The following is a 71,852-nucleotide window of genomic DNA, read 5'->3' on the forward strand; positions in this document are numbered from 1 at the left end:
TTTCAATACTCTTCTTGAGTCTCTCTTTGGCATTCTGGTGACTCAAGTACATATTTGGGACCTTACGGTGCTCTGTTCAAATATCTTCTATGAAATTATTCATGCCTATGGCAGGAAATACTGGATAGGCACAATACCAATTATGACACTGAATGCATTACCTTTGTGGAATGCATTTGAAACTGTGTTGATTCTTGGTGATTATCTGGACAAGCCCTTGCACTTTTTTGGTAAATTTTCTGAAACAAGTTGCCATTGTGTACTTCTTACAGCTGAGAGAGAGAGAGCAATTGGTCCAAGATCTCTCAGACTATGTCACACCTAAAGTGGAACAAGAACTTTAAATAAATAGATGAATGAATGAATGAATGAATGAATAAATAAATAAATAAATAAATCCATCCATCCATCCATCCATCCATCCATCCATCCATACATACATACATACATACATACATACATACTTTATTGTCATTGTATGTATATACACAGTATACCCATGCAATGGAATTTGTATGACGCCAAAGACCAATCCCAACATGCATAACAACATACATAACACACATAATCTCCCCAAGTCTGGACTGATGCCGAAGTAACATTCCAATTCATATAAGCAAACTTGGCAAGCAGAGATCCTTTGAAATTGGACATAAAAATATTCAGTGTCGGAGGCCAATGGATTTGTTAACTCTGCTGAAAGGAATGATTTTACCCAGCTCTGGATTGCTCCCTAGTATTAATTTACTAAATTCCCAGGGTGAATCCTTGGGCTTCTGTCAAGAGACATTGTTAGAGAAAAGTTCCCCAGTCTCCCTGGAATTTGGGATCCTCTGAGAATCTAGTAGCTCTTTTAAAATCATTGAGTAGACAAAATTATCAATTTTTGTTTCCAGAGGGACAGATGGCATGAAGACTTAGGTATGGCAGAAAAATCTTCGAAGCCTCAACTTGCCTCTGAATACTACAGCATTGTCAATTCTCTGTATTGCATCCATTTGAAATAATCAGAAAATCATTTACCAAGTAAAATGGATATCTCATAATTTATGAAAGGTCAGACTTGGGGGTTTGCATACTATGCATATTGAAGACGGAGAATTTAATTTTTAAATGATGCTAAGTAGGATATTATGAGAGTTTTATTTTAATATTTTTAATGCAAAAATGCATTAATATTTAATTCTTTTGCACCAGACAGAGATGATGCCTGAAATTTCTGCATATTTGTGTGTACCTGTCTAGATGGAAAATGACATTCTTTATGTAATAGACATGGATTACAATTGATAATAAGCAATTAACACTAACTGTGTTTAATGGAAAAATGAGGTGGCTTTCTCCTAAATCAGTTTTCTTGGAATTGTAATCTTCCACGTAACTGAGGATTCCACAATTGCCAGTCATAATCTCAGGGCAGATTCAATTCTGAAAATATCCATCAGTCAGTTGTCAGAAAGGTCCCTTGAATGCTGACAAACCTGGTATAATCAAATGCAAAGTGCATAAGAAAGAAATTAAAAAGAAAAACAAAAAGTAATTGTAGTCTTCCTTATTTCTAAAGATTTGATCCAATTTACTACTTATGAGTAAACACGAAGGAAGCAGATACAGGTCTTTAGAGTAAGAAGCCTATTGAATTGTTACGAATAATTCTTTATTTAACAGTCCTCTTTTGTTCCTAGGTTTTATCATGAATGATACCCTGAAAACAGGCAATCACTCCTGTAGCACTGAAATTGTCCTCTTGGGCTTCTCAGATTTCCAGACTTGGCAGGAACTTCTGTTTTCCCTCATTCTAATATTCTACCTCATAGCCTTGATGGGCAACAGCTTGGTTTTACTCCTCACCTTTGCCAGTCCCACACTTCACACGCCAATGTACTTCTTCCTCTGGAACTTGTCCTTTTTGGAAATTGGCTACACTTCATCCATCAGCCCAAAGATGCTAGTGAACTTATTATCAGAAAGACAAACAATATCATTATGGGGCTGTGGATGTCAGATGTATTTCTTCCTTCTCTTTGGTGTCACTGAATGTTGTCTTCTTCGTGTCATGGCATATGACCGCTATGTTGCTATTTGCAAACCCTTGCAATATCCTTATATCATGAACTACAGGGAATGTGCTATACTTGCTGCTGTGTCATGGGCCACTGGTGTTTTTGTAGGTTTGGGCTACTCTCTTTTAATATTCACCCTTCCCTTCTGTGGTTCAAATCAAATTAGTCATTTCTTCTGTGACCTTATTCCTGTTCTGAGGTTGGCATCTGCCTATACCTACAAAAACGAAGTGGCCATTTCTACAATAACAGCGCTAGCTAACGTGATACTCTTTTTGCTCATCCTCTATTCCTACATCCTCATCATCTCCACTATTCTCCTTATGCCAATGTCCAAGGACAGGCACAAAGCATTCTCCACTTGTTCCTCACATCTCACTGTGGTCTGCATTTTCTATGGAACTATCATTTTTACTTACCTTGGTCCCTACTCAGCAGATTCTGTGGACAGTAACAGGATTTTTGCCCTGCTCTACACAGTAGTGACCCCAAGCTTGAACCCCATCATTTACAGCTTGAGGAACAAAGAGATAAAAGTTGCGTTCATGAAGTCATTAAGAAAGAAATGGCCTTTCTAAGGTAATAATCCAATTGATTTTAAGCGATTACCATTGTCCCACGGATATTTGCAGAGTAAACCTTAGGAGCTATCAAAGCAGATATTCCTCTTAACTTTGGACTAACGCAACTGGAATAATTTCCTTAAAACCAAAGAGAACTGAAATTCTGATGGTATATTTAATTTAATTTTAATTAATTAATTAATTAATTTTGTCATATATATATATATAAGATTACAGTAAAAGTATAAACATGTATATATGAAATGGTTTTGAGAATATGGGGACATTAAAACTGGGGTGTGGGGGCAGGGCCAGCTGTTGAGCTGAACGGTATGTGTAAAATGATGCCCCATGTAGCACATCTGCTTTCAGCCATCCAATAAGCTCCATCATCAAGCAAGGGTGCATGTTGGCACCGACCTTGTTCAGCACAATGTTTTCAGTCATGTTGTCAGATGCCTTCCAGACAGTGAACGGCTACCAAAAATTTTACTACCACACTTTGGATGTGGCTTATACAGGACGCCCTGCATTTTCTTTCAACATCTTTCAGTGCAAATTGGGTGCTCTGGGGTGGAGCTTCATTATTGCTACTCCTCCCTCCCCAATCTGGGCAGTAGCCCACCCCTGCTTTCAGAACAGTTCCCTGGGAATTAGCCTGAGATACAGGATAGCAGGAAGAACAATTTAATGAGGTGTTATAAATTTTAACTATATTTGTTGGGAAGAATTTCTGTAATTAAGATGAATATTTTACTTAAACTGTTGTTTTTTCCTCAAATATTTCCAAAACTGATGTTTCATTTGAACAATGACATAAACGTTATATATCTAAGTTCACACAACAAGGAAAAAATCCCTGAGAATCAAGTGTAAATTGCTGCAAGAGAGAAAGGAATACTGAGTTTTTCAGATTTAAAATTGTATCTTGATGCTTATTCTTTGATCTGGATGAAGGATTGGATGACCACAAGATATAACAGGTTATTTAGATTTGGAGGACCATGAATTGAGATTTGAATGGCACACTCAGATATAGTGCATTAAGAATTAAATAAATGTAGATTTCAAGAATCATTTTGTTAGGAATTGCATTCTAAGGTTTATAAAATGCCATTGAAATTGAACCTAGAAAATGAAAATGTTAAATCCTGTATGATTCAAGATGCCAATTTTTTTAAAATATAGTTATAATATAGTGCTTGAATAGTGGGAAATACTATGTTTCCCTGAAAATAAGACCAGGTTTTATATTGTTCCAAAACATGCATTTGGGCTTATTTTCTGTTAGGTCTTATTTTCGGGGGAAATACTATACTAATTGTATATATCTGGCTGATGACCTTAACTGGGGGTTATTTTTGGGCTAGGGCTTACATTACAAGTATCTTGAAAAATCATGCTAAGTCTTATTTTCTGATTGAGTCTTATTTTCAGGGAAACAGTGTATGTGGATGAATGGATTGAAATTTATATTGAATTATAATCTGAAAGAAGCTTTTATGATTTGATATCTCATTTTTATATAATGCGTGAGAAACTATACAAAATGTTTCAAATGTTTGTTGAAACTATAACATATATTCCTTATCACCTTTGGTGGACTTGATAAATCAAAGAAATATTGGGGCCAGACTTTTGCCTTAATTACCAAGATTCTTCAACAATTGAAATTGGAAGGATTCTTTTAAAAACACCGTAACATAGAAGATTGACTTTAGAAAAAGACCTCATGGTCCATCTAGTCTGCCTTTAAACTATTTCCTGTATTTTATGTTAGGATGGATATATGTTTATCCCAAATTCAGTTACTGTGGATTTACCAACCACATCTGCTGGAAGTTTATTCCAAGCATCTACTACTCTTTCAGTAAAATAATATTTTCTCACGTTGCTTCTGATCTTCCCCCCAACTAACCTCAGATTGTGCCCCCTTGTTCTCGTGTTCACTTTCCTATTAAAAATACTTCCCTCCTGAATCTTATTTAACCCTTTAACATATTTAAATGTTTCAATCATGTCCGCCCTTTCCCTTCTGTCCTCCAAACTATAGAGATTGAGCTCATTAAGTCTTTCCTGATAAGTTTTATGCTTAAGACCTTCCACCATTTTTGTAGCCCGTCTTTGGGCCCGTTCAATTTTATCAATATCTTTTTGTAAGTGAGGTCTCCAGAACTGAACACAGTATTCCAAATGGGGTCTCACCAGTGCTCTAGAGATCTGTGCTTCAGCCAATTGCAAATCCACCGAACTATCCAGGGATTAAGTCCAATCTTCACTAATTTATCTATCAGCTCTTTATGTGGAACCATATCAAAGGCATTGCTGAAATCCAGATAGGCAATATCCACAGCACCACCTTCATCCAACACCTTTGTGACATAGACAAAGAAATCAATGAGATTAGTATGACATGATTTGCCTTCGGCAAAGCCATGCTGGTTTGGGTCCAATAAGTTATTGGTTTTTAGATGCTGATTTATCCTCTTTTTGAGTAGAGTGTCTACCATTTTAACTATAACTGATGCCAAGCTAACTGGCCCGTAGTTACCAGCTTCTTCTCTACTGCCTTTCTTGTGGATAAGCACAACACTGGCCATTCTCCAATCATCAGGAACATCTCCTGTTAAAATGGATTGGTTAAACAAATCAGTCAGGAGGGTCGCAATCACAGACCTGAGTTCTTTAAGAACTCTGGGGTGGATGTCATCTGGACCCATTGCCTTATTTATTTTTAATCGTTCAAGTTCTTCTTTTAGGAGTATTGGATGTCCTCAGAGAGGGGCGGAATACAAGTCTAATAAATAATAATAATAAATAATAACTTGGGGAAAAATGGAAGCTGGTCATTAAATATGTCGACAGTGGCAATAATCATATATGGACATAATTGAAAAGACTTATTAATTACCATATTTTTTGGACTCTGAGGTTCACCGATGTTTAACATTTCAAAAAGGTAAGTAATGAAAAAAGTTTTTGTCCTCCCCAGAACACAGAAGTACTCTGCAAGCCACTCAAAGCCCCTGTAAACCCCATTTCCCCGCAAAAACAGGCGTTTTTGCCTTCCCCAGCCTCCCTGGAGCACTCTGCAGGCCTTCCAAACTCTCTGTGCACTCCCTTTGTTTTGGGAAAAAGGGACCTTTTTTTCACCCATTTTTCCCAGACTTGGGGGAAGTGGGGTGGTGTCTGGGAAGTCTGCAGTGCTCCTATGGGCTAGAGGAAGGCAAAAAAAAAGCCCATGTTTTTGTGAAAAAATGTCCATTTTTCACCCATTTATTTGCAAAAATGAGGTGTGCAGAGGGTCTGGGTAATATGCAGGGTGCTCCTGGGGGCCAGAAAAGGCAAAAATGCCCCCCTTTTTCACCAAAAGGAGGTTTTTGCCTTTCCCCAGCCCCCAGGAGCACTCTGCAGGACTCCCAAATCCTTTGCATCCGCCCATTTTTGTGAAAAATGGGCCCATTTTTGGAAGATAATGAAACACAGGTGTGGGGCTTCAGGAGGCTAAAAAGGACTGTATTTGGTGTATAAGACGCACTTACATTTCCACTCTCTTTTAGGAGAGAAAAAAGTGCATCTTATATTCTGAAAAATACAGTGCCCCAGTAAAAAGATGAGAGAAGAGAAGCCTCTTGTTGCTGATTTATTTACATGCTCAATTTATTAGTCACAATTTTCTAATGCAGGGGTGTCAAACTGGCAGTCCATGGGATGGATGTGTCATGCACAGGCCTTGCCCACCTGAGCTCCATGGAAGGGAAATGTTGTGGTACATCAAATGACAGCTGTGTGATGGTGTGAGTTTGACACCTATATCTAATGGTTAAAGCATCAGGATAGAAACCAGGAGGCCATGAGTTCTAGTCCAGATTTAGCCATTAAAGGCAGCTGAGTGACTTTGGGCAAGTTGCTCTCTCTCAACCAGTGAAGGGCTGCAAAATTTTTTTACCACCACACTATGGGCGTGGCTTGATGGTCATGTGACCGGGCAGGAGTGGCTTGCCAGCTAAGTGACCAGGTGGGAGTGGCTTCACAATCATGTGACCAGGGGTGGCTTAAAGGTCATGTGACTGGGTGGGAGTGTCTTACCAACCAAGATAAGTTTTCAAATAGGTGTTTTAACTCTTTTTCAATTGATTAAGTCACATTATTTGAATAGCCACACAAAGGACAACTGATAGACAGGATCTATGTGTTGAGGAGCATAGTAACATTTTAAGGTTTTGTTCTGAACCCACAAAGTGCAACATGATAATAGATTAGGCAAATAGCTCAATTTTCTTTAATGGCTATAAAAGTTCAGTTCTAGATAATGATTAAAATGATTAAAGCATTTATGGGTAAAAACATACTATTTAATGATTTTTCTATTTTAAAAGTAATTAAGGATCATACTAAGGTACTAGAGAAGGAAGGACAATAAAAAAAACTATTAAGTATTCAATAAAATGTGCACAAACTTATTACCTCCCACTGTGTCCCCCCTCCCGTGGGGGCAACAGCCCACCACTGCTCTCAACCCAACTCATACCACAGGGTTGCTGAAGTGATAAAGATATGGTGTGAATGAATGAATGAATGAATGCTTCAAACAACATGACTCTGGATGTAGACAACACAAATGTTTATCTTCTTCGCCAACAGGGATTTGATGCTCTGCAACTACCCTAATTATAGTGGTTATTGGAAGAAATTTGTTAAATGTAGAAAATCAATGGCTGCAAAGCCACTTCAGCTCTGGCAAGTTGTACTTAATGCATAAAGGAACTTCTGCATCTCACTTTGTTATCAATTTGCATTTGATAACAGCACAATATTATTTGCTTTTAATTTCCTGACTTTCTGATCAAGATGGTAGGTGCTTATTTATTATGATGTTAAGATTGGGATGGGGCTTATCTCAGGAGCTCTCAACTCTTCTTCTCATCTTCCTGATTGTAAAGTCCAATGATTCTTCTAGAAAATGTTTCAACCTGAAGGATCCTTACCAGAGAAAAGCTTCCACACATCCCTCAAGTCCTTCAGATGAAATTATAATTGGAGAATTTGTATCCATGACACTTGGCAATTATAGGGAGCAGAGGTTTAGGGAACATCCCATTTCTTCACCAACCCAAGCTTAGTAAGTAATTCTTCATTTTTATCTAAGGTATCTCTGACCCTATGAAATTCTTTCCTTAAAAAACCTTAGGTGGATTTTAATTCTTGGAAGATTCTGTTGGGGTCTGATGATCATTCTTACTTTCGCCATATAAACGACTCTTTCTAAATATTGACAGATCTCTCATTCTGTTTTCTGATCTTCTCTGGGGGTTTTTTTTTGGATGTTTTATATGCCAAGCACATTTATAGCAGAAATTGAGTTAGTTTCAGTTATTAACTTTTGAATGAAAACACATAGATAGCCTACTGAACTGTGTAGAGAGAACTCTACACAGTTAGATCCCCTGGTAGACAATAAGGAATAAATATTTAAATTAAATAATATTAATTCTAAGATATTGTTTGATTGTAGGATATAGTACTTTTGGTAAGTTGAATAAGGGTGATTAGGAATTCTTACATACCTGATTCCTTTCAAGAATTCTGGCTTACAAAATCTGTCTGGCTATATAATATTTAATAATGTTCTCTGGATGAGTGAAGAGAGAAACAATTTTGTATATCCAAAGTATATAGTACATCCAAAGTTCACACTTGTAATCTTTATCTGGAAGATTAAATCTTCTTTGTCTTCTGTCTGCCTCCCCCATTACAGTAACTCTGATTTAACAGCATATGCTTCTTTACAACATCTGAGAGTTGTATGAATTACACAACTGAAGTATATAATAAATACCAAATGAAAACATCAAGAATTTTAAAAAGAAAAGTAAAATATGTACACACACATATAGTATGCAAAAGTGAGAGAACAGAAGGAAGAAACCTTTGTATTATATTTAATAAGATACTATGGATGCGTGAAGAGAGAAGAAATTTTGTACATCCAAAGTATGCATACAAAATTTCTTATATGCTGTACCTGGAAGATTCTTTATATCTGTCTTCCTATCTCTCCCCATCATCTCTGATTTAAGAGCTTAGTTTCTTTACAGCATCTGAGACGTGTATGAATTACACAATTGAGATATATAAAGTACAAAAGAAAACAGTACTCATTTTAAAAAAGAAACCTAAAATGTATAGACATATATAATATGTGCATTAACGACAGAAGAGATGGAAGAAATCTATTCACTTTGCTTTAGGGCAGTAATTCTCAACCTGGGGGTTAGGACCCCTTTGGGGGAGTTGAACCATTTCACAGGAGTCACCTAAGTCCATGGGAAAAGACAGATTTTCCCATGTTGTTAGGAACTAAAGCTTCTATTCTGGTGCCTTGGATTTTTACAATCCGACCAATCAGATGTTTACAGTGGGAGCATCCCTCTGTCCTTCCTGCCAATCAGCTTAAAGTCTGTTGGGAGAATTGGTGCTAGACTTATGGTTGGGGGGAACATGAGGAACTGTATTAAGGGGTCGCGGCATTAGAAAGGTTGAGAACCACTGCTTTAGGGAAATATCTGGGCCATTTATATCAGAAATAGTTTCCCATTATATAGAGAAAAACATTTAGTTGAGATCTATGAGCATGCAAGGATCTAAGCTACAAGTGACTTAATTATCAGCTCTTAAAATCTAACACTTAAAATTCTCTTGGCAGTCTAATCCCTAAAAACTATCAGCATGTCCTTGGTTTTGTTTTCGCCATTAAAGAAGTCAACAAGAATCCCGATCTGTTACCCAACAACACTTTAGGGCCCAAGGTTTATGACAATGCTTATAATTCATGGAGAACCACTTGGACCACTCTGGATCTTCTCTTTCTCAGACAAGGGAATCCACTCAATTATTACTGTATCACTGAAGAGGAAGTCACGGCCACCATTGGGGGACTCACTTCAGAAAATTCTATTCACATGGCCAACATCTTAAGTACTTACAAGGTTCCACAGGTAAGTCTTTGGAAATAGGTGTATAGAAGGAAAAGGAGAATAACAGTTAAGTCTCATGGTAAAGGTAAATTCTTCTATTGTTTAAACTATCATTTTATATCTATGGTGATTTCTAATTTTGGAAAGAAACTACACTTAGATAGCTGTAGGGTTAATATGTAAACCTGAGAAATTTATTTCGTATCCCCTTTAAGAATTCCAAATGAAATATATTGATTGATCGATGTAGTCACTTCATAGTCACATCTGATTATGTGCCATGAAATTGATGTTGACTCTTAGTGACCTCATAGATATGAGAGCTACTTAAGTGGTATTTCTCATCCTCAAAAGAACCACCAACCGACAATGTAAGTCTATCCACTAAACAAATATTATACTAAAATGTATTTTGAAGAATATCTAGTAAATTTTGATCTATTTATTTGATCTATTTTATTTTATTTATTTGTCTGTCTGTCTGTCTGTCTGTCTGTCTGTCTGTCTATCTATCTATCTATCTATCTATCTATCTATCTATCTATCTATCTATCTATCTATCTATCTATCTATTATTAACCCACCTATGTCACCAGACATGGAGAAATTGATATACCCCTCGGCTGTTCCGCTTTATGTATGATTTGTTTGGATTGCATGATTGTTTTTAATAAGGGTTTTAAATATTGTTTTTGATATTGGATTTGTATATTGTATTGTTGTGAGGCGGCATACAAATCTAATAAATTATTATTATTATTATTATTATTATTATTATTATTCAAACCTGTATAGGATAGTAGTAGTTTGTATAAACATAACATAAGTAAAAAGTAACAATGAAAGAGGACAATAGGACAGAAGGACAGGGACAGTAGGCACAGTGGTGCACTTTTGCACACCTCTTACAGATCTCTTAGAAACGGGAAGATGTCGACTATAGACAATCTAAGGTTAAAGTTTTTGGGTTTGTGAAAGAAACCACAGTCAGGTAATGCATTTGAGGCACTGATCACTCTATTCCTCAATTTTTATTTTTTACAGTAAAGTTTGGAATGATTTAAATTTAATTTGAATCTATTACTTGCTCGTGTATTGCTGTGATCGAAGGTGAAGTAATCATTAACAGGAAGGACATTTTGGTATATGACTTTATGAACCACATTTAGATCAGATCGGAGGAAACATAGTTGTAAATAGTCTAATCCCATTATTTCAAGTCTGGTGGAATACGGGGTTTTGTTGCGAGTATAGGAGTGAAGGACTCTCTTGATTGTTTTAATTATTTGTATTAATTGTATTAATTATTTCTGGACTCTCTTGATTGTATTAATGTCTGATATGAAATGCAGGTTCCAGACAGATGAGCTATATTCCAGAATTGCTCTAACAAATGTTTTGTAAACTCTGGTTAGCAATGAAGAAGCTACGTATGATTAGATTAATAACGCTTAACGCTTTTTTGGCAATGTTGTTATAGTGGGCTCTAGCACTTAGGTTATTGGATATAAGTACTGTAATGTCTTTGAGAGAGTGAGGGTCATTACAAGTTCATCTCCTCCAAGTTTGTATATTGCATTCTGATTCTTTTTGCCAATGTATAAGACAGAACATTGGTTGGTTGAGATTTGAAGTTTCCAGTTGTTTGACCATTTTGCTACATAGTCAAGGTCTTTTTGAAGGATAGCAGCATTGTTGGTGGCATTAAATAGTTTAAAATCATCAGCAAAGAGAACACAGTTGCTTATAAAGATCATTTATGTAGAGTATGAAGAGTGTTTGTCCAAGAACACTGCTTTGAGGGACAGGAACAGGATTTAATATTGCACTTTTTCTTTTGACCACTTGTCTGTTAATAATAATAACTTTATTGTCATTGTCAATACAACGAATTGTCATTGACAATGAAAGTTACGTGACACCCAGAGACCAGTCCCACCACACATAACAATCAGAATAAAATAAAATGCCCCACCCACCACAATTTCTCCATCCTGAACCACCAAACATCTGCACAATAGACCAAGTAATACTGTCCAATAGCTCACTGATGGTGACCCTTTAGTTAGTTATTAAGTGCGATTATAGCTCTGGGAAAAAAACTATTCAGGAAATGTGTGATCCAAGTTTTAGTTGTTCTGTATCTTCTGCTAGAAGGCAACACTTAGTTCCAGAAGTAGTTTTTCATGTACTACTGAATCAGAGGCTTTACAAAAGTCTATGTAAATTGTGTCTATTGTTTTACCCTGATTAAGTTGAGTGGTCCATATGTTTTTGCAGTGTGAGAGTCACAGATTACAGGATAATTTTTTCCTGAAACCAAATTGTTTGTTGGAGAGTATATTATTGGTTTCTAAGTGGAGTGTAATGGATTGGTTTACAATTGATTCCATGACTTTGCAAGTGATGCAACCCAAAGAGATTGGTCTGTAATTTTCAATATTACTTGGTTTTCCTTTTTTGAAGATAGGGATGACTGTGGCTAGTGACCATAGGTTGGGTAAGGAGCTAGCCATGAAGGATTTTTTTTAAAAAAAATTATGCTTAGAGGTTCAGTCAAGGTTGTGGAGACCTTTTTCAAGAAGTATGATTCTAATATGAGCAGGTATTTTTTAAAAAAATATGCAAAATTGAATGTTTTCCTTTGATTTAAAATGTTTTTCCCAGATTAGTTATGGGTCATCTGACCCCATGTTGAGAGACAAAATTGGTTTTCCTTCTTTTTATCGTATGGTTTCTAATGAAGCTCTTCAATACATGGGGATAGTTCAACTTCTGAAATATTTTGGATGGAATTGGATTAGTCTAATTGTTTCAGATGATGACAGTGGTGAAAACTTTCTTCGAACTCTGAGACCCAAGCTCTTACAAAATAATATTTGCATAGCAGAGATACAGATAATCCCAATTTTGTCACTATTTTTGTTAAGGGAGATACTTGAGAAAAAAATCCTTCAAATTCAATCTGTTATCTCTCAAAGTAAAATCAATGTGTTCCTTGTATTTGGAAGCGGTCAGTCTTTAGAGGGATTGCAGATGGTTTTATACTCAAAGGAAATTGGCCATAGCGAGCCTCTGGAGAAGGTGTGGATCACAACATGTGAATGGGATTTCACTGCTCAAAATCCTGCCAGACAATTTAGCAAAAAATCTTTCAATGGTACCTTATCATTTTCACTCCATACTAAATTTGTGCCAGGATTTCAGAATTTTCTTGAGAAAATAAATCCTCTGAAGTCTACATTTTATTTCCTGTCTGAATTCTGGACATCAACATTCTTTTGCTCTCTCAATGTCCATGTAGCATATGGGGAGAAAATGAAAAGTTGCACTGGGGAAGAGAAGCTGGAGACCCTTCCTGATTTTGTCTTTGAAATGGGCATGTCTGGTTGGAGTTACAGTATTTACAATGCTGTGTATCTTGTGGCACATTCTCTTCATGCGTTGCATTCCTGGAGGAACAAACAGAGGGGAAGGAGAAAGCAAGACCAATGGAATCTCCCCAAAGTTCCTCCCTGGCAGGTACTCACAAGTAGATTGGTCAATTCATTAAAACCAAAATAATTTAGAAAATCAAAATAGAATTAAAACAAATGCATACATGATGCAACAAAAGTGAGTAAACTCAATCAGGTTTTGAACCTGCAAAGGAAAGCAAGTGAATGTTTTTAGAAAAATATTGAGAGAAGAGAGATACTGTACTTTATAAAAATATTTAAGGTGAATTAGGAGTTGCGAGTCCAGATGTGCCAATGAAATACTGATTAAAATTGATGCTAAATTTAGCCCTATAGGAAACAATGAATGATTTAATTCATTCTGAATTTCTTTCTTATCGAACTGAAGCAAAATATTTCTCCCCATCATTAAAAAATGGGAGAAGTGAGTCTCTAGAGAATGAATTTGATAGGCAAATTTGTAGCTTTTCAGGGAAATCTATTTCCTTTCTATCACCTTACATAGTTTAGATGAGGGGTGAAATGCTAGCTGTTCAGCTTGGTAGTGGTGGCCACCAGTGGCTCACCCATGTGCAAAGCCTTTTGTGCATGCACAGAGGGTGAAAAGGCGCACGTGATGGTGGCACGCGCACGTATTCTTCTGAACCAGTATGGAAGGTAAGTAGATTTAACCACTGGTTTAGATACAAAGGGGATGGTTTCAGTTTCAGGTGAAAAATATTGCTTTTATGACTAACCATCCATGTTCTCTTTGTATAAAAACTTTTCAATTCTTGGTGTGCTTGGAAAACATTAATTTTGAGTACTGCACCAAATCTCAATTTAAATGTTACATCACTGCTATTTCAAGAGTCACTTCTCGTTAGAACATTAACCTATTTCTCCTGTTTCCAACTAGCTTAATTCATTTTTGAGACGAGTCCATTTTAACAATAATGTTGGAGATGAAATATTTCTTGATGAAGATAGGGACGTAGCAATAGGCTATGACCTCATCAATTTGGTGACATTCCCCAACGAATCCTTCCAGAGAGTCCAAGTTGGAAGAATTAATCCCAATGTTCGATTTGGAAAAGAATTAATCATTAATGCAAGTGCCATTATGTGGAATCCCAAGTTTCATCAGGTTGGAACTATTATATTTTCTTATATCAGTATCATCTGGTATTTAATAATACACACAATCTGGAGAATGACAAGGAGATTTGTTAAGAGAACTGAATTTGGTAAATATATTGAGAAAAAGAAAAAAATACGGAAAGAGTTACCAACATCAGATGATTGTGGTATTAAGAATCTTTGTAAGATATACCATATTTTTCAGAGAATTAGATGCACAGGGGTATAAGATGCACTTTGGGTTTTGGGGAGGAAAATAGGGAAAAGAATCTGCTTACCAGGTATTCATCTGGCTAGCGTCCTTAGTCTGGTCAGCTTCAGCACATTATTTTATCCTCTGGTTATGGCTTTAAAAAAACTTATTCAGAGAGAGTAACAATGAAAAAGCTTGCAGGCCAGTAAGAGCTGGGAACATCATTATCACCTGGAAAGAAACATTTGGAGGAAGTAGAGCAATGGAAAAAACCCTGCAAAGACTTAGAGCTTGGAAAACATTCATCACAGAGAGAAACAGTGAAAGAGCCTGCAAGGTAAATGCTGGGAAGATTGTTAGCAGCTAGTTAGGGCTGGGGGGAAAATAAGCTATATTCAGAGTATAAGACCCACCCAAATTATCAGCCTCTTTTAGGAAGGAAAAAGATGCATCTTATACTCCAAAAATATGGTAAATAAATTCCTTCATAATTCATAATTTCTAAAGTCTTTCTGTTCCAATAATATGTAATTCAGAATTAGCAGTGAGAGGAGAAAGGTATTTCTTGTTTTACACACTCTTCTTTCTGGATAATATTAACAGATGGTGCCAAAATCTACCTGTGTTGAGAGCTGCTATCCTGGACAGAGCAAACTAATTCAGCAGGGGAAACAAATCTGTTGCTATGATTGTATTCAGTGTCCTCCAAGGAGGATCTCAACTCAAATGGGTAAGTGAAGGACCTCAAATCTATCTAGGGGAACATTTTGTGCTGCTAAAGCATCTTTATCCCTAATCTATGTTTCTTGAATTGATTTGTGCTTTTAAACCAAGAACCCTCAACCCCTGGGCCATGATCAGCTCATAATCAAACTTGCAACTGGTCTGCGAGTGCAGATGTGAGCATTGGGAAGCTACATTTGTGCAGACTTCATTCACCTTCTGGCCAACTGCTTCTACAACCCCCTCCCCCATTTTTGGAACTTACACTGGTCCACAAAGCCAGAAAGGTTTGAGAATGCTGTTTTAAATGACTTGCACAGTTCATTACTCAGGGCCATCTTAACAGCATTATGGACCGCTAGGAAAAGCAGTGTACTAGGGCCCCAGGACAACAACTTAGAGGAATAAAAATGTAAATGGTTTCTTAGTATGTCTCAGTACGAAACCTTCAACATACATTAATCAGAGTTTGTTGAGTGTAGGTAATGTGGGTTAGCCAGACAATGACTTAGACTTATAATGTATATACAACAATGTTATTATTTACAAATATACAGAATCAACAATATAATACTCTAATAGTTTACAAACCATGCATACAGCAAAGAATACAGCTCATGGCAAACATATTTCTAACAAAGTAACTCCCCCCAAAGAGAACGGTGTTGGCACCCTCTTGTGGCCAACCAGTAATATTTCTTTAAAGGTACAGTCTTTATATTTTACATACTAATATAGTTAGTTTACTGTATGGCAACACCCAAGTAGGTTAGGTACAATGTACTAACATGGTTGATAAAATTAAACATATATTTGCATGTTAATATTAATTGCATTTTAATATTAATATAAAAAAATGCTGCATTTATATGATACAATATGAATTGAAGGGTTAACATACACACATTAGTATGAGCCCCCTATGCTCATGAGGCCCATGGGCCACTGCTGCCCATCAGACCCATGGGTTAAGACAGCCCTATCATATTATCTTTTCTCCATCATGTATAAAGAGCTGAAAGTATGATAAATATTAGTAGAAATTTCTAATACTGAATTTATGTTTGTGATCTTCAGATGCAGATGAATGTGAGCCTTGCCAAGAAGAACAGTATCCTAGCACAAATCAGCAGAAATGCATTCCCAAAGTAATGACTTACTTGTCCTATAAAGAAGGCCTGGGAGCAGCTCTGACGTCTTTGGCACTTTTTCTTTCTCTGAGCACATTCGCTGTGATGGTGATCTTCAGGTTGCACTCAAACACTCCCATTGTGAAAGCCAACAACTGGAACATCACATGTATCCTGCTCTCCTCTCTGCTCTTATGTTTCCTCTGTTCCCTCTTCTTCTTAGGAAGACCTACCAAGGGGACCTGTGTTTTAAGGCAGGCTGTGTTTGGCATCACCTTCTCAGTTGCTGTTTCCTGTGTACTGGCCAAAACAATCACTGTGGTTCTGGCCTTTGTGGCTACAAAGCCAGGGAATAAGATGAGGAAATGGATGGGAAAGAGGCTAGCAATATTGGTCATTGTACCTTGTTCTTTGATTCAGATTGTCATCTGTGCTATTTGGTCGGTGAAAAAGCCCCCCTTTCCAGAATTAGAAAAGCATTTGCAAGTGGGTGAGATTGTAGTGCAATGCAATGAAGGCTCAGAGATCATGTTCTATGTTGTGTTGGGCTACATGGGCCTTCTGGCTATTGTCAGCTTCACAGTGGCTTTCTTTGCCAGGAAACTGCCTGATAGTTTCAATGAAGCCAAGTTCATTACTTTCAGCATGTTGCTGTTTTGCAGTGTTTGGATATCTTTCATCCCCACCTACTTGAGCACCAAGGGGAAATTCATGGTAGCTGTGGAGGTTTTCTCCATATTAGCCTCTGCTTTTGGTTTACTAAGTTGCATTTTCCTTCCCAAATGCTATATTATTATAATGCGGCCTGAATTAAATAAGAAGGAGCAATTGGTAAGGAAAAATAATGATTGATGTTGCTTGAGAAGAAGTGGTAGTTCAGAAATAGAAGTAGAATATTATCAGTCTGAGTGAAAACTACTGTCCCTCTGAAGAATTGACTCACTGTTAGCTGAATAGTTCAGAATTATTGAATGTCAATTGTGTGCTTTTTGCTAAGTAAAAATATTTTTCAAAATATGTTAAATCTGCATTTTATTAAAAGTTCTAAAAGTGTTTACATATATGATGATTTTCTGTCAAGGAAAGAAAATATCAAGAAACTACACTTCGTATGCTGGAAGGATAAAAACATACACCTGAGAAGTCAAATTTCTTCCATAACTTCTTTACAATTCCCTTATTAAATACTCTGATTGATTCATTCATTTGCTTTGTTTGATTGGGTGCCATCAAGTCAGTATTGACTCATTGGAACTACATAAATAAGACATTTATTTATTTATCTATCTCTTTGCATATCTGTCCATCGCACAAAGAAATGACTCTGGATATTACATGATAATCAGTTAAAAAGGACATTTCTGTAGCTTATTTCAGCAGGGACGAAATGCTCTCAGTTCACTTGTGCCTATTGGTCATCAAAGAGCCAGTTGTGAAAGCAGTGCAACGTTCTGCCTAACTGCCTGGATGCTGCCATTTACCCCCTGCACATGCACAAAGCTTTATGTATATGAGCAGAGGGTAAAAGAATCCAAATGGCATTGTCTGGGTAGGTGGGTGGAACCTTGTGCTGTCTTCATGACCGGCTCTTCGATTACCGTCCGGCATGAGCAAACCAGGAGTATTTCATCCTTGTATTTTAGGTCTTACAAAGATACACCATAGAATATGTTGTCAACTCCATCCACCTACCAAAGAATATACTAACATTTCTAGAATATTCAATAAATTTGTTAGGGAATATTAATAGGTATTTTAAAATGTTTATACAAAATAAAATGTTTTCATTTGACTTAAAATGTTCCCACCCCTAGGCTGTTTATGTTTCCCTTGACTCCATTTTGAGAGACAAAATTGGTATTCTTTCTTTTTACTGCATTGTCTCCAGTGAAACTCTTCAATACACGGTGATTGTTCAACTTGTGAGATATTTTGGATCTCATTTCAGATGATGAAAGTAGCAAAAACTTTCTTTGTACTCTGAGATTCAAGCGCTTGCAACTGATATTTGGATGCAACTGATACCATTAATGCCTCTATATTTATCAAGAGAGGTACTTCTAAGACAAATCATAGCAATTTATTTTGCTGTCACCCAGGATGAAATCAATGTGTACATTGTATGTGAAGGTACTCAGTCCCTGGGGGATTACAAGTAGCTTTATCCTCAGTAAAATTTTGAAATAACAAGCCTATTCCCAATATCGGAATGGGATTCCTTTGCTTTGAACACTTTGAAAATACTTTGAAAACACTTTGAAAATCCTACAATGGCACCCTATATATCCTCACTCCATACAAAGTGGTACCAGGATTTCAAAATTTTATTGAATCTTTGGACTTTATTTTCTTTCTGAATTTTGAACATCAACATTCTTCTACTCACTCTAGGATCACAGTCTGCATGTGCAGAAAAGAAAAATGTGCATCAGGGAAGATAAGTTGGAGAGACTCCTTGACTCTCTGTTTGAAATGGGTATGTCTCAAGTGGGCTACTGGAGATGGGCAGTGGCTTGGGAGAACCTCTAGCTAAGATTCTGTGCAGTTTGGAGAACCCCTAAACCTCACTCCTGGCTGCCCCCCCACCACACCCTGCCCCCCCTGAGGAGTCCCCATGGAGCCATGTGGCCTGTTTTGGATGCAGATCAGTGCAGATCCTGAGCGGAGACTCAGGGAGGTTGAAAATGAGCCTATTTCCAGCCAGCAGAGGTCCTGCAGAGCCTGGGGAAGCCATTTTCGCCCTCCCAGAGGCTCAAGGAAAACCGCTGGAGCTTGAATAGGGCAAAATGCCACCCCCATCATGGTGCAGGACGCTTACTAGACCACACCCACCATGTCCATGCCCAGTAAAGGGCAGCCATTTGTGGAATTGGAACACTCCGGGGGAAGCGCATGTGTGCACGCGCACCCCTTTCACCTTCTTGCACATGTGCAGGACAAATCAGCTGCTGCTTGGAGCAGACAGAGTGCCCTTCTGCTGAGCAAGATCCTCCTTCCTCCCCATCCATTTCTGCACAGGTAAGACATCATGTTCTGGAACGGAATGAGGGAGGGCCCGAGTGGAGGGCTTACTTGTGCAGGGATGATGGAGGATGTTGCTCGGTGGAAGGGCAGTCTGTCTGTTCCCCTTGCCCTCTGCTGCTGCTGCAGCTGATTTGTCTGGGCTTGGTGTAGAGTGGCACGCTGCTGGGCCCGGACCCGGATGAATCAGCTGCAGCACTGGAGGACAAGGGGAACAGACAGACCTCCCGTCCACCAAGGGACATCCTCCCTGCACAAGTAAGACCACCTCTACATGCTCTCTCCTTCATTCCGTTCTGGACCACAATGTCTTACCTGTGCAGAAATAGGCGAGGAGCAGGGAGGATCTCACTCGGTGGAGGGGCACTCGCCTTCCGAGCAGCAGCTGATTCATCTGAGGAGAGTGGCACGGGACCGGTGAGATTCAGCTTCTGCACATGTACAGAAGTCGAATCTCGCTTGCACAGCTGGCGGTGATAGAGCTGCACGTGAAGCTCCATTTTTGCCGATGGAACGGTGTTCCATGCTGTCCCATGTTTTGCCCACCCCTGGCCATGCCTATCCTGCAACCAGGCTGAGAACCCCTTGTTAAAAATTTTTGAACTCCACATCTGGCATTTCTGTTTGTAGCTATGGCATTTACAATGCCTGTTTACCTTGCGGCACATTCACTCCATGCTTTTTTTTCTTGTCTCTATCTTTCTTTTTGTTCGCTCTCTCCCCCTTTCCTTTCTCTTTCTTTCTTTCTTTCTTTCTTTCCTTCTTCCTTCTTCCCTTCCTCCCTCTCTCTTTCTATTTTTCTCTTGGCAATGGGAGAAAGAAGAAAGTGCTCTAGTAGGGTGGCCAGCCTGGCAGCAGCACATCTCCTGTCATGGTCTAGATGCAGGGAGTGGGGCCCAAGGTGGAAGACAGCTTCCATCAGGTCCTTGTCAAAAGATATTGTTTCCCCTTTTTCCTTTCTTCCTTTCTCCCCCCTATGAAGAATTAGTTTATATATTCCTAAGAGTTTTTTCCCCTAAAACCTCACCACCACTGCAAAGAGAGAGAAAAAGGAAAAGAAGCCTGCTGTTCTTTCTATCTTCTTTATTTTAACGTTATTAAGTTGTAATCCTCAGTCTGATTTCTAATTATATATCTACAACTGGTCGAAAATACAGAGATTGTCACAAAATGTATTTTTTAAATCCTTAAACCAATCTTTCAGTGCAAATTGTTTTATTGCAAAGTAATCACAAGTAGTCCTCAGTTGTAATCCTCAGTCCAATTTCTAATTATACCCCCTCTTTCCACGACCAGTGAAATATTCAGGGATTGTCACAAAGTGTATTTTTAATTCTTTAATCAATATTCCAGTGTGAATTGTTTTATTACAATTTAATCACAAGTAGTCCTCACTTCCTTTCTAAGATGTGGCTGTCAAACAAAAACTGCCTTGTCATGTTTGTTGTTCAACCCACTTTCTCACTGTCCTCTTTTAACAAATCACTCCTCTTTCAACAAATTACTCCATCTTTTCTGATTGTCTAAATTCAGAGATTTAGCATCAGAGATTTCTTATTCCTATTCTTTAACAATGATCGTTCTTTTTTGTTGCTCCTTACTGCTTAAAGCATCTGTTCATCTCCAGAGGCTTCCTTATTTTCCTTCAGAGGATCTGAGCACTCAGTATTCAGTGAGCAGTTCATCAGACATTTAGAGTTTGACTCTCACTTTCCTTCCTTTTCTCAAAGTTCAAGCTGTCATGCTTCTGGATCATCTTCATCTGCTGATCTCTTCCCAGCCTGGTTTCAGGGTTTTCTGCCTGCTACAGCAGGAAGACATCCTTAATAGCAAATCATTATTTTCTTAAAATGCCTAGGCAGTAAATACTTCCACAAGTGCAGAAGTAATGTAGTTGGCTCAACTCATTATCTTGTATAACAAAGGATAACATTCAAGAGGTGTGGTGATGCAGTGATTAGAATGCAGTACTGCAAGCTACTTTGGTTGATCACCAACTGCTAGCTTTTTGGCTATTTGGGTCTCAGCCTTTCATCCATATGTGGCTGGAAGAATGGACCCAGATGATTGGGACAGTATGCAAATAATGCTTACATTGTAAACCATCCAGAGAATGTTATAAAGCATTATGGGGCAGTATACAAGTTTAAATGTTATTGTTATTAAAAAATTGGAGAAGACAACTATTCCAGAATGAAATTTTTTGGCTAATTATTGTCTTATTCCTTTCACAAAAATCATAGAAATTCAAGTGTCATTCATGTTTCCCTTGATAGCACATTAGTCTTTTTCCGAACTAGCTGCTCTCTGGTATTCAGCTTTGGCCTCAGTATGATAATGTAGCACTTGGGCAGGAAAATGCAACCTAACAAGCCACCACTTGAGACCAAGATAGAGAAGACTTCCACAGCTACCATGGACTTCCCCTTGGTGCTCAAGTAGGTGGGCACGAAGGACACCCAAACACTGCAGAAGACTAGCATGCTGAAGGTGATGAGCTTGGCTTCATTGAAAGTGTTGGGCAACTTCCGGGCAAAGAAGGCCACAGTGAAGCTGATGAGAGCCAGAAGCCACATGTAGCCCAGCATAACATAAAACATGATCTCCGAGCCTTCATTGCATTGCACTAAGATCTTATCCATCTTGGAATGCATGTCCAACTCTGTGAAAGGAGGAGAAATAGTCAACCACAAAGCACAGATGCTTGTTTGAATAAGGGTGCAAATAACAATGACTGAGACGGACAGCCTTTTCCCCACCCACCACCTCATGCGGTTCCCTGGCTTTGTGGCCATGAAGGCCAGAACCACAGTGATGGTTTTGGCTAACACACAAGACACCGCAATGGAGAAGACAACTCCAAAAACTGCTTGTCGAAGGAGACATGTGACTGTCCCTGGATATCCAAGAAAGAGGAAGGAGCAAAGAAAACATAGCAGGAGCGAGAAAAGCAGGGTGCAGGTGATATCCCAATTGTTGGCTTTGACAATGGGAGTGTTCTGGTGCAAGAAGAATGTCCCCATCACCACAATTGTGACAACAGCAAAAGAAACAGCAAAGCCAATCAGGACTTCCCCCAAGACTTCTTTGTAGGATAGGTATGTGATACTTTTTGGAATACATTGATGGTGTTTCTCATTTGGATACTGTTCTTCCGGACACCTCTCACATTGGTTGGAATCTGAAAACCAGAAATAAAATCTCTAAAATGTTTACAAAATAAAATGAAGTTTTAAAAATTATTTTTTGCTGAAGCTGTTTTTGCAATCTTCTCACATAAAAGAATGGTTGTATTTGGGAAAGCGAATGATGTCATAGTGGAAGAGAGGTGAGTTAGCAGGGTTCTGTGAAGCCCAGTTGATATCGGCTTGCCAGGAGACCCTATGGGCCCAAACCACTCTGAATGGGTGGTGAAGATAATAATAATAATTGATAATAATTTATTAGATTTGTATGCTGCCCCTCTCCGAAGATAGAAGGGATCCTTCATTGATCATGAGGAAGTTTTCTCACTTGATCCAAAGAAACCCTCTCTAACTGCAGCAAAAATGGTGGTCATTATGGCCAGACTGAAGCTGTGACAACAGGGAAAAGAGGATTATGAGCTGGAGCAGTTTATGAACAAAGGATTGGAACTGGGTGAGACAATTTTCAACTTCTAAATAAAACTTTAAATTCAAATAAAAGAATTCTTAAAAGAAAGATTCTCTAAAGAAGTAGCAAATTAGTATATGGAGATAAATTACAGATCTTAAAGAGAACTAAAACTTTATTGGGAGAATATGAAGCCTTAAGCTTTAAAATATAGAAAGCCTGGACTAGAGCTTGCATTTTGAAAAAAGGTGACTTTAATTTGCTGATAATATTGTCTGATTACTAAAAGAAATAAGAAGAAAAATATATTTTTTTCTATCATTTGACAATCAACCGTTAAATCTTTTTTAAAAAATATTGCCTTTTTGAAACCTTTGGATAACTGGGAGATTGAGTTCTTGGTGGATTAGTCATGGATTATTGAGTAACATTGGTCCATTAAATTAAAGTAAAATGTTACAACACAGAAAAATAAAAACATTTCAAAAGGAAACACTATTGATGCTTCAATGTACTCAGGAAACTATGATAAGAAGCCATAGGAAGATGACGGACCTAATGCATGATACCGATGTAAAAGTAGAGAAACTTAAGCAAATGATAATGGAAAATCAGCAAAAAATTCAGAAAGTGTGCGTGTGAGAGAGAGATGCTGTAGATGATAGTTAGTTAGTTAGTTAGTTAGTTAGTTAGTTAGTTAGTTAGTTAGTTGGTTGGTTGGTTGGTTGGTTGGTTGGTTGGTTGGTTAGTTAGTTAGTTAGTTAGTTAGTTAGATAGATAGATAGATAGATAGATAGATAGATAGATAGATAGATAGATAGATAGATAGATCCATGCATGCATGCATGCATCCATACATACATACATACATTCATACACACATACATTCATACACACACACACACACATAGTGTGGTTGTATTTTGAGCAGGTTTGCATGCTATCTCATAAATCTGGTAAAAACATGCTTAAAAGAAACTTTTTTAAAGTTTATTTTTTAAATTCTTCTTAAGAAGAAAGAGAACAAGGTCAGTGAGAGAGGCCAATCAATCTATGCTTTTCTTTAAAACTATATTCAAGAACCTAAACTTGATTGGAGCATAATGTATTTTTTAAAGAATTGTAGTTTTTTTTTCTTACCAATCATGGTGGAAATGCTTCCCTCTGAACATTCAACACAGTCATAGCAGCAAACCTGTTTCCCTTCCCTAATTAATTTTCGGTATCCAGGATGGCAGCTTTCTACACAGGTAGCAGAAGGTGTTGTCTAATGAGAATGGCAAGAGTAAGGAATTAAAATGATTACAATCAAGTTTTGAATCAATCAGTCAGCATCCTCTTTAAATAAATCCTAAAGAAACCCAGCTTCTCATCATTTCTAATAATGCAAAATTTGGAATTCCTAGGACTGATTGCAGTTAACAGCTGAAATTTTTTTAACTGCTATTGAAACTTTGAGTACAAATCCCTTCATGACCTTTACACAATATGTAAAGGAACCTGAGATGTCCTAAAGGGGGTCATAACAGACTATGTTTTCCTAATCTTAATGAGTTTTTAAAAATTTGAATACCAATAAGAAAATCCAAATAAAATTGGTAACATATGGAAAATAATGTTGAAACTGCTGAGCTGTCAGCAAAAATATTCCTGCTTAGCATTTGGGTCATTTCATGTTAAGTGGACCAATTTTAAAGATCACTTACCATCTCAGATTTTGTTGGAATTTGGCACCTAATTTCTTTATGATATAAAACTATGTTGTGCAACAGTTTCAGTAGTATGTTGTAAATTCATTTTTGAAGGGTTTTTTTTTTTTGCAAAGTTTGAGCCTGAACCACGTAAAAAGTAAGAGGACTAGGTACGTGGGGTTTCGCAGTTTAAAAAGCCTTACAAAGGTGTGCAGGTTCTCCAAATATCTCCAACATACTACTGAATCTGCCACGTTTACAGATTCTGGAAGTTGGCCCCAAATGTCATTTTTGCTGACTCAGCATTTTGCAACCCTTCACGTGAGGTCTCCTAGAACTCCAAATTTTTAGTCTTTTGAATTAAAATTTTGCGCAGCATAGTTGTATATCATAAAGAAACTATGCGCCAAATTTCATCAAAATATGAGATGGTAAGGTGGGGACCACTGGTTCACTTGAAATGGAATGACTCATTCGGTATCCTTTCCCCATGATTCCTGTTGAGAAAATTGAGAAAATATCCCTCTGTTTAGTTGGTTTGTTAATTTACCTGCTTATATATGGGATTCCATAAAATGGCAGTTGTATTTATGATGAGGTCTTCTTTTTCAGAACTCTGAGGTTTTATATGTCCAACTTGGATCTTCTGAAAGGATCGATTGGGGAAAGTAATCAAATTAATGATATCATATGTTGCTGCCAGGTTTCCATTCTCATTGAAAGCTATCTCTTCTCCAGCACTATTGTTGAAATGGAGGTTTTTCAGAAATAAACGAAGCTAAAAGATAAGAGAGAAAAGTGAGAAATTGGTGCAAGAGACTATGAAGTTCTATGCTGTGATTTACCCAGTGATGGGCCCTCAAAATTTTTACTACCACACTGTGGGTGTGGCTTATTTTGTGGGTGTGGCTTGATGAGTAGGGAAGGTTTGTCTATTTGTCGATGACTATAAAGTGTGCAATGGGGTTGATATTCCTGGAGGTGTCTTTAATATGGCAAATGGTTTAGCTTTACTAGATACAGTGGTACCTCATGATACAAACCCCTCATCATACGAACTTTTCGAGATACCAACCCAGGGTTCGGAATTTTTTGCCTCTTCTTACGAACTTTTTTCACCTTACGAACCTGTCGCCGCCGCTGGGATGCCCGGCCTCTAGACTTTCCTTGCAAGCCAAGCGCCAGTTTTTGCGATCCTGGGATCCCCTGAGGCTCCCCTCCATGGGAAACCCCACCTCCTGACTTCCGCAAAAACGTGACGCTGATGGGAAATCCCAGGAGGGGAATCCCAGGAACGAAAAAATGGGCAGAGTAGGGGGGACCAAAACAGAAAGAAAAGACTCATGGAGCTCAAGGAAGGAGAAAGGTGTGGGGGAGATGGGCAGAGTGGGGTGGGAAAAAACGGGAGGCGGGGACTCATGGAGCTCAAGAGAGGAGAAAGGTGTGGGGGAGATGAGCAGAGTGGTGTGGGAAAAAATGGGAGGCAGGGACTCGTGGAGTTCAAGAGAGGCACTTTTTACCTTGCTTCATTGGGACTCCCTCCCCCCACTCCGTTCCCCTCAGCTTTGTCTGGCCACCGCTTTTTTAAAAAAACCTTAATATTTTGGATTCTCCTAATGGGCTTGCACGCATTATTGGCTTTTCTATTGATTCCTATGGGAAACATTGTTTCATCTTACGAACTTTTCACCTTACGAACCTTGTCCTGGAACCAATTAAGTTCATAAGACAAGGTATTACTATACATGGTCAAACCTACGGAAAGTGCAGTTTAATTTCTCCAAATGTAAAATAATGCACTTGGGGAAAAGGAATCCTCAATCTGAGTATTGTATTGGCAGTTGTATGTTAGCAAAAACTTCAGAAGAGAAGGATTTAGGGGTAGTGATTTCTGACAGTCTCAAAATGAGTGAACAATGCAGTCAAGCGGTAGAGAAAGCAAGTAGAATGCTTGGCTGCATAGCTAGAGATATAACAAGCAGGAAGAGGTAGATTATGATCCTGCTCTATGGAGCACTGGTGAGACCACATTTGGAATACTGTGTTCAGTTCTGGACACCTCACCTACAAAAAGATTGAACGGGTCCAAAGACAGGCTAAAAAAATGGTGGAAGGTCTTAAGCATAAAACTTATCAGGAAAGACTTAATGAACTCAATCTGTATAGTCTGGAGGACAGAAGGAAAAGGGGGGACTTGATAGAAACATTTACATATGTTGAAGGGTTAAATAAGGTTCAGGAGGGAAGTATTTTTAATAGGAAAGTGAACACAAGAAGATGGGGGCACAATCTGAGGTTAGTTGGGGGAAAGATCAGAAGCAAGGTAAGAAAATATTATTTTATTGAAAGAGTAATAGATGCTTGAAACAAAATTCCAGCAGACATGGTTGGAAAATCCACAGTAACTGAATTTAAACATGCCTGGGATATATATATATCCATCCTAAGATAAAATACAGGAAATCGTATAAGGGCAGACTAGATGGACCATAAGATCTTTTTCTGCCATCAATCTTCTATGTTTTCATGTTTCTAAAAGAATCCTTCCAATTTCAATTGTTGTAGAATCTTGGTAATTAAAGCAAAAGCCTGGCCCCAAGTCTGGCGATATGCACGAGCTGATGGTATTCATGGGGTTGCTATTTATCCAGGAGCCCCCACCGGCCTGGCCAGCTGCATCACAGCCCGGCTTCTGTGTGCTGCCCCAGCACTTGCCTGCCCCCAGTCTGTGGCCACCTCGCTCATGAGGGTGGCCGGGCCAGGTGGCACAAGAGGAGATGGGACAGCTGCAATGGGATGTGCCATACTAATTTTAGCCTGGCAGGGAGAGCTTCCACCCCATGGGGAAGGTCTCAGACTGCAGATGGAGGAAAACAGTCCTAGCTTCTCCAAGCTGCTGCTCACCTCCCTCCAGGCTTCCATGGGGCAACAGGTTTGAACTGCTTTTACCTCTTTTCTGTTTTTCTTCAACACACTGAACTCAGAGCTGGTTAGGCCATCAAAACCTCCAATGCGCATTTGGCTCTGCTTCTGGCAGACTGGAGAAGTGGGGAATACACTCGCTAGGTCATCCTGGACTTCCTCTATTGCAGCAGGCCACAATTGAGGAGGTCTGCTAAACTGAACTCCCAGTGTATGTGCAGATGATTAAAAAAATAAAAGATAAAAAAAAAAAATTAAAACATGATGGTGGTCCCACCAGCCAACTGGAGCTGCACATGCAGCTTCATTTTTACTACCGGAATGGGGTTGCACCCCATACCGGCAGGGGCCCACCCCTGAATTTACCAAATGGTGCTCAACTAAATTTTAATGAACATTCAAACATTTGAGTTATAGTATTTTTTATGTTCCAAAGGCATAATTCTATTTGCAGGACTATATTTATATTTTTTATATTTAAGGGTTATTAATAAATATTTTGTTAGATATATAGCATATCTGAACTTAATGAGGGATAAAAATTATTGCTAAAATATAATAGAATAAGAGACTAAAAGAATTGGAAGGGAGGGACCTTGGATGTTTTCTACTCTTCTTGTCCAACTCCTGTCCATGTGGGAAACCCTGTACTACTTCAGACAAATAGTAGTACAATTTAAAAACCTGCAGTGTTGGAGTACCCACTGTTCTGTGCATAGCTCTCGGACCAAAACCCCCAACTCAAAAATCCTTTATTTTATGAATAAATTAAACTCTTTATTGATATAAGTACACATAATGAAAACAGGTTTTACAAACTTGGAGAAGGGAGGAGCTAAATGTCAACAAGGTCTGGGAAAAATGCCAAGCTCAGCCTAATTAGCATTCCAATAGACCAGTGTTTTTCAACCAGTGTGCCGCGGCAGACTAGTGTGCCATGAGACATGGTCAGGTGGGCCGCGAAGCTCAGCTTTCAAGACCAGAAGCTGAGCTTCCTTCTTCATGCCTTGTTGTCCGTGGCTTCCTTCTTCGCAGCAGGTGAGCTTTGGAGCCTGGCGGGAGGGCACCGGCAGCAGCAGCACCAGGCAGTAGCCGGGGTGGCGGCTGTGAGCGTGAGCTCCAGGGCAGAGGCATCGGCACCGGCAGCACCCCGTCCAGTGGAGCTTCCCTGGCAGCGTCAAGTAATCTTTGGGGCCCAGCGGGAGGGTACCAGCAGCAGGAGTGCACCGGCAGCAGTGGCACCGGGCAGTAGCCGGAGGGCAGCGGCTGTGAGTGGGAGTTCCAGGGCGGAGGAAGCGACGGTGGTAGCTTAATGTGTTGCTGGATGCCATACATGCTAGCGCTGTGGGGATGGCACTGCCTGCACATGCCCAGTGCCGCACCAGCATGTACCGAATCCAGCAACATATCCAGCCACCTCTGTCAGGGCTCCCGCTCGCAGTCGACTGCTGCTGCCATTGCCAGTGTGGTGTATGAGAGAGAAAGAGAGAGATAGCAAGAGAGAGATAGGAAGAAAGACAGAGAAAGAGAGAGTTAAAGAAAGCAAGAGAGAGAGAGAAAGAAAGAGAGAGAAAGAGAGAAAGAAAGCAAGAGAGAGAGAAAGAGAGAGAAAGAAAGTGAGAGAGAGAAAGAAAGCAAGAAAGAGAGCAAGAGAGCAAGAGAGAGAAGGAAAGCAAGAGAGAAAAAGAGAGCAAGACAGAGAGAGAATGCAAGAGAGCAAGAGAAAGAAAGCAAGAGAGAGAGAATGAAAGAAAGACAGAAAAAGAAAGCATGAGGGAGAGAGAAAGAGAGGGAGGGAAGGAGGGAGAGAGAAAGACATAGAGGGAGGGAGAGAGAAAGAGGAAAAAAGGAGGAAGGGAGGAAGGAAGATAGAAAGATGGATGGAGAGAGAGAAAGAAAGAGGAAGGAAGAGAGGGAAAGAGGGAGGGAGAGAAAAATAGAGCAAAAGGGAGGAAGAGAGAGAAAGAGAATTTTTTGTCCACACTTTTTTTAGCCCCCCCCCCTCCATTGCTCAGTGTGCCCCAGGATTTTGTAAATGTAAAAAATGTGCCACGGCTCAAAAAAGGTTGAAAATCATTGCAATAGATAACAAAGTCCATTTATCATTTAAGCATATGAATTGCACTCACCAGAGTCCTGGCAACAAGCATCCAGCTGAGAATGAGTGTTATTGAGGCAGAAATCATAATTTTAAAGCTTTGTTCACAGCTCTTCCATTGAACAACATTGAAGCTCCACACCCCATTTCCCAAGATCTTTTGACTTTATAATGCCTGGAAGTGACATCCCACCACAAAGAGGCTAAGTCAATTCACTAGTACCTTTTACTATGCAATTCCTCTTGCCTTTTCAGCAATCTCCTCTAGCGAGGGTCTATCCACAGGCTATCCACTCTCATATCTCCCTTATCCTCTGACTGGGACCACTCCTCCACTGACATGTCAGCCCTCTTTAGTGGTTCCTCAGCCTCACTCAGATCACTTTGTCCTTCTCTCTCACTCCCTGCATCAGCTGGCAACCCCCCCCCCGGCCCTGGGTATCCAGAGGGACCTGACTCATCCTCTTCAGAATCTGACATGACCCACAACTTTTGAAACAAGTCATTCCAATGATTAATAGGTCTAAGTTTCAAGAAATTTCTCCTTGAACTGTTTAATTCATTTTTTTTCATCTATCTTTACCCAAAAGGAACAAACAGCTCAAACAAATCATCAGGACAGGATATTTTCTACTCTTCTTGTCCAAAAACCTCCAGTGTTGGAGTACCCACCAGATGGATTACAACCAGAAGGTTCTAAAGGAACTGGAAAACATGACCTCAGGTCCAATGGACTATATGTTTCAAAAATCCTGGCACAGCTTGGAACTACCAGACAACCAGAAAAGATCTGATGTAGTTAACATTTTCAAAAACATAAATCTAGTAAATTTCGACTCTGTGATGATATCACAGAGTCTGGTAGTGAGTTCCATGCATCAACTACTTGGTTACTAAAGTTGTATTTCCTGCAGTCGAGTTTAAAGCAGTTTACCTTAAGGTTGTATCTGTTGTTTACTTATTTTTACTTATTTATTTTGTCCAATGCACAATAATACACAATGAAGGTTATAGAGGTTATACTCAAGTAAAATATATTAGAGAAAAAATAGAAGTGAAAATTTAGGAATAGAATATATCAATTAGAGAATAGGAAGATATTATGAGAGTAGTATAAGAAGAATAGAATAGAAGAATAGTAGATACGATATATGAGATATCGGAGAGACAATAGGACATGGGACGGGAGGCACACTAGTGAACTTATGCACGCCCCTTACTGACCTCTTAGGAATCTGGAGAGGTCAACTGTGGATAATCTAAGGGTAAAATGTTGGGGGTTAGGGGAAGATACTACGGTGTCTGGTAATGAGTTCCATGCTTTGACAACTCGATTACTAAAGTCGTATTTTTTACAGTCCAATTTGGAGCAGTTAATATTAAGCTTGTATTTGTTGTGTGCTCTTGTGTTGTTGTGGTTGGAGCTGAAGTAGTCATTGACAGGCAGCCTATGATCTTGTGGGCAATATTAGATCATGGGATAAACATATATCCATCCTAAGATAAAATACAGAAAATAGTATAAGGGCAGACTAGATGGACCATGAGGTCTTTTTCTGCCGTCAGACTTCTATGTTTCTATGTTTCTATCATGTTTAAGGCATCGTAGTTGTAAGCTTTCTAGACCCAGAATAGTTTCGTAGGGTATTCTGTTTCAGGTGGAGGAGTGAACGGATCCTCTGGTGAAGTATCTTTGGACATTTTCGAGTGTGTTAATGTCCGAGATGCGGTATGGGTTCCAAACAGATAAGCTGTATTCTAGGATGGGTCTGGTGAAAGTTTTGTAAACTCTGGTAAGTAGTGTGAGATTGCCATAGCAGAAGCTACGTAGGATTAGATTAAAAACACTTGAAGCCTTTTTGGCTATGTTGTTGCAGTGGGCTTTGGCGCTTATGTCTTTTGTTATTAGTACTCCCAGGTCCTTGACTGAGTGGGGGTTCTCTGTGATAATTTGTTTGTTCAGTTTGTATTTGTGATTCTGATTCTTTTTGCCGATGTGTAGGACAGAGCATTTGCTGGTTGAGATTTGGAGTTGCCATTAGGTAGACCAGTCAGAAACAGAGTCTAGGTCTTTTTGGAGAGTAGTTGTGTTATTGGTGGTGTTGAATTTTTTTTTGTTCTGTGCTTTTTTGTTCTTGTGGTTGAAGCTGAAGTAGTCCCTGATAGGAAGGATGTTGTAGCAGATGATTTTATGGGCTATGCTTAGGTTGTGTTTAAAGTGATATAGTTCTAAGCTTTCTAAACCTAGGATTGTAAGTCTAGTTGCGTAGAGTATTCTGTTGTGAGTGGAGGAGTGGAGGTTTCTTCTGGTAAAGTATCTCTGGTCATTTTCTGGAGTGTTTATGTCCAAAATGCAATGTGGGTTCCAGACAGCTGAGCTTATTTGACCTGTAACAAAGAATTAGGAAGCATAGGCTTGTTGGGCACAACGAAACAACAGCTAATAGTCAGTCACCAACACACCTATCAGCCAACAGGAAGACACCACATAAACACAACTCACATAACAATCCATATATTTCAGTAGAGAGAACTTTCCTAAAGATGGGCTCTAACATGGCTTTGAAAGCTCAGAAGAGTCCATCTCCATTCCCATTGAGCTACATTTATTTATTTGTTTGTTTGTTTGTTTGTTTGTTGATTCATTCATTCATTCATTCATTCATTCATTCATTCATTCATTCATTCATTCATTTATATTTGTATGCTGCCCCTCTCTGCAGACTCGGGGCAGCTAATTTGACCTCGCATCATTATAATGGGACTTGTATTTTTTGCCTTCATTTGTAAAAGTATATGGTGGTGCAGTGGTTAGAATGCAGAATATGTCTGCTGCCTATCGACTGCTTTCAATTTGGCAATTCAGATCTCACCAGGGTCCATCTTTCTGAGGTTGTTAAATAAGAACCCAAATTGTTGGGGGCAATATGCTGACATTGTAAATTGCTTAGAGAGTAAAGCACTGTAGATTTATATACTGTAAAGCAGTACACAGAAACATAGAAATATAGAAGATTGAAAAAGACCTCATGGTCTATCTACTCTGCCCTTATACTATTTCCTGTATTTTTTCTTAGGATGGATATAGGTTTATCCCAGGCATGTTTAAATTCAGTTACTGTGGATTTATCAACCATGTCTGATGGGAGTTTGTTCCAAGCATCTACTATTCTTTCAGTAAAATAATATTTTCTCACGATATTCCTCCAACTAACCTCAGATTGTACCCCATTCTTCTTGTGTCCACTTTCCTATTAAAAATAGTTCCCTCCTGAACCTTATTTAACCCTTTAACATATTTAAATGTTTAGATCATGTCCCACCTTTCCCTTTTGTCCTCCACACTATACAGATTGAGTTCATTAAGTATTTCTTGATAAGTTTTATGCTTAAGACCTTCCATCATTTTTGTAGCCCGTCTTTGGACTCGTTCAATTTTATCAATATCTTTTTATAGGCGTGGTTCTCCAGAACTGAACACAGTATTCCAAATGTGGTCTCGCCAGCGCTCTACGCAGTGGGATCACAATCTGCCTCTTCGTACTTGTTATACCTCTAGCTGTGCAGCCAAGCATTCTACTCGATTTCCCTATTGCCTGACTGCTCTGTTCACCCATTTTGTCAGAAATCACTATCCTTAGGGATTCCTTTTCCCCAAGTGCATTATTTTACATTTGGAAACATTAAACTGCAGTTTCCATTGCTTTGACCACTTATCTAGTAAAGCTAAATCATTTGTCATATTATAGACGCCTCCAGGAATATCAACCCTATTGCACATTTTAAAGTCATCAACAAATAGGCAAACCTTCCCTACGAAACCTTCCCTTTTGTCACTCACAAACATATTAAAAAGAATAGGACACAGAACAGACTCTTGTGGCACACCGCTTGCAATCAAGCTCTGCTCAGAATACTCGTCATTAACAATAACTAAGTCTAGTACATAAGTCAAAGTGCTGCTGCTATACTGTAACTATGACTAGGATCCCATTCAAAGGCAACATAACTAACCTGCCAAGGTTGGACTTTTAGCACATTCCACTTTTCTCTATTGTCTGTTGTTTTCTGCCTGTTCCTGGATGAATACATAGCATGGAGACCATGTGCTACAGCATACACAGCATTGTAAATACTGTAGCTCTGGCCGTACATTTCCATTTCAAAAACAGTTCCCAGGAGACTCCTCAGATCCTCTTTTCCAGTGCATTTTGCTTTGATGGATGTAAGTATAGTGCTTATTGGAAATGAACAGATAAATGCGGAACTCCAGAATTTAGGTAGCAAATATACTTTAGAGTGATATGGATTTAGCTTCTCAAGGAAATCTTGAAAGCCTGGTACCCTCTGTGTATGTAGGGCGAAAGACAAGCTTCCATTGAAGGACAGTGCGGTGAATTTCTGTGACTCAAAGACAGAGGTGACATCCCACAGAGCACTTATGACCCAAACCCTCTCTACTGGGAGCCTGTTACTAAGTTCATACCATTCAAGAATTCCTCGTAAACCTTCCATAGATTGAATGTCTCCATAAACAAGTATTACATTGGCTTCACTATACCATATGCATTGTCCTATGTTATTTAGATTAACCTTCCGTAATGTACTGAGGTCATAATTTACCAATCTTGGAATAAATTGAATTAATGAAATGCAAATATCACTCTGAATGAATTTTGGTGTCAGAATTCTGAGAAATCTCTCTCCAGTCACATCTTCTGGGATGAGCAGGTCAATCCAATTCCATCCAAAATATTTCAGGAGCTGAATAATCCCAGCATACTGGAGGTTTTCATTAGGAGTCATCCAGAAGAAGGAAGGAAACTGCTGTTTATCACTCAATGCAAGGTCAAAAGTGCCATAACTGAGCTGCAGAGTGGGAATAATAATGATGCAATTTAGGCTAGTTAGTTTTTGTATACATGTCAAAAGAAAGAAATAAGTACATTTATTTTAGACCTCATTTCCATAAAAAATCCTGATGGGATAGATAAATGTTAAATCTGGGGATCTGCAAGTCTTCCTTGAGAGCTTTATTATTATTATTATTAATTATTTATTTATTATTTATTATTTATTTATTTATTTATTTATTTATTTATTTATTTATTTATTTATTTGTTTGTTTATTTATTTATTTATTTATTTATTTATTTATTTATTTATTTATTTATTTATTTATTTATTTATTTATTTATTTATTTATTTATTTATTTATTTATTTATTTATTTAGATTTGTATGCCGCCCTTCTCCTTAACTTATATTGTAGTCTTCTCCAAAGACTACCTATAGGACCACCATTGGTATTCTATTCATTACTTTCTAGACAAAGTCATCTTAATTTTTTATTGTGCTAACCTGTGATAGCGAGTCTATGGCACGTGTGCCAGAGATGGCACACACAACATTCTCTGTTGGCATGTGCACCATTGCCAGCAGATCTTCTGGTTTCTGCACTGCTCACAAAATGTAGAGAAAAAAATAGCCAAACAAACCAGGCTGTTTTCAAGCCTTTTTCGTGCCATTTTCAGGCCGTTTTTGCACGCAAGCGGAAAAATGAAAAACGCCCCCCAAAACAGCCTGAAAACAGCTGGAAAATTGGCTTCAAACTGGCCTGAAAATGCCCCTGAAAAGCCCTAAAATCAAGTATGTGCACACTCAGCCAGCTGGTCTTTGGGTTTCAATCATTCCAGCACACCCAAACTGAATGCCCATGCCAGTCTTTCCTAAGAGCTTTGCTATAAGACCACCATTGGTATTTCATTCATCACTTTTTATACAAAGTCACCTCAATTTTTGATTCTGCTAAGCAGAAATAGAGAGCAGATAGGAATGAGTAACAAGGAGGAGGCTTATTGATTAAGGATTAAGGGTCGTATTAAATACTTAGAGTGATACTCAAATAACTTTCATCTTGCATTTTATATTAGAAGGATAAAAGATCTATTACTTCACTGATAAATAAAATTAAAATGTTGGTGGCATAAACAAAAGAAGAGAAAGTAAAATAACATGAGACATATCAGAAGGTAGAGAACGTCAGAGATACTACTACAATATAAGTTAAGGTTGACAGAAGAGTGAAAGAGAAGATTATTTTTTATTACTTTAGGTGCATCACTTCAGGTGTCCTTAGTTGTTTTTTTTAAAAAGACCACTCTTCTTGTGCATATATGTAAGCCCAGATACCTACCTGTGGAATTTTGTAGGCATTTAAGATGTTAGCCATCTGAATGGTGTTGTGGGAAGGGAGATCACCAATGACAGCCATGATGTTTTGGTCCTTTGCCTTCCTGAAATTGAGTTGACAGCGGCCTTCTATAAAGAAGAGAGACAAAAGGTTCTCAGAGGCTTTTGCTGTCTGAAAACCATTCTCGTATATCTTGGAGACCAAGGTGATGTTGGGTAACAAGTTCTCATTTCTGTTGATCTCCTGAATGGCAAAAGTGAAGGCTAGAATATCCTGGAAGTTTTTAGGTAACATCCTGAAAGAAGAATTTCATTTAGTTGCAATCTTAGGATGTGACAAGGATTTTATTTAAATAAACATCTTTGATGTTATTCTCTGTTGCTAAAATGACGTAACTATCTACTTTAATGGATATTAGAGAAATAAAGGAAGTGCTCATGTTCTGAAGCACTTGTATGAAAAAGAATAAACAGAATAATGGAGTTGGAAGGGACCTTGGAGGTCTTATAGTCCAACTGTTTCTGAGTCAGGAATCCATATACCATTTCAGAGGTAGTTTTATCTCTTCTTAAAATCTTCCAGTGTTGAAGCATTCAGAACTTCTGGAAGCCAACCATTCTACAGATTAATTGTTTTAGCTGTCAGAAATTTCTGCTTAGTTCTAGGTTGCTTCTTTCTTTGTTTAGTTTCCGTTGATTGCTTCTTCTCCTGCCTTCAGGTGCTTTGCAGAATCGATTGACTCCTCTTCTTTGTGACAATGCCTTACATATTGAAAAACTGCTATCATGTCAATCCTAGTCCTTTTTAAAAATTAAACAAGATATTCCCAAAACCTGCAACTACTTTTCATATGTTTTAGCCTGCAATCCCCTAATTCTCTTGGCTGCTCTTATTTGCACTCTATAGAGTCACAATACCTTTTTTTATACTGTGGCAATCAAAATTGAACTAACTCTGAAGACAAGCTTTGATTCTTAAAATTCAGTAGTTAAGATATTCCAGATGTGAGGAAGGCATGGAAGGAGGAGCTGAAGTGGAGTGTTTGAATAACACTTAAGGATCCTGTGGGCAATTGTGTATTATATTTTGAGAAATTTAAAATTGGGTTTTAATGCAATTAAAAGGATTGTTTCATATACGTAGGGCAGCAACGAAACTGAAGGATAGAAACTGATGGTTTCTGCTAAGGTTAATGACAATCAAAGTACTGAAGATATAAGATTTTATTACATTCATGTATTTAAATATATCTACATTTCTACTTACCCTGTTGTAAGCAAGGAGGCAAATGAGAAATAAATGATAAAATTCTAACTGTGTCATTAAACAATAGGAAAAACACAAAAAATATAACTTTTATTAAAATGCTTAATGTTTTTGACTGGTTTTCTTTTTCCTTTTGTGTACAAAATAAAAAAAGAGGAACAATATTATTGAGATTAAAATTGTGAGTTTCTCTTATGAACAGATGAATTCACATGTAAAACAGGCACATGAAAAACCATGTCTACAAGGCAACATTCAACAGCAATATCCCAGGACCTGAATTATCATTAATTGAGACACATGTATTCATAAGAGTCCTGCCAAAGCCAGTTTAAATTCTCATCTGAGATGGAAAAATTTAACTAGAATCTCTTGAATATAATAATGTTTTTAAAAAAACCTTGACAGGCAGACTAGGGTTTCTTTTAAAGGAATACTTGCCGTCCTCTAAAGGATCCTGCTGGTGGTGCCATAAAGTGTATGAAAGGTAATTCAGGATATACAGTAGACACAAATTCTCCAATGACTATTTCACTGGAGTGGGCAGGAGAAGTAAGGTGTAAAGTTTGTTTGTTTTGACACATGGAGTTAAAGATCTTAATGAAAGAAGCCTGGAAGACAAGGAGAGAGAGTAGACAACCATGACAAAATATGTGACTCCTTTTGAATGTCCAAGTAATTTGGCTCCAATCACAACAGGGCAGCCACATCTTCATCACAACACTTGGCCTGGAACAATGAAAGAATCTCTATCAGTCTTATGCATAACTAAAGTTATAGATTATAATTATGATCATCTGAGTGATTCATAGTGCAACCTCCCGAGCCTCATGGTGTTGTTGTTTATTTTAAACAATTAAGTCTCCTTTAGTTCTCTTCTTCCCCCTAAAAAGCTAGTGTAATTAATTAATTTAGATAATTAGAAGGTGGATAGATCCCTTTGGCAAAGATATTCAACTTTTTTCCAATTGAAGAAATTGTACAATTTCTTGGCAGCACCCATCAAGCAAGAAATCAATGATCTTGAGATCTTGGAAACTGAGTTTTGCATGCTGGTTAAGTGAGGAAGAGATAGATTAGTAGTCAGATAACATTCCCTTCTCATCTCACAACCTCCTGTAGTAAGCACAGGAATAGAGACATATTTTCTCAGCAAATCTTTTCCAAGCTAGGAAGAAATCTCTCTGAGTTGAGAAGCTCCTGTGTTCAGAAGCCTTGCCTGCTCCGACAGCAGCATTTTTTTAAAATGGAAAACCTCTTGTACATACAAGTACAATGATTGAGTTACCCAAACGATAGCTAATTAGTAATAATGCAATAAATGGTTAAGATTCAACATACAGATAGATCATGTCAAGCAAATAGATGAGTGCATAATTGCTAGTTTAAGCGTTTGCTCTTAGCTAGAACAATAGAACAGCTAAGTAAGTAAGTAACCTTTACCCTAGATACACAAAGGGTAGAGTAAATAACCTTTAAACTTAAATAGAGGTGAGGAGCAGGATGTTTGATCAATATAATCAGGATAGGCAATCCATACCATTGAATCATTGACAATAACCCACACCTCCTAATTCAAAGAAATACTGGCCAGCGGCTTAAATACTGGCTGGCTGTTGCATTGGGGTCAGAAGGATGCCAGGGGATCATGGGATTTCTGGAGAGGGGCGGCATACAAATCTAATAAATTAAATTAAATTAAATTTTCTTCTCTGGCAGCCTGGTCTTCTTTGGAGCAGAGCACATTTGCTGGATCCCCTTTGAAGGTTTGGATTGAAGCCTGAGAGGCAAGGACTAATGAGGCTGAGAGGCCAGGAGCCAGTGGAAGACAGGCAATGGACCAATGGCAGCTAACAAGCGGAGCAGAGCTGGCTGGAGGTAAGTGCTCTATGCCATCTCAGCAAGCCCCCCTCAAGTGATAATCATCTATCTGAAGTAGTGTAGGGTTGCCTGCTAAGCAGCGGGTTGGTCTAGAAGACCTCCAACGTTCCTTTCAATTCTGTTGTTGTTGTTGCTGCTGCTGTTGCTGTTGTTGTTATTATTGTTATTGTTGTTGTTGTTATTATTATTATTATTATTTTAATAATACAACACAGCAAACAAGATCACTATGCTGGATTTCGTATTTCATCACTAGTCGACGCTTCCCAGGCACCTAGGACTGTGTGATGTAGTAGCGAGTTATATGTGCTGATCCCAGTAAAGTGGCCTTTTTCAGTTGAAAGATGGAGATTTTGTCAATTCTGATGGTTTTCAAATGTCTGCTCAGATCTTTTGGCACCACACCCAAGGGTGCCAAGGCCCACGGTGTTGGGGTTGGCTCTGGGCCAGCTTCTGTAACGGGGAATTTGGATGTTGCTTCAGGGTAATTCTCGGGTTCATAGAGATGTGTGTTATTGCCAGAAGATTCTGATAGTGAAAATTCATTGCCAAGGTCAGACGGTGGGGGAGGGGAATCAGACTGAGAGATGGGTGCAGCCAGCCCATCACTTAATGCTCCCATTAGTGAAACATCAGATTCGGAGGAGGATCCACTGGTAGATGCCCCTATGTGCAGGCTCATGGCAAGAAGGGACCAGCTGCGCAGGTATCATCAAAGATATGGGAGAACACCTGTTGCTGAGGCAATTAGGTTAATGTGTTTGGTGATAAATTATGGGCGTTGGGGAGTGCGCATATGGGTGTTTATCCATTTGGAGAAAGATCATTACTACTGTTTGGATTATTCCAGGACTTCTACTGACTTTGGACACTTCACAGTTAACTAACTCTTGTGGACTCATAGAAGGAGGTGGCTGTGAAGATTCACAGCTGCCTTAATTGCTTGTTTGTTTTTGCCTTTGGCCGCATTCCAGGACTGTTATCTGGGTGAGAGAAATTTGGCTCTTTTTAAAGTGTGTGCTTTAAAATACAGTTTGGATAAACTTTTTCATTTTCTTCTGTGCCAGTGTGTGTTTGAATTTGCATTCCTAACTCACTGGGGGGCTGTTAGTGAAGAGCCCGGCATAACACTTTCACTGTCTCATGCCAGAGTTATTGCAACTCAATTTTCAGATCTTCATATTTCACTAATTTCTCTAGCTGCTTCTCCTCAATTCTGCTGTCTCCTGGGATTGCGATGCCAATGATCCATACTTTCTTTTTCTCCACAATCATGATGTCTGGTGTATTATATTCTAAAATTTGGTTGGCTGAAGTTGGAAGTCACACAGTAGTTTTGCTTGCTCATTTTCAACAACTTTTTGGGGGGCTTATGATACCACCAGTTCTTTGCCACTGGTAGATGGTAGTTCTGGCATAAGTTCCAGTGGATCTTCTATACCACAGCATCATGTCTGTGTTTGTAGTTAGTCTGTGCAATCTTTTTTCAGCAGCTGAGTATGTGGTCAATTGTTTTGTCTGTTTCTTTATAGAGTCTGCATTTCAGATCGTCTGTTGATTTTTCAATCCTGGCTTTGATAGCATTCGTTCTGATGGCCTGTTGTTTGGCAGCCAGAATTAGTCCTTCTGTCTCCTGTTTGAGTGTTCCACTTGTGGCCAGGTTTTTTCTTTATCCACTTATCCCTCAATCTTCTCCAAGAACTGGTCATTCAATACTTTGTTCTGTCAGTTGTCCATCTGACATTGAGTTACAGTTTTCCTGTACTGGTCCTTGGTTTGCTTCATCTTGAGAAGCTTCCTGTTGTTGACCTCTATCAATGCTGATTCTTTGCTCTCCTTCACATAGTCAGCTAATGCATGCTTCTCTTCTTCCACTGTCTGCCTTATTTTTAAAGTCCTCAGCCGCCTATTTTACTTGTTAAATATAGATTGTCATTGTCATTGCGGGAGCATAGTGCATGATGTATCATCATTAATTTTCTGGTCTTTCTGTCCAAGTTGTCCAGCTCTGCTTGAATCCAGTTCACTATGCCAGCTGTGTACCTAATGTCAGGTATGGCCCATGTATTTACAGCCTTGATAGTGTTGCTGCCATTCAGTTTGCTCTTCAAAATTTTTCTGGTCCTCTGGATTTATTCTTTGCTTATCATAGTTTTGACATGACCATGCTTGATATTATCCAGTTGCAAGATGCCCAAGTATCTGTAGGCTTCTGGCTGGTGGTATTTATTTATTTATTTATTTATTTATTTATTTATTTATTTATTTATTTATTTATTTATTTATTTATTTGTTTGTTTGTTTGTTTGTTTGTTTGTTTATTTATTATTTAGATTTGTATGCCGCCCCTCTCCGCAGACTCGGGGCGGCTCACAACAAAGTGAAACAATTTACAACAAATCTAAATTACAGTTTAAAAATATTTTTAAACCCCCCCCCATTTTCTAAGCAAACATACATACAGACATACCATTCATAAATTGTATATGCCCAGGGGAGATGTCTCAGTTCCCCCTTGATGGTTTGACTATTTGGCATTTTAATTCCTTCACTTTCAATGATTTCCCCCTTTTAAAATGCCACTGTGGCACACTTATCCAGGATAAACCGCATCCTGTTGTTGTTGTTGTTGCTCCAGGGAAGCTGAGGAGGGTGAAAAATAAGCCTACTGGACCTATTAGAAGTTGGGAAACAGGCTGTTTCTGGGCTCCTGAGGGTCTCTCGGAGGTGGGGGAAGCTTTTTTTGCCCCCCAAGCATTGAATTATGGGCATGGGACTTGGACATGCACAATAGAATGTACCCATGCACTTTTGGCACCCGAGGAAAAAAAGGTTCGCCATACCATTTCAGACAAATGATTGTTAACTTTCCTTTTAAAAAGTTTTGTTTGTTTGTTTATTTGTTTGTTGGTTTGTTTGTCAAAACATGTGCAAGATAAACATTAGCAAAGTAGGTACATGTAAATAAGGACAATGGGACAGTGAGACAGGGACTGAAGGCACTTATGCATGCCCCTTACAGAATGGCATGAAGTTGACTCTAGGCACTCTAAGATGAAAGTTTTGGGGGTTTTCAGTGGTGGAGCATCCATCATTTCTAAAGGCAAGTCATTCCACTAATTAATTGAATTAATTGTCATGAAAATTCTCCTTATTTCTAGGTTGTTTCCTTCATTAATTTTCATTCATTATTTCTTGTCATGCCTTCAGTGCTTTGGAGAATTGGTTGACCCCCACTTCTTTATGGCAGACCCGCTGCAAATTCGGCTGGCGATAAGTCGCCAGCTAGGCAATCTTTTGAACCTCAGGGACCACCAAGATCATAATTTTAAATTCCACAGGCTCTTAAACTAGCAGTCATGGGCTCATCTGCTTGCTTGACATGATCTATGCTGCATCTTAACCATTTATTGCATTGTTACTAGTTAGCTATCACTGGGTAACTCAATCATTGTACTTGTAGATACAAGAGGTTTTCCATTAAAAAATGCTGCTGTCGGAGCAGGCAAGGCTTCTGAACACAGGAGCTTCTCAACTCAGAGAGATTTCTTCCTAGCTTGGAAAAGATTTGCTGAGAAAATATGTCTCTATTTCTGTGATTACTACAGGAGGTTGTGAGATGAGAAGGGAAAGCTATCTAACTACTAATCTATCTCTTCCTCACTTAACCAGCATGCAAAACTCAGTTTCCAAGATCTCAAGATCATTGCTTTCTCGCCTGATGGGTGCTGCCAAGAAACTACAATTTCTTCCATTGGAAAAAAGTTGAATACCTTTGCCAAAGGGATCTATCCACCTTCTAATTATCTAAATTAATTAATTACACTAGCTTTTTAGGGGGAAGTAGAGAACCAAGGGAGACTTAATTGTTTAAAATAAACAACACCACGAGGCTCAGGAGGTTGCACTATGAATGACTCAGATGATCATGATTATAATCTATAACTTTAGTTATGCATAAGAATGATAGAGATCCTTTCATTGTTCCAGGCCAAGTGTTGTGATGAAGATGTGGCTGCCCTGTTGTGATTGGAGCCAAATTACTTGGACATTCAAAAGGAGTCACATATTTTGCCATGGTTTTCTACTTTCTCTCCTTGTCTTCCAAGCTTCTTTCATTAAGATCTTTAACTCCATGTGTCGAAACAAACAACATCTGCACCTTACTTCTCCTGCCCACTCCAGTGAAATAGTCATTGGAGAATTTGTGTCTACTCTATATGGTGAATTACCTTTCATACACTTTATGGAAAAGCCAGCAGGATCCTTGAAAGGATGGCAAGTATTCCTTTTTTTAAAAAAACCTTTTTCTGCTTGCAAGGTTTTTTTAAAACATTATTATATTCAAGAGATTCCAGTTAAAGGTTTCCATCTCAGATGAGAATTTAAACTGGCTTTGGCAGGACTCTTATTTATACATGTGTCTTGATTAATGATAATTCAGGTACTGGAATATTGCTGTGATGCCTTGTAAACATGGGTTTTCATATGCTTGTTTCACATATTAATTCATCTGCTGATAGAAACTTAGAAGTCTGACGGCAGAAAAAGACCTCATGGTCCATCAAGTCTGCCCTTATACTATTTTCTGTATTTTATATTAGGATGGATATATGTTTATCCCAGGCATGTTTAAATTCAGTTACTGTGGATTTATCTATCACGTCTGCTGGAAGTTTGTTCCAAGGATCTACTACTCTTTCAGTAAAATAAAATTTTCTCATGTTGCTTTTGATTGTTCCCCCAACTAACTTCAGATTGTGTCCCCTTGTTCTTGTGTTCACTTTCCTATTAAAAATACTTCCCTCCTGGACCTTATTTAACCCTTTAACATATTTAAATGTTTCGATCACGTCCCCCCCTTTTCCTTCTGTCCTCCAGACTATACAGATTGAGTTCATTAAGTCTTTCCTGATACGTTTTATGCTTAAGACCTTCCACCATTCTTGTAGCCCGTCTTTGGACCCATTCAATTTTATCAATATCTTTTTGTAGGTGAGGTCTCCAGAACTGAACACAGTATTCCAAATGTGGTCTCACCAGCGCTCTATATAGTGGGGTCATAATCTCCCTCTTCTTGCTCTCATACCTCTAGCTATGCAGCCAAGCATCCTACTTACTTTCCCTACCGCCTGACTGCACTGTTCACCCATTTTGAGACTGTCAGAAATCACTACCACTAAATCCTTTTCTTCTGAAGTTTTTGCTAACACAGAACTGCCAATACAATACTCAGATTGCGGATTCCTTTTCCCCAAGTGCATTATTTTACATTTGGAAATATTAAACTGCAGTTTCCATTGCTTTGACCATTTATCTAGTAAAGCTAAATCATTTACCTTATTACAGATGCCTCCAGGAATATCAACCCTATTGCACAATTTAGAGTCATCGGCAAATAGGCAAACCTTCCCTACCAAACCTTCCCCTATGTCACTCACAAACATATGAAAAAGAATAGGACCCAGAACAGACCCTTGTGGCACATTGTTTGTAACCTGTCTCTGCTCAGAATACTCGCCATTAACAATAACTCTCTGATGTCTACACTTCAGCCAGCTGCAAATCCATTGAACTATTCAGGGATTAAGTCCAATCTTCACTATTTTATCTATCAGCTCTTTATGTGGAACCATATGAAAGGCTTTGCTGAAGTCCAGATAGGCAATATCCACGGCACCACCTTGATCCAACACCTTTGTGACATAGTCAAAGAAATCAATGAGATTAGTCTGACATGATTTGCCTTTGGTAAAGCCATGCTGATTTGGGTCCAATAAGTTATTGTTTTTTAGGTGCTTATTTATCCTCTTTTTGAGTAGAGTCTCCATCATTTTAACTACAACTGATATTAAGCTCACTGGCCTGTAGTTACCAGCTTCTTCTCTACTGCCCTTCTTGTGGATAGGCATAACACTTGCCATTCTCCAATCCTCAGGAACATATCCTGTTAACAGGGATTGGTTAAACAAATCAGTCAGGGGGGGTAGCAATGACAGATCTGAGCTCTTTAAGAACTCTGGGGTGGATGCCATCTAGACCCATTGCCTTATTTATTTTAATCATTCAAGTTCTTCTAAGACATTGGCTTCTAAGATCACTGGAGATGAATCCATACAGCTGGAAGCAATGCTATATCCCTCTATAGTATTATTTTGTAAGGTGTCTTTTGAGAAAACTGAACAGAAGTAGCTATTGAAATGGTCACTGCAACCTAAATTTTCTCCCACCTTGACCTCTGAAACCCAATTCCCATTCGTAAAAACTAAATCTAGAATATTCTCCCCTCTAGTTGGTGTCTTAACCAGCTGTACCAGAGCTGCTCCTGTAAAGGCCTCTACTATATTCTTACAGTAAGGGCACTGGGGATATTCCAGTCAACATCAGGCATGTTGAAATCACCCATAACCATAATATCTCCCTTTACTGCCATTTGGGTAATTCCATCCACCATCTTGTTGTCATATTCCTCAGATTGCCCTGGAGGCCTATAGATCACCCCAATTCTAATGACAGAACCTTCTTTATTTTGCATGCAAATCCAGAGAGTCTCTAGATCTTTACATGTATTTTGAATTAGTGTTGTTTTTAGACTTTCTTTAACATAAAAGGGCTACTCCACCTCCCCTTCTCTCTATTCTATCCTTCCTACACAGTGTATATCCTGGTGTGGATATTTCCCATTCATTAGAATCCTTAAACCATGTCTCAATTATGGCAACCAGATCCAAATTATCTCATAAGTGAAACTCAAAATTTTAATCGTAATAATATTGTTCCACTTTGGTTTTTTTAAATTTTGTACACAAATGGAAAAAGAAAACCAATCAAAAACATTTAGCATTTTAATACAAGTTATGTTTCTCTTATTGTTTAATGACAGTTAGAATTTTATCACTTATTCCTTGCTTGCCTCCTTGCTTACAGCAGGGTAAGTAGAAATGTAGAAATATTTAAATATATGAATGTAATAAAACCTTACATCTTCAGTACTTGGATTGTCATAAACTATTAGCAAAATCGACCAGTTTCCATCTTTCATTGCTGCCCAATATATGAAACAATCATTTTAATTGTATTAAAACCAAGTTTTAAATTTCTCAAAATATGATGCACAAATGCCCACAGGATCCTTTAGTGCAATTAAAACCTCAGCCCTTCATTCCATGCCTTTCTCACTTCTGGGATATCTTAACTATTGAATTTTAAGAATCAAAGCTTTCTTCAAAGTTTCTTCAATTTTGATTGCCACAATATAAAAAAGGTATTGTGACTCTAGAAAGAGTGCAAATAAGAGCAACCAAGAGAATTAGGGGATTGCAGGCTAAAACATATGAAAAATAGTTGCAGGAATTGGGAATATCTAGTTTAATTTTAAAAAAGGACTAAGGTTGATGTGATAGCAGTGTTTCATTTTCTAAGGCATTGTCACAAGGAATAGGGAGTCAATCGATTCTATTAACTACCTGAATGCAGGACAAGAAGCAATAAATGGAAACTAAACAAAGAGAGAAGCAACCTAGTACTAAGCAGAAATTTCTGACAGTTAGAACAATTAATCTGTACAATGGTTTCCCTCCAGAAGTTCTGAATGCTTCAACACTGGAAGATTTTAAGAAGAGATTGAACTACCAGGTGTCTGAAATGGTATAAGGATTCCTGACTGAGCAACAGTTGGACTATAAGACCTCCAAGGTCGCTTCCAACTCTGTTATTCTGTTTATTATTTTACAAAGAATAATTCTTCTTTTACAAAGAAGTGCTTCAGAACATGAATGCTTTCTTTATTTCTCTAAAATTCATTAAAGCAGTTAGATACATCATTTTAACAATGGAGAAAAGCATTATATCTGTCTAAAATGTCTGCGTAAATCCAATCCTTGTCACATTCTAAGATTACAAAGTAAATGAAATTCTTCTTGCAGGACATTACCTAAAAACTTCCAGCATGTCCTAGCCTTCAGTTTTGCCATTCAGGAGATCAACAGGAATGAGAACTTGTTACCCAACATCACCTTGGTCTCCAAGATATATGAGAATGGTTTTCAGACAGTGAAAGCCTCTGAGAGCCTTTTGACTCTCTTCTTTGTGGAGGGCCGCTGTCAACTCAATTACAGGAAGGAAAAGGACCAAAACATCATGGCTGTCATTGGTGATCTCCCTTCCCAGAACACCATTCAAATGGCTAACATCTTAAATGCCTACAAAATTCCACAGGTAGGTATGTGGGCTCACATAAATGCACAAGGAAGAAACAGTGGTAGTGCTTTTAAATATCCAAGGACAAAATTTAGGGGGAAGCTTTCAAAAGCAGGTAAAGTATTGGGGAATTCATTTGTGGTAGTTTTTATTTATTTATTTTCCCAGAGAAATGCAGTGCATCAATTACTATGGCAATAGCAGTAATTCTAAATAAGCACAAAAAATTACATTTAGTATATAAGAAATGGTGTAGCCCTCATTCCTTTTTTCTTCATTCTTTTCTTCTCCTCCTCTTCCTCCTCTTCCTCCTCCTCTTTAATCACTTCAGGTGTCAAGATACACTTTATGTGATTAAAAAAACCTTCTCGGAGGTTGCCCTGGATATGGCAGGTGCTGACTCTCCTGCAGCAAATGCAGGATAAGTTCCAGATCATGTCGGACCAAATCATTGACAGGATTGATGACATGAGCTGCCGTATTCTTCCACAGTGGAGGAACTGGAAGGAGGAGAAAACAAGGCGGCCATCAGCAAGACTTCAAGCTGCCAATAATCTATTATGGTCACAGTAAAGTGACATTTTTACAAGCCTACACCGGTTTCCAGACACTATTTTTTGTTTATTTTTATTTTTCCAACATCTAGTGTGTAAAAACATTTTTCTACAGCTTTAGAACACAGTTTTTGGAATTGACATGTTCTATACTAATTTCATAAAAACATAATTTGATATCTTGATGAGTAAAAAGAAAAGACCTTCTCATTCACTCTTTTGGCAACCTTAGCCATGTGCTTCCTTCCTTCTTTTGACATGAATGCAAAAACATTATCTAGCCTAAAGTACAACATTATTATTCCCACTCTGCAGCTCAGTTATGGCACTTTTGACCTTGCATTGAGTGATAAACAGCAGTTTCCTTCTTTCTTCTGGATGATTCCTAATGAAAACCTCCAGTATGCTGGGATTATTCAGCTCCTGAAATATTTTGGATGGAATTGGATTGACCTGCTCATCCCAGAAGATGTGACTGGAGAGAGATTTCTCAGAATTCTGACACCAAAATTCATCCAGAGTGATATTTGCATTTCATTAATTCAATTTATTCCAAGATTAGCAAATTATGATCCCAGTACATTACGGAAGAATAATCTGGGTGACATAGGACGTTTCCTATGGTATAGTAAAACCAATGTAATACTTGTTTATGGAGACATACAATCTATGGAAGGTTTACGAGTAATTCTTGAATGCTATGAACTTAGTAACAGGCTCCCAATAAAGAGGGTCTGGATCATAAGCGCTCTGTGGGATGTCACGTCTGTCTTTGAGGCCCAGAAATTCACCCCATTGTCCTTCAATGGCAGCTTGTCTTTTGCCCTACACAGAGAGAGAGTACCAGGCTATCAAGAGTTCTTTGAGAAGCTAAATCCGTATCACTCTAAAGTGCACTTACTACCTGCATTCTGGAGTTCTGCATTTATCTGTTCATTTCCAATAAACACTATACTTGCACCAGGCAAAGGAAAATGCACAGGGAAAGAGGATCTGGGGAGTCTCCCTAGAACTGTTTTTGAAATGGAAATGTCTGGCCAGAGCTACAGTATTTACAATGCTGTGTATGCTGTAGCACATGGTCTCCATGCTATGTATTCATCCAGGAACAGGCAGAAGACAACAGGCAATGGAAATAAGTGGAACGCGCTGAAAGTCCAACCTTGGCAGGTCAGGTTAGTTATGTCACCTTTGAATGGGAACATAGCAAAATAATATAATTATTTCATTTTTTTACAAAATTTACTAAGTATAGCAATAGCACTTAGATTTGTGTACTGCTTTACGGTATATAAATCTACACTGCTTTACTCTCTAAGCAATTTAAAGAGTCAGCATATTGCCCCCAACAATTTGACTTCTCATTTTATCAACCTCAGAAGGAAGGAAGGCTGAGTCAAACCTGACACTTGTGAGATTTGAACTGCCAAATTGCAGTTTGAGCCATATTTGATGGGGACCCTAAGAAGCTAGCTTATTTCCTCCATCGCATGTGGTCGAACATTGGAGAATACGGGCCTATATTCCAAGTGGATTGGCAACTGGTTGACAGAATATCAGAGGGAATGAACGAGGGGGAAGCTGCAGAATGGATTGTGGGGCTATATCATAAGGGAGCTCCTGAGTTGGATGATGTTACTGAGTTTGTTTTTAGATGTTGTGAGCCAAGCAGATGCAGAGACACAGATTGGGTTACTGTAGCAAGCGGGACAGCCAGCAAAAAAGTTGGTGTGGGAATTCAGACATGCTGCCGGGAAATTGAGGGATTTGTTGGAAAGGTTCCTAGTGCTCATGTTCAAAGATGCACTTGACCCAGAGCTAAGAAAGGCATGAAATTTGAGGAGTCCCTTGGAGAATTCCCTCTTACTATGAATTGATGAGAGACTTGAAGTGCTATCAGTATGGTCTGGCAGCCCATAGGGTGTCTGAATGCTTAGCAACAGCACACCCTCTCTCCCGAGAGTAAAGCTTTGTCCAGCCCCTGAAAAGAAGCCAGCAAAAGACCCAGAGCTAGGACACTGGACTATTCAGGTGGTGGAATCCTCTCCCCCAGGGACAAATGTGATCTATCTCTGACAGAAGAGCTCAACCCAAGATGGGACAAGGAGGGCAGTGGAGACGATGACCCAATGATAAGTGAAGCTGTCCACCAATTCCTCCTTTAGGCAAAAATTAAGGTGATAGAGATGGAGAAAGATAGGGAGGTGGATGTTCTGAGAGATACAGGTGTCTCGAGATGCCTAATCAGCAAACCTTAGCCAACCCCATCCGATTTCAATAGGTGGACGGATCACTAATTGGTGTGTGTGTGCCAGTCAGCCTCTTAACTGTGTTAGTAGAACTACAGATGGAGTAGCACTATGAACTCCTCTGGTTTATAGTCACCCCTAAGATGTCAGAAGCCGTGAAACAGGGCCTAGCCTGGTTGGATATATGGATCCCTACCAAAAGGTGAGAAGATGGATACTGAAAGCTAACCCTGCACATTGGCCCCATTCCTCGACCAGAAACTGTGGGAGAAAATGATCACCTCAAGGCGCAGCAGAGGCTCCCTCTGCAGCTGCAGCAAAAGAGGCCATGCCATTGGGCCTCAAAAGTGTGCCACTTGAGTACCGGGACTTGGAAGGGGTGTTTACTAAGGAAGATTGCAATGAGTTCCCCCCTCACTGGCCAACAGACTGCGCAATAGAGTTTGAACTGCAGGTAACTCTCCCAAATCCCAAAATGAACTCCGTGACACCAAAGGAACTAGGAAATTAAGAAAATACATAGATGTGAATTTGGAGAGGGGTTTTAGTCAGCCTGCTAATTCAAGAGTGGCCACCCCAGTACTTTTTTTAAAGGGAAGAAAGATGGGGATACATCTGGTGGTTGATTTTTGGAGCCTTAATGCACTGTGCAGGCAAATATTTACCCCTTTCCCCTCATGAAGGATTTTCTAAATCATTTGTCCAAGGGGAAAATATTCTCCAAACTGAATTTGAGAGAGGCTTATTACTGTATAAGAATAAAGGAGGGGGATGAGTGGAAAACCACTTTTAAATGCCCCTTTTGGAAACTAAGGAGTTTTCAATTCTGAGTCATGCCCTTCAGGCTGCAATGGGCTCCTTGCAGTTTTTATGCAAAACCAGAGTGGTCCATGTGATGGCCTTGTGGGTGTGGGGACAAGAGATGGACTTTAATTTAGGTGGAGAACTATAAGAGAACTGTAGGAACTGCCTACAATTCGTGCCAGAACGACTCTGTTAATAAATTGGAACTTGGAAAAAGGCCAAAGTTTGGACTCTGGTTTATTTTTCAGATGTTAAATGGAACACTGACACTAGACATGATAGAGTTGCTAAATTAGTCCACTAGTAATCATGTAAAAAATATGACATACCTGTATCTGGAAAGTCGTGGGATCACAAAGTAGAAAAAGTTACCGAAAATGAGCCGTTGAAGATCTTGTGGGATTTTCAAATACAGACACATCATCATTTCAAACACAGCATGCCAGATATCACAATTGTCAAGAACCGAGGAGTAAAATTTATTGATATCGCTCTACCGGGAGATGCCAGATTCGAAAAAAAAAGAACTAGAAGAAATTATGAAATATCGCAACCTGGCCATTAAAACTACACTTTTAGGGGCGATACATTTAACAATGTTACCCATTGTCATAAGAAGACTTGGTACCATGTCAAAGAAGTGCACAAAACACATCAAGAAAATGCAGCTTCCTGCAATAACACCAGTGGAATTGCAAAAAAATATGTCCTAATCAAGTATCAGAAGAAGAAGGGAGCAAAACAATGCATGGAAAATGATCAAGGAGAAACCTAGAACTAAGGAGAAATTATTTGACAATTAATTAATTAATTAATTAATTAATTAATTAATTAATTCTTTGAACAATTAATCAGCATGGAATGACTTGCTGCCAGAAGTTGTGGGTGCTTCAACCCAGGAGGTTTTAAATATGAGATAGTATACCATTTGTCTGAAATGTTATAGGGCAGTGATGGCGAACCTATGGCATGGGTGCCACACGTGGCACACGAAGCCATATTTGCTGACATGCGAGCCGTTACCCTAGCTCAGCTCCAACCTGCATATGTGTGCCATGTACCTGATTTTTGGCTCACATAGAGAGCCTCCGGGGGAATGGGGGATGGTGTTTTTACCTTTCCTCAGCTTCAGGGAAGCTTTTGGAGCCTGGGGAGGGTGAAACACGAACCTATGGCCCAACAGAAGTTTGGAAACAGGCTCCAGAGGGCCTCCAGGGGTTGGGGAAGCAGTTTTTGCCCTCCTCAGGTATTGAATTATGGGTGTGGGCACTCACAAATGTGCAATAGCATGCGAGCATGCTCTTTTGGCACCCGAGGAAAAAAAGATTCGCCATCACTTTTATAGGGTTTTTCGCTTGAGCAGAGAGTGGGATTAGAAGAATTCCAAGGTCCCTTCTAATTCTGTTATTATATTATTCTGGGATATTTCTTAGCAATGGTTTTAACCATTATGAAATTCAAATATGCAATATGGCTAAAACAATTACAATTATGCCTCTGAAACATGAAAAAATACTATCAACTCAAATGTTTGATTGTTCATTAAAATTAGTGGAGTATCATTTGGTAAATCACAGCATGGAATTGTATGGTCTATTGCTTGCTATTAGCACCAATTTCTCACTTGTCTCTCTTATAGCTTCGATTATTTCTGAAAAAAATCCATTTCAACAATAGTGCAGGAGAAGAGATAGCTTTCAATGAGAATGGAAACTTGGCAGCAACGTACGATATCATCAACCTGATTACTTTCCCTAATCAGTCTTTTCAGAAGGTTCAGGTTGGACATATAGAACCTCAGAGTTTTGAAAAAGAAGACCTCATCATAAATACAACTGCCATTTTATGGAATCCAAAATATAAGCAGGTGAATTAAACAAACAAACTAAACAGGGGGATATTTTCTCATTTTCTGGAATTTTAAACCAGTAATTTTAGAGTGCTTCCAAGATTTGATATCTTCTTGATGATGTTAGAACTCTTTTTTTATGCTGTAAAAATGAAGAGGTTCTCAATTTTACAGTTACACTTTCAGATTTTAGGGAAAGAGCTCATTGGGATTATGGAAACTTTGGGTTCAATATCTTGTTAAGAGTTTAGTGAGGTGGAAGAAATATTTTATGTAGATATTTGATATATATGTGATACATGTATCACATGTTTTTGCTGTTTCCATGTTTCCAACAGAATATATATATGTTTTTGTAGATTTTCACGGGTACAGGTATGACGGTCTTGGCATATTCGGGTTTCTTTGGGTATATGTATGTAGATTGTTCTGAGTTCGGGTTTTGCCCCGTGTAAAATGACATTCCTTGACGTTCCTTCAATATACCAGGGTGATCCGACATTAAAAAACCAAAAAAAACCCCAAACATATATATATATGTAGATTGTTCTGAGTTCGGGTTTTGCCCTGTGTAATATTTTGCATGTTTATGCGACGTTTCGGTGAAATCACATTCACCATCATCAGGCTGAAGTTTCCAAGCTTCGTGCTGTTGTAATTTTTACATTTTCCATTTTACAACAGCACGAAGCTTGGAAACTTCAGCCTGATGATGGTGAATGTGATTTCACCGAAACGTCGCATAAACATGCAAAATATTACACAGGGCAAAACCCGAACTCAGAACACTCTACATACATATACCCGTGAAAATTTACGAAAACAAATATATGAGGCAGCAGCCATCTTGATCACCGGAACATAGAAACTTTAATAAAACCACTTAGCTTTCGTTAGCGTGCTGCTAACTTCGTCAGAGTATTAAAAATGCCATGGGAGACAATCACCTTTATAAAGCATTATTCAGTCTGCTCATTGCCCGCGTCATAGGGCCACACCCTTCCCTCCCCTCTGCGGCAAGCCTAATTGTGGGCTTGCTCATGCTGGCTAAAGGGGGATCTACCGCTTTTACTCGTGTCTGTTGCCTCTTTCCCTCCCCAAGGGAGGAGGTGGAATTACGAGGCCTAATTGTGGGCTTGCTCATGCTGGCTAAAGGGGGATCTACCGCTTTTACTCGTGTCTGTTGCCTCTTTCCCTCCCCAAGGGAGGAGGTGGAGTTACGAGGCCTAATTGTGGGCTTGCTCATGCTGGCTATATATATATATATATATATATATATATATATATATATATATATATATATATATATATATATATTTCAATTTTTATGCTGCTCTTCTCCTTAGACTCAGAGCAGCTTAACAATAGCACTTTTTAACAGAACCAGCATATTGCCCCCACAATCTGGGTCCTCATTTAACCCACCTTGGAAGGATGGAAGGCTGAGTCAACCTTAAGCCGGTGGTGAGATTTGAACCGCTGAACAGCTTCAGTGGCCTGCAGTACAGCACTATGACATATATATACATATATATATATATGTCACACGTTTTTGCTGAATTTGAAAATTAAGGGAGACTAGGATAGATCTATTTCGGCCTTATTTTGGCCTCATCAGCTAGCCATACCCTCACTGGGACTTGAACCTGCCACCTTTGCCTTGTAAGGCAGAGAATTAACCTCTAGGCTACAGTATCCAATCCCTTCAGCTCTCTACCAGGGAAGGGTTACATATTTTTATGTCGAATCTATATATGAGAGTATATATATATGAGAGAGAGAGAGACAGACAGACAGACATTCCAACTAATAATATTATTAACTTTTTTAGTCAATGTTTCAATCAGGTGAGACGCAAAGCCTGAAAAAGGTGGTCACATCTATTTTCCACTTTTCTGCAGGCACTGCAGCATGTGTACTTTGAAATACATGCGTTGGACTGTTATATTACCCCATCTCATTGTTCATCACAGAACAAAGTTGGCCATCACTAAAGTCCTGTGCTCACCACACTTGCAACACTTTCCTAATTGTCAGATAGTTTTTTTGATAACAGAGAAAGGGAGGCAGCTGAAGCTAGACAATCTGTTTGTTTTGCTTGACTCATCCTGTACATCCTGTGCAAAATCAGGATACTATTCTTGAGTGGTAACATAACACAGGAATCATTGGAAAAGGATATTAAATGCTAAACAGGAATACTTTTTGCTGTCAGCTTAGCAGTTTCAGCATTATACATTATAAATTTAGTTTGTATTTTAAAAAGCTCATAAAAATTAGGGAAACATAGTCTTTTACGAACCCCTTTAGACATCTCAAGTTCCTTTACATAAAGGTTATGAAGTGGTTTGTTATGATTTATTAGAATTGATGAGAAGCTGAGTTTCATTAGGTTTTATTTAAAGAGAATGACTGCTGACTAATTGATTCAAAACTTGATTGTAATTGTTTTAATTACTTACTCTTGCCATTTCCATTAGACACCACCTTCTGCCACCTGTGTAGAAAGCTGCCATCCTGGATACCGTAAATTAATTAGGGAGGGGAAACAGGTTTGCTGCTATGACTGTGTTGAGTGTTCAGAGGGAAGCATTTCCACCATGATTGGTAAGAAGAATAGATCTATATTTCTTTAAAATACATTGCGCTCTAACCAAGTTTGGGTCCTTGAATATAGTTTTAAAGAAAAGCATAGATTGATTGGCATCCTTTATTGGCCTGGTTCTCATTCTTCATTTTTAAGCTAAAAACTTTTCCTTATTTAATTGTCTAATCTCTTGTTCAGGAAACATGGACTATTGAATACAAATAAATGTTAAAAGAATTCTCTGAATGCAAATATTTAAGAAATTTATTCTCTCCAAATCTGCTTCAGGAAGGCATAATTGTTAAGAACTTAATTCAATTCAACTTGTAGAATTTTTAGAGACTTTGTTTATGGTTTTCAGATTCCAATCAATGTGAGAGATGTCCGGAAGAACAATATCCAAATTGGAAACACCATCAATGTATTCCCAAAATTATCATCTACTTATCTTGCAAAGAAATTCTGGGAGAAGTCCTGACTGGCTTTGCTGTTTCTTTTGCTGCCATCACAATTGTAGTGATGGGGACATTCATCATACACCAGAACACTCCCATTGTCAAAGCCAACAATTGGCGTATCACCTGCACCCTGCTTTTCTCGCTCCTGCTGTGTTTTCTTTGCTCCTTCCTCTTCCTTGGTTTTCCAGGGATAGTCACATGTCTCCTTCGACAAGCAGTTTTTGGAGTTGTCTTCTCCATTGCGGTGTCTTGTGTGTTAGCCAAAACCATCACTGTGGTTCTGGCCTTCATGGCCACAAAGCCAGGGAACCGCATGAGGTGGTGGGTGGGGAAAAGGCTGTCCGTCTCAATCATTGTTATTTGCACCCTTATTCAAACAAGCATCTGTGCTGTATGGTTGACTATTTCTCCTCCTTTCCCAGAGTTGGACATGCATTCCCAGATGGGTGAGATCTTAGTGCAATGCAATGAAGGCTCGGAGATCATGTTTTATGTTGTGCTGGGCTACATGTGGCTTCTGGCCCTAATCAGCTTCACAGTGGCCTTCTTTGCCCGGAAGTTGCCCGACACTTTCAATGAAGCCAAGCTCATCACCTTCAGCATGCTGGTCTTCTGCAGTGTTTGGGTGTCCTTTGTGCCCACCTATTTGAGCACCAAGGGAAAATACATGGTGGCTGTGGAAGTCTTCTCTATCTTGGCCTCGAGTGGTGGCTTATTAGGTTGCATCTTCCTGCCCAAATGCTACATCATCATACTGAGACCAGAGTTGAATACGAGAGAGCAGCTAGTTAGGAAAAAGCTAGTGTGATATCATAGGAAGCATGCATGATACCTGAATTTGTATGATTTGTATGAAAAATTTCTGAATAGTGAATGTTATTCAGAAATAATTGTGTGTATTTGAAATTTCTTACATTACGGAGAAGGGTGACATACAAATCTAATAAATTATTATTATTATTATTATTATTATTATTATTATTATTATTATTATTATTATTATTAAGAGCCCTGGTGGGATAGTAAGAAATTTGCATGCAAACTCTTCCTATCGCCTGAACTTCAATTCTGATGGAACTCAAGGTTGGCTCAGTTTTCCAAACTTTGATTTCGGGTCTCACAGACCCAAACAGAAAAGCAAGCAGGGGGTTGGACCTGATGACCTGTGGGTGGAAAAGTATAGTGTCTGAGGGGCTGTCCCTTCAGGACTGGGCAGCATGGAAGTCCAAACAAACAAACAAACAAATGAATAATGAATGAATGAATAAACAAACAAACAAACAAACAAACAAACAAATGTAGCTCAATGGGAATGGAGATTGACTCTTCTTAGCTTTCAAAGCCATGTTAGAGCCCATCTTTAGGAAAGTTCTCTGTACTGAAATATATGGATTGTTATGTGAGTTGTGTTTATGTGGTGTCTTCCTGTTGGCTGATTGGTGTGTTGATGACTATTAGCTGTTGTTTCCTTGTGCTCAACAAGCCTATGCTTCCTAAGTCTTTGTTACAGCTCAAATACAGCTCAGCTGTCTGGAACCCACATTGCATTTTGGACATAAACACTCTAGAAAATGTCCAGAGATACAGAAGTATTGTCAAGATGTTTCCAAACTCTTCACCAAACTGTTGGAAATTTAAAGGAAAAAAATATTGGAAAACAATTAAATCATACCTGGAACAAATAATAAAACAAAACATTCATTTAAAACCAGAATTATTTTTATTAGGAATTTGCAAACTTCCTAACAAAAAAAAGGATAGATATCTTGTTCTCCATATATTAACTGCTGCCAGAATATTGCTGCCCAATATTTCTGCCTAATATTGGAAAAAAGACATAATCCCATCTACTTTACATTTTATAAACAAGGTCCACGAACATGACTTATGAAATCCAAAACAGAGATGAAATGGTCTTCTATAGTGCTTGGGATCAATGGTACAAATGGGTAAAATGATTCAAATACAGTAAAAAGTAAAGGAAACGAAATAAACAAATCCAAAACCACAAAGAACTCACCCCAAATAGGAGAAATATTATATTTCAGATAAGAGATATAGCAAAAAAGAATATTTTTACTTGATTGATGACTATCTGATACATTGTGAAATGTAAAAATAATTAAGATATACAAATATATACATCAAATTTTGAAAAGTCGCAGTTTTAGTAATCAACAGTACAGTTGACAACTCATTTTGTTTATGTGTGTGTAATGTTTTGTTAGTTTCTTACCATTGTTTGTTTTTGTTGCTTTTTTCCCCTTTAATGTATTAAACTAATAAAGATTATTTTATATTTTTAAAAAAGGAAGACGAAGAGCGTGAGCATGCATGCGGGGGGGGGGGTGCATACATGCGCATCCCCCTACACTGAGGGTTCCAGTAGGGCTGCGAATGGCTGCCCTTTACTGGTGGCACAGTGGTTAGAGTGCAATACTGCAGGCTAATTTTGCTGCTTGCAGGCTGTCTGCAATTCGGCAGTTCAAATCTCATCAGGCTCAAGGTCTCCTTTTTTGAAGATGGGGATGACTATTGCTTTTGACCATAGCTTGGGGAGTGTGCTGGTCCTGAAGGATTTTTGGAAGATAATGCTTAGAGGTTCAGCTGTAGCAGAAGAAAGCTTTTAAAGGAAGTATGCACAAAGACTGTCTGGTCTGACTGATAGGGAAGGTTTGAGGTCATGGATTGCTTTTTCATCACAGTCTACAGTGAAGTCGATTTGGGTTAGGTTGCTGAGAGAGTTTGAGGTGTGTATTGGCAACACTGGTAGGAAATATTCTAGGGGTCAGAGTAGGTAAGTTAATTCTCAAGAGCAAAAGTTTCTGAAACTTTTCTATACTTAATAACATGGAAAGTGTAAATAGCCATGGGAAAACAAGTTACATTAAATATCACTATTACAATAGCCCAGGATCACACAAATAACATTTCTTTACAACAGCAAAAACAGGACTTGGAGGAGGTATTAATTGTCTTCTAATTAGCATAATGTATGTGTTCCAGTTCAGTTTGTTTGGCAGTATGAGCACTGCTGGGTGGGGAATTTTTTAAAATAAATGATACACTTTGAAAAGAGCTCTCTCAATTCACCTTCTGCCGTTAACATCTTATAGGTTGACTGAATCAGGGAAAGGGTTCTCTTGGGATATTTTATGCTCCATCTTTTTATGTTTCTTTCAAAAAAAATATTCTTCCTCTTCCTTTTCATTGGACATTCCCCCTTTGTCAAGCCAACCAAATAGTTCCTTGCAAAAGCAACAGCTATATTTTGAATGATTATGTACTTTAACAGATGGGTTGGTAGCGCAAGAGTGCTGGCCTTCAAAATTATTCTGCTGTTCTTTTTCCTTCCTGGTAGTGTCCATGGGAGTTTGAAATCCACTTGCATTCAACCTTCCAAGATTTCAGGGAGGATTAGCACCTCTAGATCTAAAACGATACTTGGGGGATTTGTTTCCTTTCTGTCAATTATTGACCATAAAGAGAGTTTCAAAGATAAGCCATTAATTTTTAAAATGAGAGGGTAAGTATCTCATTCCTCCTTGAACAAAATGCAATTCAAGTACAGAGAAAGATGATGGAATATAAGACAGAGGTAGGTCGTTCTGGTTCACATGTGGCACTGCTCCCCCTTGCTTGCCATATTTTGAGCGTGGTGTCCACTGAGAAGTGACCTTAGGAAATCATAAAATTGGTATCTGCTCATATTATAATAGACTGTCTTAGATTTCTAGAAATTTAAAGATGCATTTTAACATAAAATCTTAGAAAATTGAAATTTTAAAAATGCTCAATACTGTTCTTCCTCTATCTCAACAATAAAATTGCATAGAACTCATGGGAAAGATTCATTTATCTTTGTCTTTTGTCCTATTTCCTAAATCTGTACTACAATTAATCTTCTCATCATTCCCATCACCCATCTCTCCCACAAACGACTCTATGATTGTAACCTTGTGGTTTGTATCCTTACAATTTATATTGACTGATTCCTAATGTGATTTGATTGCTTATATGTACCCGGACTATTAAGTGTTGTGTCTTATGATTCTTGACAAACTTATCTTTTCTTTTATGTACACTGAGAACATGTGCACCAAGACGTATTACTTGTGTGTCCAATCACCCTTGGCCAATAAAATTCTATTCTGTTCCATTTCATTCCATTCAATTCAGTTCTGTTCTACATAGGCAACTGTGGGGGTTTTCATAATATTTAACTGATTGGTGTTAGAAATCAGGCAAACATAATTCTCTCAAGTAACCCTTTAAGAGCAGAATTTTAAAGAGATTATAATTCTAAGCATTTCCTTTCAGAAAAGTCCCGGTTCATAATATTCTCAATAAATTGTTTATTAGCTGACACCACTGGAAGAAGAAAATAATTTGAAAACATTACAGAATTTGGAAATATCATGTGACTTATTTTTAAAGTATTTCATGCTATTCCAATATTATAATTAAGTTAAAAATTTCAATCCAGATTTGTTTGTTTGTTTGTGTGTTTATTTATTTATTTTTTACATTTATAGGCCAATTTTCTTCAGTGGAGTCAGGGCAGCACACAAGATAAAGACAAAACAATTTAAAAACCGAAACATAAAAGAAGTACTAAGACAGTAAAAAACCCAAAAACCCTGAACATTTAAAAAACCATTCAACCAGAAATCATATCTCAAACATACCAAAACAGAAACAGAATAAGAGTTGCAAGGGATCTTGGAGATTGTCTAGTCCAACCCCTGCACAGGCATGTAATCCCAGACCATCTCAGACAAATGGCTGTCCAAACTCTTCTTAAAAACATGCAGTGTTGGATCATTCACAACTTCTGGATTCAAGTTGTTCCACTGATTAATTGTTGACCCCTATGACAATCATTAAATGTACCACATGTTTCTTGACACATCTATATTTTCTTTTATGTACACTGAGAGCATATGCACCAAGACAAATTCCTTTTGTGTCCAATCACACTTAGCCAATAAAGAATTCTATTCTATTCTATTCTATTCTACTCTAATTGTCAGGAAATTTCTCAATAGTTCTAGGTTGCTTCTCTCCTTGATTAGTTTCCACCCATTGCTTCTTGTTCTACCCTCAGGTGCTTTTGAGAATAGCTTAACTTGTCTTTCTTGTTTATAGCAACACTTTAGATTTTGAAACACTACCATCATGTCATACCTAGTCCCTCTTTTTCATTAAACATGAAATAGAAAATTTTACATGGTTCAAATCTATATGTTTTATAACTGGATTTAGTTCTTCTGATGATAATGTTTGATCTACTTATGGATTTTTTCTTTCAGCATGTTACTCAAAAACTTCCAGCATATTATTTCTATGTATTTTGCCCTTTATGAGATCAACAAGAACAACAAGCAGTTCCCTAATATCACAATAGAACTGGAGATTCATGAAAGCCAATTCATAGTCAGGAAAGCCACTGAGAATGTTCTAAATCTTCTGTTTCTAAAATGAGGTAGTCCTATCAACTTCAACTGTATTGGAAGGAGCAAGACCGAATTCTTGCCTGTTATTGGTTAGGTTAGGTTTATTGGATTTATATGCCGCCCCTCTCCGCAAACTCGGGGCGGCTCACAACAATAATAAAAAAACAGTACAGTACACAATACCAAATCCAATGCCCACCCATCCAGTTCCAATTTAAATTAATAATCTTATAAAAAACAGTATATATATATATATATATATAAAAAAAACCTTCCCTCCACCAGCTCCATCCAGATGGCCCATATTTTGAACACCTATAAGTTTCCACAGGTACAGTGATACCTCGTCTTTCGAACCCCTCTTTATACGAACTTTTCATGATACAAACCCAGTGTTTATGATTTTTTTGCCTCTTATTCCGAACTATTTTCAACTTACGAATCTGAGTAGCCGCCGGGATTTCCCTGAGGCTCCTCAATTCCCTTCATTTTTGCCAGCGCTGCTTTGAATCCCAGCGACAAACTCCCCCCTTCCAAACTGCATGGGGAAAAGACTCATGGAGCTCAAGAGAGGAGAAAGGTGTGGGGAAAATGAGCAGAACGGGGTGGGCAAAAACGGGAGGGAAAGACTCATGGAGCTCAAGAGAGGAGAAAGGTGTGGGAGAAATGAGCAGAATGGGATGGGCAAAAACGGGAGGGAAAGACTCATGGAGCTCAAGAGAGGAGAAAGGTGTGGGAGAAATGAGCAGAATGGGATGGGCAAAAACAGGAGGGAAAGACTCATGGAGCTCAAGAGAGGAGAAAGGTGTGGGGAAAATGAGCAGAATGGGATGGGCAAAAATGGGAGGGAAAGACTCATGGAGCTCAAGAGAGGAGAAAGGTGTGGGGAAAATGAGCAGAACGGGGTGGGCAAAAACGGGAGGGACTCATGGAGCTCAAGAGAGGAGAAAGGTGTGGGGAAAGACATCTGAAGAAAAGACATCCAAAGAAGTCTACATCATTTTTCAATTTTAAGTTATCAAAGCCTCTTCTTGTGAAATTTATAATCTCTTTGCATGGAGTACTAGTGGACAATAATTTAAATATGAGCCAGCAGTGTGCAGTAGTTGCCAAAAAAGTCAACAAGTTCTAGATTACAAAGACAGAGGGATAGAATCAAAGATCCTATGAAGTATTAATGCCACTTTATAATGCCTTGGTAAGGCCACACTTGGATTACTGCATTCAGTTTCAATTGCCATGATGTTAAAAAATGTGGACGCTCTAGAAAGAGTGCAGAGAAGAACAACCAAAATAATTAAGGGACTGGAGGCTAAAATATATGAAGAACAGTTGCAGGAACTGGGCATGTCTAGTTTAATGAAAAAAAGGACTAAAGGAAACATGATAGCAATGTTCCAATATATCAGGGTTGCCAGAAAGAAGAGGAAGTTAAACTATTCTCCAAAGCACCTGAGCATAGAATAAGAAGCAGTGAGTGGAAACTAATCAAGAAGAGAAGCAACTTAGAACTAAGGAGAAATTTCCTAACAGAACAATTAATTTGTGGAATAGCTTGTCTCCAGAAGTTGTGAATGTTCCAATACTTGAAGTTTTTAAGATAACTGTTTGTCTGAAGTGGTGAAGAACTTCATCCGGGTGGTGGTGGTGTTCCTTATCTTTCCCTATTGGTGTGCTGTGTACACGTCACAATGTTTTGTGCACCGCAGTATGATTTTGCTTCTGTGCATGTGCAGAGGGACAATTTATCTTGTGCGCATGCTCAGAGAGCCAAAAATCACGGAAAATTATTTTTAAAAGATGATGGCACACATGGATCAACCAAGACAGACCAGAGCCACCATAACAGAATTGCACAATAGGCAGGCTGCTACTGGAGTAGCGCATCAGATCACACTGCTAGGAACCCATGACTGCCTCCAGAAGGTGTGAATGCTCCAACACTGGAAGGTTTTAAGAAGAGATTGGTGAACCATTTGTCTGAAAGAAGAGATTGGTGAACCATTTGTCTGAAGTGTTGCAGGGTTTCCTAAGCCAGGGGTTGGACTAGAAGACCTCCTTGGTTCCTTCCAACTCTATTATTCTGTTTCTGTAAATCTAGACAGAAACCTTTGGGTTCCTTTAACTTAATTATAATGTTGGAATAGCAGGAAATACTCTAGGGAAAATGGAAACGCTTTCTGATCTTGAGGATGATAAAAGAACTCTCAATTTAATTTTCAATGCATTTCCCCCCCAAAACAGCTCAATTATGGCTCCTTTGACCCAGTTATGAATGATAGAAGGCAGTTCCCTTCCCTCTTCAGTATGGTTCCCAAAGAAAATATGCAATATGCAGTGATTGTTCATTTACTGAAACATTTTGGATGGAACTGGATTGGCCTCATAGCATCAGAGGATGAGAGTGGGGAGGTCTTTGTTCGAAATCTCCAACCAAAACTTTTCCAGAATGATATTTGTGTTGCTTGGGTGCTGTTGATCCCACCTGTGACAGATCAATACCTCGAAAAGGGAGATCATTTTCAATTTGAAATGCATGTGAAAAACACTCTCTTTGAGACAAAAGTCAGTGTGTTCCTTGCTTCTGGGACTATTGACTCGATGATGGCTTTAAAAATAGAATTACGTAGCTTTCCAAATAGTAGTGTACAGCCAAAATATAACAGAGTCTGGATTGTGACCTGTCAGTGGGATTTCACTTTTAATGAAAAAAGAAATTTGAATTTCCCAGCCAAAGTTTTCAACGGTTCCTTATACTTTTCAATCCACACGAACAATGTGCCAGGTTTTCAAGAGTTTCTGGAGAACAAAAACACTTCATTATGGTCCTATTTTTACATGAAATCATTCTGGACAACAGTATTTCAGTGTTCATTACGCCCATTCAGAAATGCAAAAGTCTGCACTTGGAAGGAAGACTTTGCGAGAGTCCCTACTACTATATTTGAAATGACCATGTCTGGAGAGAGCTACAATATTTACAATGCAGTTTATTCTGTAGCACATGCTCTGCAAGCAATGCATTCAAGTAAAGAAAAGCCAACTTCTGTGAGAAATAAGGCGAGAGCAAATCTTTGGCATTTTCATCCATGGCAGGTATGAATTCTCTCTTCTCTGATATATTTACAAAAACCCTGAAGGGATGGACGGAGTTCTGTCATATAAAGGCTCTGGTTGTTGTTGTTTTCACTGCAGCAACTAAATAATTACTGGTAATTACTTTGCTTAATTCAGTTAATAATGCAGCTCAGTCATGTCAGAGTCGTCTCTTAATTCAAAGTAGATTTCCTGGAGATTTGTCATTTAATGCTATGCTATGATGCGACATCTCATTAATTTGATTAATTTCGATGCAAATGATTACACTCAATCTCTCCCAAAATTTAAATGCACAAAACCAGACTGGTTGTAGTTTTTTCCACAATTTTCATTTTGAGGTCACTCCCAATCTCTTTCTTCCTCCCTCCCTCCTTCCTTCCTTCCTTCCTTCCTTCCTTCTTTCTACATCCCTCTCTCCCTCCTTCTCATCCTCTTTTTATATTATTCGTTCATTAAATTATGCCACTCATTTCCTCTTTAGGTTTACTCTGGGTAGCTTACAGACAGGGGTGCGCTACTGCCCGGACCGGGGGGGGAGACGCAATGGAGCGAAAATAGAGTTCCACCCCAGATCACCCAATTTGCTCTGAAAGGCATTGAAAGAAAATGCAGGGTGTCCTGCATAAGCCACGTCCCCAGTGTGGTAATAAAAATTTTGGTAGCACTTCATTGGTTACAGATTATAAAACAAGAAAAATAGGTAAAATATTAAAAGAATAATAGTGGGGTTTTTTTTTACTAAGAACTATACTAAAACTGACCTGGATGTTATGGGGATGTGGTCTTTTTATTTATTTTAATTTTTTTAATTTGTTTTGTCAAGTAGGTATTGGTGGTATACAAAGATATAATAATATTTATTTATATACATGATATAAATACAGTGGTACCTCGTGATATGAACCCCTCGCCATACGAACAATCCGAGATACGAACCCAGGGTTCGGAAATTTTTTGCCTCTTCTTCCGAACTTTTTCCATCTTACGAACCCACCACTGCCGCTGAGAAGCCCCACCGCCCGGCTGTAGATTTTTGAAACAGCCGGGGGGCTTCTCGGCACTCTCCTGAACCCGAACGCCAAACCCGAACTTTTGCCAAACTTCCGGAGCTTTGACGTCACAAAGACGTCCTTCCTGGCCAGCCAAAACGTGGACTCCAGGAAGGACGTCTGTGTGACATCAAAGCTCCGCCCATGGAATTCCCTATTGGGATTCCCCACCTCCTTTCCAGCCTCCTGACCTGCCTGACAGCTCCGCGGTTCTTTTGAAAAGCTAATTAAATTTAATTTATTCGACTATGCAGCCCAATCCCATAGGATTGGGGATGGCTTACAACAATAAAAAACAATACAATAGTACAATAATAAAAAGAAGTTGATCATCAATAGTAGATTAAAAACCCATTATAACCCTAACAAACCCATTATAAAACCCCCAAAAATCAATCTAACAAACATACACACCAGCTAAACATTATTTGGGCTGATGTCTGATGTTAGAGTTCATGGTCCCCAGACCTGCCGACAAAGCCAGGTCTTAACAGCTTTTCAAAAAGCCAGTAGAGTGGGAGCAGTGCGGACATTTGGGTTGGTAGCATAGAGCCAGGATGGCAATGGAAAAGGTCATCCCCCACGGTCCTGCCAACCTACACTGCATGGGCCAGTGACGTTATTGTGATGTCCCTAGGGGGCTGCTACCAGTACAGTCGCACAGGACTGCACCAGAAGAAACCTTATACCAAGAGTTCAATTTATATTTTGAATATTTCAGGCAAGTGTAAGGTAATTATACAAAAATTACTAAAATTGGAAATCAGTGTATTATATGGATTCAATGGTCTTCGGAACTCTGGTGATCTTCCCTAGAGAAAGTCTGTTGGGATTCTAAACATAAATAGATTTAGAAGAAAGATAATATTTGTCTGAAATTACTTTTCCTCTCCCTCAAATCCAGCTTCACTACTTTCTGAGAAACATCCATTTTAATAACAGCGTGGGAGATGAAATATTTTTTGATGAAAATGGGGACTTTGATCCAGGATATGACATCTTCAACTTGATCACCTTCCACAATGAATCTTTCCAGAGAGTCCGGATTGGAAGGATGGACTCCAAAGGTTCTGAAGGAGAAAAATTCACACTGGATGGAAGAGTCATTGTTTGGAACCCCACAATTGAGCAGGTGGGATATTTAGGGATACTCTAATTAAGTATATCATTATTATGGGAGGAAGATGGTCTTTCCTGATGACCTGAAAATTCATAAATAAAGATCAGAGATGTGATCCTGGAGCCCTGTATTTTTACTTCATGGGTTTTCATAAAAATATCTACCGGTACTTGTAAGATTTTACTATCCTGAGTTGCATTTTGGACTATATAGGAATATTTTTATTTGTTTCTGTCTATGTGTTTTTATTTGACCAATATACTATTTTTTTAATTCATTCCTTCATTTCTTTTTAAATAATGACAAGGAAATGGGGGGGGGGAAATGATAAAATTTGGTAAGTAGTGATAAAGTGGGGGTGGGGGAATGCTATCTTCCACTTTAGATGCAGGCATGTCATATAATATCTTCATCTATTTTATGTATTTTAGAATCAGCAGAAATAAATTTCAGACCCAATATGCTATTTGTTAAATACTTTATGTAAGTCTCTTTGATACAAATTCTTGCAATGTTCCTCCGGGAAGGTCTGGAAGAATGTTTTGTCCATGGGTATGAGATGGGTTGGACATGACTTTGCAACTAACAACAACAAAAAATTGTGTGCATAATTTATAAAAAACAAGTTAAAGTTTTGAAGAGATTACAAAGAATACTAAAAGAAAAAAAATGTGAATATTGGGAAGTAAAAATATTGAGAAATTCCTAAAGGGATGATGATTTCATCCTTCTTCTTACACTAAAAATTAGACAGCAGCCTTCATATTCAAAAAATATAATATAATGTTGAGTTCCATAGCAGAAACCATGTAAGGACATTTATATGTGGAGCTGAGAGATATTTTTCCCACTTGAACCTTCCTAATCTTGAGAAGAAATCATTCCTCTTGAATTTATAACGAATCCCTTTTCTATCTTGTTAATTATACTCATAAAAATTCCTGGAAAATACTTGCCTATTTGGATTGAAATTCTTCCTTCAGGGCATTTTTTGCAATTATAGCAACAAGCATGTTTCCCCTCCTGAACAACTTTGCTGTAGCCTGGATGGCAGCACTCCACACATCTCCCAGTGCCAGATGTGTGGAGTGCTGCCATCCAGGTTACAGCAAAGTTGTTCAGGAGGGGAAACATGCTTGTTGCTATAATTGCAAAAAATGCCCTGAAGGAAGAATTTCAATCCAAATAGGCAAGTAAAAAACCTTCCAATTATACCAATAAAAATTCAAAAGCTTGCAGGCTTTTAAAATTATTATTATTATTATTTACAAATACGTTGCACTATGTAGTAGAATAGATCAATTCCAATCTAGTCTGCCCTAGAGGTACCTAATGCCAGAATAGCTTAAAAAAAAAAAATTAAGAAATTAATTTAAATACTCACCTGCATCTTTATAAGAGAAATACAATGATTTTCAGAAGGGAAAAAATGAAAACAGGCTTCAAATTTCATAGAAATTAAATTTGCCAGAAACTGGCATGCATTTATGGTGGCTACAATATTCTGACGTCATGTGACACCCCCCCCCAATTTGTAACTTTTCAAGACAGCTTCTGACAAGTAAAATCAATTTGTTTGTTTGTTTGCTTGCTTGTTTATTTATTTATTATTTCAACTTGTAGGCTGCCCAACACCTCACAAACAGCAGAATAAAAACACAGTATAAAAAACAATAACATAATTTTAAAAAACCTTTAAATTAAACAATTCACTCACTCAGCTGGGACAAAATAGAACCTTTCACTGGCTCAAGGCCTGCCGGAAAAAATATGTTTTTACCACCTTTTGCAAGGCCATGAAGGTGGAGATCTTGCAGATCTCAGGGTGCAGTTGATTGCATAGGGCTGGAGCCATAAGAGAGAAGCCCTTCTACCAGTTACACCAGTTGACATTGTCTGGCTGAGGAAACCATGAGAAGACAGTCCTGGTGGACCCTAACTGACTGCTGGGAGGTATGTGGCAGAATGCAATCCTGTACATAATCTGGTCCTAAACCATGTAGTAGTCAAGACATGAGGTGATAAGGGCGTAAGTGACTATAAGCAGAGACTCCAAATCCAAGTAAGGTCGCAACTGGTGCACATAACAAACCTGTGAAAAAACCTCTAGTCACAGCTGAGAGATGATGGTCTAGTCTCAGCTGTGATTTTAGGAGAACATCGAAGTTATGGACCTGCTCTACGGGGGTTAATATTTCTCCCTCAGAGTCAAGGATGGACAGATTGAACTGTCCTTCGGAGACAATGACGACAGCCGACAGCCATTCAATCTTGTCCAGGTTGAGCTTGAGTCTGTTGACACCCATCCAGACACTCACAGCCTCCAGGTACTGGTACATCATGTCCACTGCTTCATTAAATTGACGTGGGGTGGAGATGTAAAACTGGGTATCATCAGCATATTGGAGATAGATTAATAACTTCTTAACAACTGCTGTGATTCACTTAACAAAAAGCTATAAGGCTGAGCATGACAAATTTAACATGAGCTCTACATTGTATCTGTGAGTTAGTGTGAATCTCTATGTTACACTCAATGTTAGTTCTATATTTTTTGTTTACTTGGAAAAGACAGGCTTTTCTTTGTGTATTTCAGATGCAGTTCAATGTGAGAGATGCCCAGAAGAACAGCATTCAAATGAAGCAAGAGACCAGTGTCTTTCAAAAACTTTCAACTACTTATCATTTAGTGAACCCTTAGGGGTCATCCTGACTTCCTTGATTCTTTTCTTTTCAGCAACCCTCCTTTTGGTGGCATTCACCTTCTTTCTGCACAGGAACACCCCCATTGTCAAAGCCAACAACAGGAACATCACATGCGTCCTTCTCTCCTCTCTCCTCCTTTGCTTCCTCTGCTCCTTTTTGTTCATTGGTTGGCCTGGAAAAGTGACCTGCTTACTTAGGCAAACAATCTTTAGTACCATTTTCTCCATCTCAGTTTCCTGTGTCTTGGCCAAAACAATCACAGTAATTCTAGCCTTTTTGGCTACCAAGCCAGGAAACATGATGAGGAAATGGCTAGGAAAAGGATTGGAGAGATCAGCCATTGTCCTTGGCTCATTCATTCAAATTGTTAACTGTGTGGTGTGGTTGGTCATATCTCCTCCCTTCCCAGAATTAGACAAGCATTCACAGGTTCAGGAAATTATTGTGCAGTGTAATGAAGGTTCAGGTAACATGTTCTATATTGTTCTGAGCTACTTGGGATTGCTGGCTACAATCAGTTTCATTGTGGCATTCTTTGCAAGGAAATTACCAGACACTTTCAATGAAGCCAAACTGATCACTTTCAGCATGCTTGTGTTTTGCAGCATTTGGGTGTCCTTCATCCCAGCCTATCTGAGCACCAAGGGAAAGTATATGGTGGCTGTGGAGATCTTCTCCATCTTGGCCTCTGCTGCAGGTCTTTTGAGTTGCATCTTTCTCCCCAAGTGCTATATCATAATCTTAAAGCCACATCTTAATACCAAACAACATCTGACCAAAAGATGACTTAATGGTTTGATCCAATTTGAATCCTTTCTATTTTTCAGCATTTTTCTGATGACCTACTGCAGTTCTGGCCCACCTTTTTTTTGTTGCATGCCAAAAGTGTGCATGCGCCAGCATGGAATGCATGCATGATACCCCCTGCATCTCATTCCTCCATCATGCATGCATACACCACTGCACTCCTCTGCCCCATGCATGAGTGTGTGACATTTCTGCACTCCTCAACCCCCACACGTGTGTGCATATTTTGGACCTAACAGGCCTCCCTGCAGCTTTCTGGGACCAAAACCAGGCCATTATTATATTATTATTATTATTATTATTATTATTATTATTATTATTATTATTATTATTATTATTATTATTATTATTATTATTATATTTTATTAATTTAATTTAATTTAATTTAATTTAATTTAATTTAATTTAATTTAATTTAATTTAATTTAATTTAATTTAATTTATTTTATTTTATTTTATTTTATTTTATTTTATTTTATTTTATTTTATTTTATTTTATTTTATTTTATTTTATTTTATTTTATTTTATTATTTTATTTTTTTGTTTGTTAGTTAATTAGTTAGTTAGTTAGTTAGTTAGTTAGTTAGTTAGTTAGTCCAATACACAATGAGGGTTTTAGTGGGTATATATATATATACCGTATATACTCGAGTATAAGCCGAGTTTTTCAGCCCCAAAAATGGGCTGAAAAACCCGACCTCGGCTTATACTCGGGTCACCACAAGAGGGCACCGGATCACCACAAGAGGGTGCACCGTGGGAGCCTGTCAGACATTGCTGGCTTGGGTGGGTGTGGGAAAGGGCAAAGTGCGGCGGCAAAGGGCGCTCCAACCGAAGCGGCTGTGGCAAGAGTGGGGCAGTTGCCTCCTCCCCAGCTCTAGCAAAGATGCCAGCCCTTTGCCTTTGCTCTTAGAGCTGGAGCTTCTGTCTTCTTGCAGGTGCCTTCCCTTCCCTGGCTCCAGAAAAGGCGCCAGCCAACTGCTCCGATGGCGTGCGAGAGGGGGAAAAGGCGATGGTGAGGTCGGGGAGTGGATTCCTGCTTCACGAGTCCCCCCCCCCACCTTGCTGGCTTCCCCTCGCCTTTTTCCCCTCGCACGTCATCAGGGCAGTCGCGGGGAAGAAGAGAGAGAGGGTGCCTGCATGCGCCCTTTCTCTCTCCCCCCCTCCACCTTGCCGGTTTCCCCTCGCCTTTTCCCCCTTGCACGCCATCGGGGCAGTCGCGGGGAAGAAGAGAGAGAGGCTGCCTGTATGCGCCCTTTCTCTCTCTCCCCCCTTCCACCTTGCCGGCTTCCCCTCGCCTTTTCCCCCTTGCACGCCATCGGGGCAGTCGCGGGGAAGAAGAGAGAGAGGCTGCCTGCATGCGCCCTTTCTCTCTCTCTCCCCCCTCCTTGCCGGCTTCCCCTCGCCTTTTTCTCCTCGCACGCAGCTGCCCTACCCTTCCCACAGCCGCGTCACTTGGAGACCCCTTTTACATCCCTCTTGGAGCTCCTGTCGGCATCTTGCAGCTGCCTTCCCTTCTCCGGGTCCAGCAAAGTTGCCAGCCAACTGCTCCGACGGCGTGCGAGAGGGGAAAAGACGATGCGAAGCTGGTGAGGTCAGGGGGGGGGACTCATGAAGCAGGAATCCCCCCCCCGACTTCCCATCGTCTTTTCCCCTCTTGCACGCCATCGGAGCAGTTGGCTGGCAACTTTGCTGGACCCGGAGAAGGGAAGGCAGCTGCAAGATGCCGACAGGAGCTCCAAGAGGGATGTAAAAGGGGGCTCCGAGTGACGCGGCTGTGGGAAGGGTAGGGCAGCTGCCTTCCCCGGGTCCAGCAAAGTTGCCAGCCAACTGCTCCGATGGCGTGCGAGAGGGGAAAAGACAATGGGAAGTCGGGGGGGGGGGATTCCTGCTTCATGAGTCCCCCCCCTGACCTCACCAGCTTCGCATCGTCTGTTCCTCTCTCGCACGCCGTCGGAGCAGTTGGCTGGCAACTTTGCCCTACCCTTCCCACAGCCGCGTCACTCGGCACCCCCTTTTACTT

General features: G+C 38.9%; 4 protein-coding genes across 4 annotated transcripts; 3 read left to right on the plus strand and 1 right to left on the minus strand.

The window, feature by feature from the left end:
* The first annotated feature begins 142 nt into the window (after positions 1-142).
* LOC139154148 (olfactory receptor 10P1-like) lies at positions 143-2,641 on the plus strand. The gene is made up of 2 exons (XM_070728580.1): positions 143-230; positions 1,686-2,641. Exons 1-2 carry the CDS (start codon positions 143-145, stop codon positions 2,639-2,641), a joined length of 1,044 nt encoding a protein of 347 aa, XP_070584681.1.
* A 2,924-nt stretch (positions 2,642-5,565) lies between these two features.
* LOC139154149 (vomeronasal type-2 receptor 26-like) lies at positions 5,566-21,096 on the plus strand. Its single transcript, XM_070728581.1, has 9 exons — positions 5,566-5,585; positions 7,587-7,748; positions 9,333-9,624; positions 12,271-13,125; positions 13,960-14,187; positions 14,977-15,103; positions 16,174-17,057; positions 18,618-18,702; positions 20,978-21,096. Exons 1-9 carry the CDS (start codon positions 5,566-5,568, stop codon positions 21,094-21,096), a joined length of 2,772 nt encoding a protein of 923 aa, XP_070584682.1.
* A 409-nt stretch (positions 21,097-21,505) lies between these two features.
* LOC139154150 (vomeronasal type-2 receptor 26-like) lies at positions 21,506-37,594 on the minus strand. The gene is made up of 6 exons (XM_070728582.1): positions 37,452-37,594; positions 35,748-36,039; positions 33,567-34,421; positions 25,083-25,310; positions 23,982-24,108; positions 21,506-22,428 (listed from the first exon to the last, which is right to left on the minus strand). The coding sequence occupies exons 1-6, from the start codon at positions 37,592-37,594 to the stop codon at positions 21,506-21,508; spliced, it is 2,568 nt and encodes an 855-aa protein (XP_070584683.1).
* Positions 37,595-43,026: 5,432 nt separating this feature from the next.
* LOC139154151 (vomeronasal type-2 receptor 26-like) lies at positions 43,027-56,399 on the plus strand. The gene is made up of 7 exons (XM_070728584.1): positions 43,027-43,169; positions 46,817-47,108; positions 47,960-48,819; positions 52,131-52,263; positions 52,337-52,564; positions 55,027-55,153; positions 55,495-56,399. Exons 1-7 carry the CDS (start codon positions 43,027-43,029, stop codon positions 56,397-56,399), a joined length of 2,688 nt encoding a protein of 895 aa, XP_070584685.1.
* Positions 56,400-71,852: the final 15,453 nt, after the last annotated feature.

The sequence above is a fragment of the Erythrolamprus reginae genome, chromosome Z, assembly GCF_031021105.1.
Source record: "Erythrolamprus reginae isolate rEryReg1 chromosome Z, rEryReg1.hap1, whole genome shotgun sequence".
In the NCBI taxonomy this organism is placed as follows: Eukaryota; Metazoa; Chordata; class Lepidosauria; order Squamata; family Dipsadidae; genus Erythrolamprus; species Erythrolamprus reginae.

What these genes read in the sequence shown, in the direction of transcription:
- LOC139154150 (XM_070728582.1), bottom strand. Translation starts at nt 37,594, where the DNA reads ATGTGTCAAAACAAACAAACTTTACACCTTACTTCTCCTGCCCACTCC. An exon ending in ATGCCTACAAAATTCCACAG is followed by an intron (nt 34,422 to 35,747) that starts GTAGGTATCTGG and finishes CCCACTCTGCAG; the next exon opens with CTCAGTTATGGCACTTTTGA. An exon ending in AAGCATTTCCACCATGATTG is followed by an intron (nt 22,429 to 23,981) that starts GTAAGAAAAAAA and finishes TCTGGTTTTCAG; the next exon opens with ATTCCAACCAATGTGAGAGG.
- LOC139154151 (XM_070728584.1), top strand. Translation starts at nt 43,027, where the DNA reads ATGTGTCGAAACAAACAACATCTGCACCTTACTTCTCCTGCCCACTCC. An exon ending in GGAATCCAAAATATAAGCAG is followed by an intron (nt 52,565 to 55,026) that starts GTGAATTAAACA and finishes CATTTCCATTAG; the next exon opens with ACACCACCTTCTGCCACCTG. An exon ending in AAGCATTTCCACCATGATTG is followed by an intron (nt 55,154 to 55,494) that starts GTAAGAAGAATA and finishes TATGGTTTTCAG; the next exon opens with ATTCCAATCAATGTGAGAGA.
- LOC139154148 (XM_070728580.1), top strand. Translation starts at nt 143, where the DNA reads ATGACACTGAATGCATTACCTTTGTGGAATGCATTTGAAACTGTGTTG. An exon ending in CAAGCCCTTGCACTTTTTTG is followed by an intron (nt 231 to 1,685) that starts GTAAATTTTCTG and finishes TTTTGTTCCTAG; the next exon opens with GTTTTATCATGAATGATACC.
- LOC139154149 (XM_070728581.1), top strand. Translation starts at nt 5,566, where the DNA reads ATGTTTAACATTTCAAAAAG. An exon ending in TCTTCACCAACCCAAGCTTA is followed by an intron (nt 7,749 to 9,332) that starts GTAAGTAATTCT and finishes TTCTCTTGGCAG; the next exon opens with TCTAATCCCTAAAAACTATC. An exon ending in TAAATAAGAAGGAGCAATTG is followed by an intron (nt 17,058 to 18,617) that starts GTAAGGAAAAAT and finishes TACTCACTCTAG; the next exon opens with GATCACAGTCTGCATGTGCA.